We start from the raw sequence: 72,089 nt of genomic DNA, 5'->3' as shown, positions 1-72,089 counted from the left end.
TACTATATTACCTTTCTTGTCGGCTGTTAAAATTTTACTGTCATTGCTGTGTAACCGATCGACAATTTTCACGTCAATTCGTTTGACTTCATCGTTTCTCGGTGCTAGGATTGCCCATGTAATTATTTCTTCTGTTGATAACCGTTCAGGATAAAATTCTTCAATAACATTTGGATATAATAAGTCTTCTTTTATTGGGAACTTAAATTGAGGAAAATGTAAAAATTTATAACAGCTGAGAGCGCAGAGACTGTGTCTGACAAAAGCATTCACACAAATGAGAAGTGAGAGGACCGTGGCCTTGGGCCATTAACTGTAAATGGTTGAGAGGAAGGCGGGACCTGAAAAAATCTCTTGGCAATAGTCTTGTCTCAAGATTTTCTTTTATAATATATATATTTTCAATATATATATATATATATATATATAGTCTTTGTATAATGTTGAAAGACATGGGTGGAGACTGGGAACAATCTAATGAAAACAAGACACAACAATAGTATGAGGGACAGTTATAAACTTACATTTCAGAAAAGCGTAGCTTTACTATTACAGATAAGAATTCAAGTTGTTCATCTACTTCGAAACCTGTTCAGCCACTTATTAATAGTATAGAAGCTCTGCTAAGAACTGTAATTTATTCAGACAGTGCATCTGTAATAATAATAATAACAATAATAATAATATGTCACTTTTCTAACCTGTTCAAAGTGCTTAACATAGACAGTGGGGAACCACTTTAATCACCACCATAATTTCCATAATTATTAGCATTTCGAGAAGAAGATGAGTTTCTATTTCCATAACACTTATCCTAACCTAACAAGTTTCAACCTGCTTTAATCGAATTGAAGGCTGCAATGGACTGAAAATTATCATTAGAGTCACTCAGCCCAAAGCTGGAAACAGCTCTGAAAAGGGCACCAAACCATTGCAGGTCCCACTTATGTAAATAACCATACTCATACTTATAAAGAGAGTACCTATCAAACTGTCAAGCACATCCTTCAAATGTGGGAGGAAAACCAGCCCAGTCAAGACGAAACTGTGCAAACACCTGATAGACAATGGCTGGGTGTGGGATTCAAACACAGGATGCTGCACTGGACCAACCTGTAGAAGCACAAGTATCCTGTTTAAGTAAACATTTATTGCTTACTACCTGGTGTATATTTACAATATTTGGTAATGCACTGATATTTACACATTTATGTTAGGTGGAGATCTGGGGTGCAGTCTTCATATAAGTAATAAAGGGTCCTCAGTTTTAGTTAATGTAAGCTTTGTGAAGGATTTGAACTGGAGTGCAGTACCAAAAACCAAATAATCCTCAAATGATTTATGTATGCAAATTACTAAATGTCCTACTGAAATGATAAAAAAAAACGTTTAGATGTGCAAATATTGTGAAAACCAAAAAGGGATTAAATTGCAAATGAGGTATTCAGTAAGAGACAGCAAAACCATTCTACCAATTCTGCTGCAAATAAAAACACATTTTTCCTCATATGCTGAGAAAGTGGTTATTTATTTAGGTTTAATCTACACCTGCTTTATACTGTGTAAACCCACCATATTTACCTAGTTTCAATCAAAATTGGAATTTATGGCATCTCATTTACTCCTTTACTGTACTTTCATGAAAGGCATTAAACATGCAGGTACCTTCAGTCTTTGCTCTGCCTCTTCTGCCATGAAACCGGCTTTTTGTTCATTTGAAAATGAATGAAAGACTTCACTCTTACATATAATATCTCCTGACGGAAAAAAAATTGAGAAAATCTGTACACTGTTCGTACACACTGTGTCAACGTCTACTTTAAAAACAGTGCTTTGTTTCATCCAGGTCAAGCATTTAGCAAAACTCTTCTGTTAATTGCTGAACGTGTCCCATGTGGTATTGTTTATTATTATACGTTAGCCATTGTTTTTTTTTTCTAAGGCAAGGATTATGAAGACGATTATTTACTCTTACATGAACCCCTTAATAAAACATAATAAAATCAACGTTACATGTTACACTAGCAAGTCCGTTTCTAAATGTGGCAGTCAAATCCACATGTACAGTCAGGATTATCCCTTTAACAATGTTAAAATGACAGCAAACTAAAATGTCCCCGCTCGTGAATACTATTAGCTTCCTGCATTATGTATTAAAATATATATTTTGCCAATATTGCTGGCCTGATATTTAATTTACCAAAGTTAAATTAGTGACTGTGACACCGTGCTTAGACCCTGAGGTCCAGTCCCAGTCCGGTGGTTGCCTGCATGATTTGCCGCACGACGCCTCGTTCCTTCCTCCTCCTCCTCCTCTCTCTGTTACTCCACAAACCCGTCAGACGGAGCGATGACTCCGGATTGTCCTGCATGGTATGGGAACCTGTGAGTGACTGTGCTTTTCCAAGTAACACTCCTCCTGCTCAACTACACCACAAAACCTATTAACTATGAACACGTCACCTTTTCAGTCAAAGAGAAGAAAGTATATTTTACAACAAACAATTTTCGACTGATTAGCTAAATTCAGGGCAACTGTTGTATAAATAAAAATGTACAGTACATTTGCGAATACGGCTGTCACATCTATTTACTCTAGTGTCCATAATCCAAAACCCCGACAATGTTATAGCGTTTAACTCAAAATAAATGACAATTATAAAAAAACATACATACAGGTATACAGTACTACATCCACAGTTATACTGTAGAGTAGGTGAGAGTCAAAGAGCGAATATGTCACTTTACATACTCTTTACTAAAAATTAAGCTGTATGATGCTGTCTAAAAACAAAGTCAAATGCACAATTAAAAGGAATTAGTTAAGCTTTACTTTTACAAATACTAATGCCCAGTCCAGGGGTTCTTGCCTTATCTCTAAAATTACAACGAAACTGAATGGATTAAGCGGTATCGGAAACGCATGAACACATAAACTGTATATTCCGTTGATTCACTGTGAATTTCTTACAATACTTAATTCGGAGTTATTCAGGAAATGCGTTCTCATTATAAATTGGTGCGAATGTTTTATGTTTTTGACGCTGCGATTTTCCTCCTTTGACAGTAATATACTAACAGGATCTGAAGTAAGAATTTCGCTGCACTCTGTTAATAATGACCTTTAAACTAACAACTTAATTAGATAGATAGATAGATAGATAGATAGATAGATAGATAGATAGATAGATAGATAGATAGATAGATAGATAGATAGATAGATAGATAGATAGATAGATAGATAGATAGATAGTTGGGAACTTCTTCAAATGTTGACTCCAGTTGGTCTACTTTAAGCTGAGAACCACCTATTGTAATTAAAAGAAACGATACACTGTCATCAATCCAGAAATCGTTTTTATTCAAAATTAAGAACATTAAAATGTAGATATATTGATCATACAGTAAAATACTCCAAAACATTTGCAGGTATTTGAACTGGATTTTTATCGCCCGAATTTCAGCACTTCTTTAAAAACAACGAATGCCGGTAAATAAATGATCATGTTATATATATACTGTATGTGTTTTTCCTAATCTGCCCCAATACCGTGTATGAATGCCTCCAAATATAATCATCGTTATACGAAAGCCTATTTTGATGTATTTGCTATAATGTTGCGAACCCGCTTATTCGATTATAATGTCGGCACAGATTATCCTTAGGTGTTTGCTGACAATTCAGTAGATATGTCCTTGCTTGGCGATGTAAAAGACAATCTTAAATACCAGAGTATTAAGTTAATTTTGTAAATGTGTGTGGGGTAACTTCCATAATGTATTACAGAGCAGACTTGTAAATAGCTGGAAAAGATTTTTAAATAAGAGATAGTTTTTGCAAGTCTGCATTTATATATTTTCTTAATATTTAATATCAGCTATATGACAATTGTTATCTGTTAAATGCAGCATTATCTGAATTTGTTATTATTTTAAAGAATTGTTTATATGACAAATTCACAACGATTCTTCCCGATATTTAATGGGTCTATGAGCAGAAACTTCTTGGAACAGCAAATAACAGCAACGTGAAGATGAACCAATCAAATAAATTAGTTATGCAAAATATTTCGCATGGACCAGCGAAGATGAATTTTAAAATGTTCAAAAAAAAACGCGTAAACATTGCTCGCCTTAAATAACAGGAAATACAATGAAAACAATGTAACATTACAGGCATCTAAAAAAGCAGAGGTTCGAATGAATTCTGCAAATTGTAATTAGAATAACATCTACACATAGCGGCTGTGAACAGACATATGGATACACTTGAGAAGCGCAACTGCAGGAATTCAGTGTATAGTCTGTAAAAGCTTTATTTTTTTTTTCTTTAATCAGAATACCAACTTGAAACATTTCTCGTAATATATAGTAAGTTCCTTCACAAATACACATATAAAACATACACGATATAATTTTACGTTGCGCATACGACCACGGGGGTTACAGCAGACTTTTAAAAATAAGTAAAAGTAAAAATGCAAAAGTGAAGATAACAGAAAGTGAACGCAAGGTCTTTTTAGTGTAGCGTTCTAATAATCATTTTTTATTTTCTTAATTTTGTAATAAACACAAGATCTATAAGAATATTTTAGTTCACAAATCAATTATGAACAAAACTGATATTCTTCACGGCTCCTTTTTCACATGATCAGTTTCAAAGGCGGTGATAAAATGAGTGACGCGAAAGTAAAGTGGAGAGTTTGAAAGCAGGAAATGGACATTTAATGAACACTTGACAAGTTCTGCAAATAATTTCATTTTTTCTTTGACGATTAGATTTTTTTTTCTTTTTTATTACGAGGAAAAATGTAACATTAATAATAAAGAACAGCGTTGTCCTTCACTGAGACATTTTCTGAACCCGCTTTTTTATAACAGCCAGAGCCTTTCCGGGCACCATGCAGTCAGAAAGTACCGACCGTTACATTTTGGCTTGAAGGCTGGGTTCGTGAATGGGACAGTTTAGCTCACTGAGTGCCAATTTGGAGACGCCAGTTATCCCAACAACAAGGAATCCTAATTATCCAGTGGATACCATATCTTTGGCATGTTGTAGGAACTGGAATACTCATAAAACTAAGCGTTATTTTCTCTCGTTATGCTGGTTCTTCCAATATCCCAAATACTGGCAAGTCCGTTGTGTCCAGTGCGACAGCGATCCATGAATGGAATTAATTCTTGTCTTGCAGTCATCCTTTTACGACCCTATACAAGCGGAAAGGTATGGGCTCAGAAAACAAATGCATGAATGAATCAGATAAACACATTTAACGCCATATGGGAATCCACTTTTAAGTAAATTGCCTTTAAATACAATATCCGATTACTAAATGATAGTGTTTAAATTTACAATGTATGGAAGGTAAACAAAACAAGACTGTAGTCAACAGTGTAACTGGAGCGTTTGATTTTTCAAAACCAAACAAGTGGAGTCGGCAATTAGCGTTCAATTACCGCGAACTGTAGCACTGAGTCGCAAATTAATCACTTGCGAATTTTACATTGGGAATCGTAGAAATTTAATGAAAGGAATTATTCATAAGATGTACATCTCGGACTGTGCTTAATAATCCTTGTTTTTCTAAGGATGAAGTAACAGTTTAGCTTGAGGCGACTAATTATAAAGTTAAGCAGAAAGGTTAAATAAGCTCTCCCGCTAATTGCTCTGTGTCTTTCAAGGGTTAGGCACTCCCAACGTTTGGAAATACCCCATCAAAGTAGCTCTGGGAATTAAATGCGGACCTTACAAAAACAGTCAAGTCTTTAGTTACTTGTCGTATTTCAGAATGTATTACGTTCACAAGATGACCTGTCAGGGTGGCGAATAGGCAAGCAAGCGGGTAAGTGCACTGAAGGAATAGCAGCTACTGAACGAACAACAGAACGCTGCCAGACAGGGTTACCTGCAAGATTAACACCGCGGTGTAACATCGAAGTTCAGTGTATCTACCCAGATTTTTGTGATTCTCGGCAGGTCGTAACCTTTAAAAACTGGCAGCACTATCCATTTTATAAACCTTTATTTTAAACATCGCATTCACGTTCGCCTTTTGTTTTAACAGTCTATATCTGATAATAACCCTTACCTTACTGTTGCTCTTTCAACACAGTACTGTATAGCGCGCTATTATTACTGAAGAGTGCTCATTATGAAATAACTGACTGCATTACGTTTAAATTTAATCCATCATGCGTGCCCTCGCGGGGAAGGTTAAAGATGCTGAAAAATCAAAGTGTTTCACACTGCAATTCGAAAACATTCAAGGCGGGATATTAGAGTACAATGAGTAATGTAAAGTTCGTCCGTCATTTCCGAAAGTACACAATAAAGTGATTTTACGGTAAGATTCAAGTTCGGCAGCATATGCCCAAAGCCAGTCCACACTTACTCAAATTAGGCAATTTGCAGAAATGTACGTAAATCAAAAACAGAAATGAATGAAATGCTTTAAATTTCTTGGGTTACTGTTATTAATTATTAGATATTCTAATTTTGGCGGAAGCATACCTCAATATAAACAATAAAGATATGGCTTTCCATCAAAAAGTAAAAGGAATGAAATCACACTTCTCATGTGTTAAACTAATACACATTTACTATAATGTCAGATGAAAATAAATATGGTTGTCACGTATACAAAATAAGAGCACGCTGGTGGAAAAACAATGCAACATGTAACGTATTTATCAGTTTTGTTTTTCTTTTAATTCGGTTATGAGTTTAGTCTACGTTATTGTTCATGACGACTTAAATGTTGGTATGTTCTTAGTTATGTCAAACGGTTATCCTATCAAAAGTTCTTTTCAAAGTCAAAGGCGTTGTAAAGAAATCGGTAATCCATCTAATTAGTAATGTCTGGTGAGCTAAATCCGTAAGGTTTCAAAAAAATGTTTTTGTCTCCGTATTTAGTTAAGTTTACAGAACTTAAACGGAAGGGGGCTGGAGTTTGAGCGCTGCTGCCACCGAGCGTAGTGCTTGTGATTAATTACTCCACAGCGGAGGAGCTGTCAGCTCGCGTTGCTGCCATAAATTAGAGGCTCCAGGGGCTAATGCTTTCATTCAGGTGGGCTAGCAGCCGCCTCCCGAAGATCAGAGCCCCGGATAGCAGTTTTAAAAGGAAGACCGTTCAGGGGTCCAGGCTACACACGTGTGTCTTATTTGCGACTGTGTGCTGCTTTAATTTGGCTTTCAGCAAAGAGAAAGGCTCTCTAAAACTGAACTTGACTTCTACAGTAGCTTCAGCAGTGTTATTTTAAATGGGTTCACAAACGGAGGGGATGCATTTCCAAGGTAAGACTGAAAAACAGTGGTCGCCGAGTATAGGTTAGAAACAAATTTGTAGATTTTTGTCAGAGCCATGATACGTTTTAAAACGCATTATAGCTAGCTGAATAAAAGATTAAAATGTAATTTCATGTTTACATTATTAGCTCTTCAACGGCAAAGTTTCTGTACGTTTTACATTTAATGGCATCTTAGATATTAAGGCTTGCTCATTTTGGGGAAGAATGCATCCTTGATAAGAATTATGAAAACCTAAATTTTACATTAATACCAGGAACCTTACTGCATTCGATTTTGGGGTGGGGACTGCAGCATATTTTTCAAGTTTGAAATTTAGTCGATTTCATTAACTGCCTGAAAATCCGTTCGTTTGTTTCCTTCCAGAAAACAACCAATATTTTCACGCTTTTCTGTTTTTATTCAATTGCATAATTAAAAATATGGTTCTTATGATTTACAAAACCCTATAGATCAAGGAAATGCATACAAAGTTCAAGCGCATTTTTAAACTCTGTCTAAAATCTTTAAATATTTCTTCCTTTGCTAATTGTATCAACAGGTTCAGAGGTATTGCAGTTTTCGTTCAGTACTGAGCTTGGTTTGTTTCATTTATACTAAATAGTAAACGATTTCTTTGAGATAAACACTTAGGCATCCTTACTCTTCTGAATTTAAACGTTTCATTCGTAATCACATTTGATTACATTTATATAACACTTTTCTAAACTACTCAAAGCGCTTTCTACCACTTCAACCACTATCTTTAGGGAGTTTGTCTAACTCATTGTGTTGCCCACTTCGCTCTGTTTTCAGGTTAATGCTGCATGTGAGCAACAAAGATGGATAGCGGGGATGTGCCGGTGTCGGTTGTGGATGACAGCCCCGCATCAAGCCCCAGCCCGGAGCCAGACACGGATGCTGAAGCGGAACGCAGGCGTTCTGACCCTCTTGGCCGTTCAAGAGTGATCGGCAGAGGGAGGCCGGCAGCGGCTAATGCCGCCCGAGAGAGGAGTCGAGTACAGACCCTCCGTCACGCCTTTTTGGAACTGCAAAAGACCCTGCCCTCCGTGCCCCCGGACACCAAGCTTTCTAAACTGGATGTCTTAATCCTGGCGACTACTTATATCGCCCACTTAACCAGGACGCTTCAAGAAGAGGCGGTTGAGGAGGGAGACGGAACTCGACACGCTGAGGTTCTGCATTCTCTGAAGGGAGTTGGATACCTGCACCCTGTCAAGGTAAGCCTTCCCGGGAGGTGGTGGAGTTAAAAGTGGTGTCATCGGCTCTCAGGAAACCTGCACGTCTGAGATGACCAGTGCAACTATCATGCTGCTTAGCTGATGCTTTCACATGGTGACATAAACACGAGTTGAACTACATTTTCGTTCATTTTAAATTAATAAACGGCAAATATTGGAAGGGATGTTTTATTTATTTATTTATTTAACTGTGAAAGTTTAACACATCACAACTTAGGCCTAGGTACATCTTGAAAACGCAAGGCACACGTTCTACAGAATGAAAGGTAAATTTCTAAATATCAAAATCTGATCCAGGAGATTTCTATTCTTAATGTTCGTCTTCATAGAGTAAGATGCTGTTATGTCGTGGTTCTACATGTAAAATGACAGCTATTCTCCTTTGGTTTTTAAGTAGTCCACAGACTATTTTTACTTTAAAGACCGACACCATTAACTTCAGTTTAAGTTAAAAAGATAACATTTCCATCTTGAAAGAAAACGAACGGCGTTTAGCCTACAACTTGGTAAGAGTTTGCTAATTCAGTGTATATAAAGAGTTCTTTGACATTTCCGAACTTTCTAAATGCAGTCTGGTGCCTATCCAATACTGTAAAATATATGCAATAAATTTAATGCATTTCACATAAATTAATGGTTAAACGTTTTTAACAGGAATGTATGCGTATTTAAAGCAGGATATTAGCTCTCGATATCAAACATTTCAATGTGCAAGAATATTTTACGGATAATTGTTATATTGCCAAAGTCTCTCTCAATGATGCTTGATTAAAAACAGAATGAGCGTGAAATATTGTATGCCATGTGATCTCGTATTACCTATTGTAATTTGATGATCTAGACAGTATACAGTAATCCATGCATCTGATCATTTTTGGCATTATCATTTTATTAGTGTTAAGCGTGTGCTGTAACCGTTCTGACATAAACATTTTTAAACGTGAAATCTAGGACTGCATTTAGTGCACCTAACATTGAAAACTGAACACTAAGATGTCAGCTAAACCAGTTTACCTCAAGTTCTTTTTTTTTTTAATTGAATTAATAATTGGCTTAAGCATTTATTGTTATGATACCATCTGTTTAAAACTATTTGAAATTCAGCTATTTTAGATCAGTAAACGCTTTTATTGAGGAGCCGCAGAGCCTACACTCTTCGATACTGGTTCTAAAACGGCACTTTAGTGGGATGTGTGGTTCCAAACATTCCTGGACAAAGAACAATTCTCTAAAGTATAGGCTACCTAAGGGTAAGAACAGACCAAGAAAAGCAGAGCTTCGCCTATGGTATTGTAGGCAGCAGGAGTCCCTTTAAAATCGGGAAACATCTGTATTTCAGCAATCTGCTATCTATTTATGGAGCTTGCTACAGCACTAAATAGGTTCGGTCCGGATCATTCACTTGGGTGGCTCTTTAGTTCCTTTTCGCAAAAGCACGTTTGCACCTTTATTGTAAAGAGCGTACTGCTGCAAAAGACACAACGCCAGACCTGGCCGAAATGCCTGTGAGTCGCAGGGGATTCTCACACCTGACTCGTTTAGCGTTTTCTTTGAATTGTGGGGCGAAACAGGTACAGAAGAAAAAGCACAACAAACGTCAGACAAACCCTTTAAGCTACCAAACAAACTGGGATAAACTACAGCCGGATTCGAAGTACTGTGCGCTACCCACGGAGCACGGCATTGCTGCAAGGCGGAAAACTGCAGTACATTAAAATTTTAAAGGTCTTTGGTTTTTAGGGAATCATTTTTTCCAAGAGAAAAATAAGCAGATGAAGATATCGAGTGCAAGGTGCCCATGTAAATCAATATTTGGGAATTTTTAAATGGATTTTCAGAATTCTGTTACTCCAGTACAGTGTCGCAAAGCTGTTTTTCTAAGCGTATAATTCGTTCTAATGGCTGGGAGTAAACGCACAGCAGACAACAATATGTGCTCCGATTCCTATTCAAATGAGAGTTTTTTTGTTGTCGTTGTTGCACGTTTCCCTTTATTTTGTGTGGTTGTCTTCTGGGGACTTGAAACTCATTGGACAATACAAACATTGGTTCGAAAGAAGTATGGCCTGTGAAACTAGCTCCAGCCTCCCAGTAATAATAATGTAGGATAAAGGGGACTAAAATGGGGAAAACTACAATTTGGATCAACTTTATTTTTAAATGAAAAATGCTACCATATTTGCCTCTTAGACCAATGTTGTTAGACTAATACGAATGTAAAATACATTCAGACTTTTGCTATCAATTAAAATTAAGCAAAAGTGGAAATCCTTCACACAAACCTTTTTTAATATGAATTGTTTTCTTTCATATAAACACCCTATGTGTATATTAAATATTAGGGAAACTCCTAAAGACTCAAAGTTATCAACTGTTATTCCATTGTAATATACATTATATAAAAAGGTGATCGGGCTGATAGAAGTAACTGCAGATCAGCAGGTTTAACCTGCATCACCACTAAACTTTGTGGGAGCAATTTGGGAAAATATTAAGCATCACTGAAGAACAGGTGTTTGTTAAACAGTCCGTAAGAGTTCAAGGGGGAGATAGTGTTTCACTAATGTTGGAATTCTACAAAGAAGCAGCAAAGGTATGTAATTGGAGAGCTGCCTGTCCTATTTACAATATGGTATACATTTTTTTTTCTTTCTCTCCGAAAACGTTTGATAAGCGCCCGAGTAACCGCTTAAACTTAAAATTGAAATTTAGTGTGCTGTGTATCGATTTGACAAAATTGGATTAAATTCTGGAAGCAAAGGATAATAGTGCAAAAAGTTTTCTGAATTCGGTGATGTTAAAAGTGACATCCCTCAGGGACCAGTGCTGGGATTGCAACTTTTTTTTTTTTTTTTTAATATACAATAAACTAACTTCAGGCAAATATTAAATGAGCTGGTTAAGTTTGCTGATACTACACTAGGCAGAACAACATATAATGAAGAATCATCCAGGTCATTTTACAGAAAGGCTAGGACAGAAAGTGGGCATGGGTAGATTCATGGCAGATGTAATAACTTCCATTTATTTACATTAATTTCATGCAAGATCAAGTAAGTATTAGATTTGAAGTTATATTTGCAGATGCGTGAAGTGTTTAAAAGTCATGAAGGCAAGCAGCTATTTTAAAGCCCTTAAATAATATTGGGTACAACTGGAAATGAACATTATAGTTTTTTCTCACACAGAACTAAAGATGCATGCAATGCAATACCAAGTAGTGTGGTAGATTGGAGACCTTCAAAACTCTAATTGATGTCAATCTGGTGAAATCAGGTGAACAATATTAATGAGTTTGTTGGGCTAAATGTAACTGTTCCTGTCAATTTTATTTGCTGTTTTACACTTTAAAGTACATCTTAAAAATATCCTGCCTGTTTGCCATTTTTGTTTTTCAGAAATGGCCAATGAGATCCAGACTCTACATTGGTGCCACAGGTCAGTTTTTAAGCACTCCAGTCCAGACAGAAACTGCACACCAAGGAGAAACATCATCTGCTTCAAAGCCTTAATTTCTCTTCTTTCTGCCTTCTGTGCATAAATGCTGAGGTTTAACATACAGACAGAAGAGAAGTTAATATCTTGTGAAAAAGGGGGAAGTCTTGCTTTAGCCCTGAGAATTGGTGTAGGCCTCTTAAAATTCATACAAAATGGGACACTCTGTACTAATCTCCCTTTATTGAAAAGTACAATTCTGCTGAAAAAAACAACTTGTGATATTCAAAACATGAGTTTTCAATATGATGAATAATCTATCTTGGTTAAATACACTTATTTGGGAAGGGTTTTTGCTTTGGAAGTAAAACTTGGAAAATTGTCAGCCTGCAAATTAAGGTTGGATTTATTATTGCTTTAATAATCTCCTACTAGATGAATGTGACAAAACATTACTTTCCTGAAACTGTATATTTTAGTTGCTTTTTGATTTTTGTGCTTTACCAAGCCCACCACTGGACTACAGTATATGCACTTGTGAGCTTTTAGCAGTTCTACTTCTTTTTAAAGAAAAGCAGCAGCCTTGCTTGACTGGACAGCTATGCACTTTCACTTAAACAATTTGCACTAAATGCATGTCTGCATAGGTAAACATTTGTCATGTTAAGTGTACCGTCAGGCACTCAACAATGTTGGTATGCTGAATGAAAGCTTTTTTTCATTTGTAAATATTGGATATTTCAAGATATTGATGTGAAAATAGTCAGTTCTTCAGATTTATTATTGTTAATTTATTGTTTTAGAAAGGTGGCTGTATTTGTAATATACTGAAAAATGTAAAGTGTATCGTGTGGATGTTTTTTCCTTTAAATGTGGTTGCTTTAAGAATTTCCAAAACGTCTGCTATTTAACTGAAGATATTTAAATGTTATGGTAACAAATTACTATTTTGTATATTTGGATTTTTTTTCTTTGTTCGGTGTCTACCCTTTTATACTCGTCTTTTCAAAATAAAAAATTGTGAACGTGATTAAAACATTTGAACCAATATACAGTATTCCTACCTTAAATATCAGCCACAGTATTAGATACTGACTCTACATGATCACCATGCAAAATATCGCTATTCAAAAATGTGGGTGGAGAGAAATATCTTGCATATTGGAAGCAAGGGTAGGTGCAGCTATATGGCTGTATCGTTATATTTTTTTATATAGGTGACTTCTGCAGTTTGCTGTTAAAATATGAATTCCAACCATAAGAAATCCCCAAGTCCCAGCTTAATAAGATGTATTGGAATAAAATTGTATCATAAATGGCAGAGAACATGCTATTACAGAGAATACAAAGTTTTAACATTTTTAATAATCTGTAGTGCATTCCTAAAATAACCTGTGCTTAAAAGTTTCAATCAATACAATTTGATTTTGAAACATTTACTAAAGAGACTGAGACAAACTGGTGTGAGATAATGTTTTAAGCAAATAGTTAATTCTTTTGCAAATTTAATTTGACCGGTGTGGTGCTTAAAAAACTTGTAAAAATGTCATGAAGTCAAATATGCTGGAATATACTGTAGCTTAGTGTTTTGTTTTTTTATATATATATATATATATATATATATATATATATATATAATTGTAAGCTCTACCATCACCTCTGTAAGGACAACACTGAGATGCAGATCTCTGTTCAGTTGCAATTTTGAAAATCAATCCAAACATTTCCTGTGTGACTTTGATATGGTTTGCTTTCAAAAAGACAATCCATTTGTTTTAACCTGCTATCGTGTTTGGGATAGTACTCATTTGAGGATTAAAACATTGGCAAGGAGGCAGGCAAACCATTTTAAACAGTCAAATTTCATGAGAAAACTCCCCCAACACTGAAATGCTTTTATGTATTTTTTTTCAGCTACACACAATGAAGTACATAGTACCAGGAATAATAAATACAGTACAAGTCAGCTGAAATCTGTAGTGGTATTTTGAATTAATTTTGTTTGAGGGTGGGAGTGTGAGTGTTTTTATCCTGAAATAGACTAACAGGCTTGTGCCCTATGCTAGCTGGGATTGGCTCCAGTCCGACCACCTCCCCCAGTCTGGATTAAGCAGGTTTGAAAATGACATGACAATTACTATATCAGATAGAGAGCTGCAGGGAGCTACAGACTCATCTGGCTGCATCAAAAGAGAGTCAGGAACTAACTGAGTGCAATACCAGACACACTCGTGCACACCCACACTTAGTACTTGTTCATACCAAGACACTCCTGAAAGTTGACCATGGAGAAGCTGGGATGGAAAACAAGTCCCTAGAGTGGTGTGGCTGTGGCCCCTAGCCAATGCCAGTCTGTATAAGGTTTTGTTCCCTCAAACAATAAACACTTATATAGAATTTGTCTATTTTATCAGTTTGGGGGAGGGCTATATTACAGTAATGCTTTTTGAGATGTAATCGACATTATAATAATAAACTACAGGCTCTATGGCTATAAGTGGAACTCCTCAGAAAACAATATTATATGTATTTTATTGGGTGCAAAACTAAAATGTTGCAGTGAGTAATAGATCTTGAGTAGGAAGTAGCGAGTATCTTGTGGTGTGAAAATGAAGGTCGATAGAGGCTCTGAGAGGCTGGATTAAGGGGTGCAAAGACTGAGATTAGGCATGATGAAAATGGTTGTGTTTTGCTGGCAGAAAGTTGCCCAGAATGATGTTTAGGTGCATTTTTTTTCTCTTATTGAGGGAACATATTCATGTCTTCTCTTCTAAAAGAGAACCAAATACGAAAGGGTTACCTTAAAAATAACTGTGTGAAGGGGGAAAATCCCAACAGAAAGCTATGTATTTTAAACTCCATTTGAAATATCAACTGGTGTACAAACCTGAGAAGACGACTTTCTATAAAAACTTGTAGAGCACTCATCAAATTATGTGAAATGTGAATATTTTGTTCTTTTTATACTTTTTTTATTGTAATTACAGCAATAAAGTATACAATTAACCACAAACGTAAAAGCATGAGTCACTGCCATTTAAGATGCTAAATAAACTAAATGTACATTTAAGAAATTTCTTATTACCTTTCTTCCGTGTTTTATTCAATTTGATTAGTTTTTTTGTAAATTATTTATTAAAGGGAGTGAAAGAAAAAATATATAAATTTACTGTACAATTAGGTGTCGAATGCAAAAGTAACAATTTTCACTGAACCATTTTTTGTTTTGAAGTAATTAAAAGACAATTTGGAAACAACACTTAGCCAATAAGACACTAAGCATTTATATAGCAAAAGAAATCTAAAAAAATAAACATTTAATTGTTAAATGGTGCAGTTTTAATTTTTCTTGCAATGAAAATGTATGCAAAAATAGGTTAAGGCCGTTTTCACACTGAGATGTACATAACATTTTCCCGTTTTCTTTTTCCACATGCACACTGACATATCTCTTAGTTAACTCTGTTGAAAACGTGTTCGTCTTTTGTTACCAGTATAATTTAATACTATTTTGAAAACCATGAATATTCTACATTTCAGAAAAAAAATGCCTTCAGTTTTTCAAGATAAGATTTCAGTTTATTTAGAAATGCAGGGTATGTTTAAATGGCAAATTTTGACATATGTCATTTGTTTGTGGATTTTAGGTCTTTAGAGCAATGTGCTACGTCTTGATGTACGCCATGATTTTGCTAACACTGCTTCTATTAAGCACTACTAGATTTTTTTCTCAGTATTGTGCCATATATTATTAATATTTTGACAAACTACTGGGCTTCCATATGTACAGCATTACTCAAATAACCTTTAGCACCAATAGTACTTAACATATATGTCATTTGTTTTAATATGTACTTTATCATTTACTGGAGTACTTGATTAGCAAGAAGCTGACAAAACGTGAGTTAAAAACCACTTTGAAACTGGCCTAATGTATTTCTATTTCTCTGCTTCCAACTTTTGCCCTTTCTCATCTGTTAATTTTGTATTTTATCAAATACTCAAATGTATTTTACGTACAGTATATTGATTATTTTTATTGTAAGTCATATTGAGTAAAACGCTCTGCAAAATAAAGAATAATAGTAAAAAAAGTTAAATGTGCCTGAAAGTATTGATTTCCTTTTCAAAGCAATTTACTCCAGTCTGCGATCACAGGGAGCCAGAGCCTATCCTTTCAGAGGGCTCATTTACATTCTCCCACACTCACTCATCTCTCTAGTTAAGAGTCACTAACTACTATAACACTCACAATGTTTTGTATGTGGAGGAGCAGAGTACTGGGGAAAACTGACAAATATACTAGGATGAAATGCAAACTTCACAAAGCCAGTCATCAGGCTGAAATCTGAAGTCAAAACTCTGGAGCACTAGGTACTGCATCACCAGGTTTGCCCTATTCTGATATAATACAAATATTAAGTACATAAGCATGAACCTACTTTAGGACAAAATATTTCATAGTAAACACCAGCATTAAAATGATAGCTATGAAGATTTGTTTACATTTTTTTCAGTTAATACTGTAATTTATTATAGTAAAACTGGGCAGATTGGTGGACTCATTCAAGGGGGCATGGGAATCATAATCAATTAAACCATCTCCCTAGATGTTTTCTCAATGTGAAACTGTATCCAGTGACCATGAACTGAACAAAGTGGTTACAGATACTGGTTGAATGAGTGCTTACTGGTTGTATTAGAGAGCAAGTTACAATACTCTCTAATTTATTTTAGAGCTTTTGTCAGCAATATATGAGGTCCAATTTCTTATTTGTTCAATATCAAACACTCTCACTTAAAACAGTATCTGTAATCATATAAATTAGGGTCAAGTAATAAAAAGGTGCCTATTCTATTATTTTACATTTGATTTTTTAAAAAAATGTAGGAAACCTTACAATCCACTAAAAAAAAAAAACAATAGTCACTGCTTCAAATGTTCCCTGATAACTGAAAGATTTGACATCCCATATCTGAACTTACCACAAACCTATTGCTTCTGTTTCAGTGTGTGCATTGTGGGGCATATGACCCCAAGGGGAAAAAATGTTGTGTGAGATTGTCAATTACTTTTACTTTGTATTATATTATTCGTTAAATATAATATTATCACTTTGTTCGATACATTTCCACTGGTGTTTAAATGAGCTCATGTCAGTCACTGAAGCTCCAAATATGACAAGCTGAATTTAGAAGATTGATCGCACGCTTTAGTTTTTCTATTAGGGTCATTTTGTTAATAGGAAGCAATGAAGGATAGAAAAAATAATTTCAATTTAATCATTCAGCTACCTTACAATGACACTGTTGTGAATGATATAAAAGGTACACCTTTAAGTCTTTTTAAAGAGCTTTGAAAGGAGTTGTCCCATGTTAATATTAAATATGAAAACAGTTTGAAACAGTGCAATTGATTTTTATGCTAGAAGCATTCTAATCTATTACTAATTGTTGTGACTTCATGGGTCTACCAGAATTACAGGATACACTGGGGTCCTTCTAAATTGTGTATGGTACAATTTAATGATACTGCTATTGAAATTAATTTACATATTGACTTTAATTTCCTGGGTTTCATCTTTTGTTCTGCAGAGAAAGATCATCTAATCAATGTGATATTAATATAAAGAACTTCTGAGCCAGAAAGCAGACAAGGGACAGCTGCACGAGAGATATGAGGCACAAAGCAAAGCGTCATTTGGATCAAGCATTTTAGCCTGCATTAACCTCGACGGGTGATGACAGTTGTGTTGCCATTGATGAATAAGCTAGAGAGGGAGGAAACAGAGTGAGGTCATCCCAGCTGTGTTTTCCTAATCTAGAAAATGTTAAATAAATCTTTATAGTGATATGTTCCTTTATGTAATTCAAATAATAATTTTGGTTCCACTTTTAAAACATATATACTGTATATACAGTATAATTTTAATCTTAGATACGAGTAAAAACCAAATTGGAAAAAAAGGTTCTTAGTTGAGACAATTAAAGTCATTTGAATCACTTTGTACGTAAAATCAGAAATAGGAGTTTACACACGTATTAAAATATTGGTGATTTTTGCAGGGCTATGGCTATTCTTTTATTCATCAGTGAGGAAACACTCTGTTTACAATGACAAAACCACACATGCAGATGTAGTAAAAACCTGAACACCACTCATATTAAATTCTTATTAAAGGCTCATGTATAATTGTCAGCACTACTTCTGTAAATGAGTGACAACTAGTTGGTAACAATTTTGTGTAACAATGATAATAAAAAAATGCAAGATACAAGTCATAACTATATGTTTTAAATTGACAAAGTTCAATAAATAATTCTTCACAAGCTGAAAAGTAATCAGAGGGATAACTTAAGAGCTGTTCTTTAATTTAACAGCAGCCTCAAATAATAGTTCACTGTACCATTTACAGCACCTACAGTGAAGAACACTAAATCACTTCACAAGTACAGAATCACTGTAAACCAAACACATATATTTCAGCTGTACCATTTATCTATAGTGAAGAACACTACATCATTTCACAAGTACAGAATAACTGTACAACAAATGTATACATTTCCACTTGGGGCACAGGCAAGTTAAGCAATTTGCTCAGGGACCCCATGATGGACTGAATGTGGGAATTGAACTGGCAACACCTTATTCACTTGCCTAGGCAACAGGGATAGAGACCAAATATATGACAGAAAAGTAGAAGTACAAACTAAGGCTTTTTATTTTAAATGGTGCCTTTCTATAGTGAACACCATCCCAGGACTCTTCACAAATACAGATATACTGTACAGGTGTTTACACATGCAGAATCTTTCTTACAACTGCAGCACAGGCAGTTAAATAACTTACACCATGGATTTTGAAGCAGGAACTGAAACAGGCATATTTGTATTCTATGACCAAACTACATTACCTTTCAAAATTGGAATCATTATGTTACTAATTACAGTAGTATCTATAACTGTGTACAATTCACCACAAAACCATAATTTCAGACAAATCCATATGCCAACAAAATGCCACATTTCAGATAGAATTATAAACAGTCTATTGTATAATATGCTCTCCTGCCTCACAACCCCAGAAGACAAATTCTGACTCAGTTTCTGTTTACACGAAGTTGAACTTTTTCTTTGTATCTGCATGAGTTGCTTTTGGGTGATCATGTTTCCTTCCACAGTCTAAAGATACACAGGTTATGTTGCATAATGTACCTTGTGATGGACGGCTGGCAGCTCATCCCAGCCGACACACCCAGGACGCTAGATTGCATCTTCCCTACAGCCTAGAGGTGCCCCGGATTCCAGCAAGGCATCATGGAAGATGGAGTTTGGCTTCACAACCCTGCTGGGTACCATGGATGCCACCATGTGATGCTGCAGGGAGAAGCAGGGATTTTCGTTGCCCATATAGCCCGGAAGTAATCCCAAGTCACGGGGACGAAAGAACAGAAGTACTTCTGGGCTGAAGAAAAATGTAATTCTCCGTCTGACCTGGAAGTGCTGACAAGTCACGTGAACAGAAAAGGAGAAGCACTTCCAGGTCAAGGACTATATAAAGGACTGGTGGAGACCCAGCAAGGGAGCTGGAATTGGAAGGGAGTGTGACGGAGCTGCTGGGAGGAGAGAATTGTATTGTGATTATTGATTATTGTGGTGGTTGTGGTGCTTTGGTGCTCAACACAAAAAGAAGAAGAAATTAAAATTACTTGTTAGTGATTTTATCCCGTGTCTTGCGTACTGTCGGTTAGGGTAAAGGTGAGCGACAGCGCCACCAAGTGTCCACATTGTGACAACCTAAACAAATATTGTATGATCTGCTGTAATGAACTAAGATCCCAACATTATTCCTGATGTTGCTGGGGTGGGCTTAGATGCCCTGATAGGGTTTGGAAAATTAATGAGTGAATGAATGACAATTAAGGCAATGATTCTCTATGTGTCTGTGCTTATTGTTTTCAGGGTAATACTGATTTTCCATCTACATCTACAGACATGCACATTTGATTAATTTGTGATTTTAAATTATCTCCATTTGAGTAGGAGTGTTGTGTGTGAACCCTACAGGGTATAGGCTCCAGTTCTCTGTGACCATAAATTAGATTAAGCTGATTTGGTAATGTTGTGTAATGTTATGTAATATATGTCACTGTATGAATTACAAAAATTGGATTTTTGTGCTTCAATAAAGTAGGTCACTGGATTGCCATTGCCACTATATTCATTATAGCTGTTTTGTGTAAAGCACAAAGCAGGCAGAATGTGTGAACTGTACAGCAGTACACATCTTGGCATTATGCTATGACCCAGCTAGAATGTCGTACAGACAGATTTTTGGCCTCAGGCTAGGTTAAAAGGAACTATATTCCCTCAGTATATTTTCTGCAGTTAAACGTGAAGTACCCACATGGGCTGCTGGGAAATGTTTGGTTTAGGAGAGTCTCCATTGTAATAATGGCAAACCAGGATTTCTACCAGAATGGAGTGGTGCCTTAAGTATTGTCCAGGTTTGCCTTTTAAATGTTCTCCACCTCCTAAGTCTGATGGGCCTGGATTTGGGAGATGAGTAGAGACGGGCAGAGGCAAGTTGTTACGAGGAAGAGGAGGTGGTGGAGGCCAAGGCCACATTGGTTGGGAGGCAGGAAGTAATGTGCACTATTAATACTGAGATAGATATTAGGCTATACTTGTAATTAGGTGTTATGTTGTCTTCCATTTAATGCAGTGTGTACTCGTTATTTTACAAAATATCCTTTCTAACCCTTCTTTGGACTGTGCTGGTTCTTTTCTGACTATGAGGTCTGCTCAACATGCTCACAATTGTTAAGAAAGAAAACATCTTGTAGCTGTCCATCTGCTTACAAATATTTAAATCCTACCATTTCTTGACTTCAGCACAATCTTTTGGAATTAGCCTATAGTGACTACATACTATCCAATCTACAGTTAAATATAAAATGTCCACCTGGCGTTAAATGGGGTGTCAATAGCAGAAATCACACCTATTACATTCTTACCTGTAGAGAAAAGCCAAGCAAAATGACACCTTTTATTGGCTAACTAGAAAGATTACAATATGCAAGCTTTCGAGGCAACTCAGGCCCCTTCTTCAGGCAAGATGTAATCATGTAATTCTTACCTGTGAAATCCATGTAAAATACGCAAGAACTTCCAAAATGTTTAGAAAATCAGAATTGTCAGTCTATCCTTTATAGCTTTTGTTTTACTTCTCCGGCTTAACACATATTGAAGCGATGCAACAAACGAACTGAAATCCTACAGGGGCCAATAACAGGAATAAAGTGAAAAAACACTTGGAAACACATTAATAACGTGTGCTGGCTTGCATATTTTACTTCTTACGTATATACATGCAAAACGAAAAGAGTAATTAAACAAGCAGTTAAATGAAAGACAAAGGTATATTTTTACTCAGAGCGCTACTTCAAAAAAAATAGCTGCCACTGCAGTTACACGTTCGTTTAGTGCCCTAACAATGATCATCGTACGATTCTAATTATCATTAAACGGTTGAGTAACGCTCCCGCCAAAACCTTGAAACTCTGATTGGATAGAGCTGGTGTCAATCTTCTGAAGGACTCGTCCCACTGCGTGAGCTTGCGTAATGACGTAAAGGTTAGATATTGGTTTCCGCTCTTTTTTTCTTTCTTTCTTTAACAGCTAATTGAAGCAGCGAGGTGGCCACGTGCAGAAGACTTAGGGTTTTTGTTTTTAATTTTTTAAACAGAACAAGAATTAGACTAACATTTATATTTTTATATTGAACAACAGCCATGCTTTGTGCAAATCTACATAACGTTTCCGAATCAACCTCTGTTTTTGTTTTCATCGTTGCATTTGAAAAGGCGTCCCCAGGCCATCTGCTGCTTTTCGCGGTAAGTTTTGTTGGGCCTCCACACAGTGAGGCGTCAGAGTTTGTTATATTTGCATGATTTAAATCGAGCAGTAATGTAACTTTTTTTTTCTTTATTTTAACTCTAGGCCTATTTCTTAATCACTTTTTACAGTTTTTCACTTTGTACTTTTTTCACTATTTCGGTGTGTACTTGGTTGTCTCCTTGTCTATTACACGTGAATCGCATGTCTTGTAGTGCCAGCAAACATCGTTCTGTGCAAGTTGTAGTGGTGTAACTAATACTTGCTCGCCATAGTAAAAGTATTGCCATACTAAAAGCCCTTTGATGGCCTGGTTTGCATCTTTCTATTTGGTTTGCCTTAACACAGTAGTTCAAATAACTGGTGGTATGTCAAGACAGGTGCCCTTTTAATGCATTATGCGATGGTGTATTATAAATAACTAGTGAAGAACGGGATTATCTACAGGTAATATCCATCCGTACTGGTTGGGTTATATGTAGCCTACCCTTAAGATCATCAACATGTGCTCAGATGGTAGGGAACATTACAGATTTCTATTTGGGTGGCCTCTGAGACGTGGTGTGATTTGGATCAATAACTTGTGCTGGGTTTCGATTTTGCTTTCACATTTTAAGACTTAAACACTGGCAAGAAAGACACATTTTAATATATTGGGCACAATCACGGAGGCTCTTACTGTTAACAGATTTCGTTGTTTGGTTAGGTGTATTTTACCGTATGTAATCGTCCAAAAATTCGGCCTCGCGTTTTTGCTGAATCTCGACGTTTTAGACCTCCCTGCGTCCGAAAATAGTTTTTGGAATTTATGCATGTGTGTATGTAAACCGATAACTTAAGTACGCCTTCACTTAGATCAACCTAATTTTGCATACAGGTATTTAGATTTCTATCAACTTTTGAGCTATTTCCGCTAACCGGAAGTGGTACTTTTTTTATTCAGGCAGTTGCAGAGTCCGACTCTTTCAACTTTTGATAATTGTTCAATATTTTTGTTGTTGATGGTTCTTTGACGTACGTAAGATAAAAACATAATCATTGTCTTGCGGTTTACTCCTCAAATATCCGTCCCCATATCCGTGTATAAGAGAGAGTCTAGGAGACACCACTTCCGATTTTGTTTTTGAGGGGTTTAGGTGGGTAGAATTTTTTTTTTTTTTTCTGCTACAGTATATCTTTTTAAACTCTGAGTAAGTAACTAAAACATTTAAAAAGCGAAATAAATCTTCACCCTTCTGACACTTGCGTTTTTTGAACTACTTTACGGAGTTTGATGTTTGAGTTGATACAAAAACATTATGGGAAACAGGTTTGCTTAAGACGAAGAGTCCCAATTGTCTGGGAAGAAAGGCCTGAATGCACCACAAGTCCCCAGCTCTCAACTTGAGACAACACTAATTTATAGGAAGGCAATTTTTCGTTCCGTTAGTGGAGAAAGAGCATACTTGAGTGTTTTACCACTGTGATTATAGGTACCAAGATTTGTGGCAAGTCACAAGTTTAATTTTAACTTTTTTCGTGTAAAGGATGCATAGATAGTTTAAAAAAGTTTACTACTGCATTTTAATAAAGCACAAAACTGATTATCATCTTTCCTCAGAAATAAACTATTATATATTCAAACTTGGTTTGAAACAAAACTTTAACTTTGTCAAAATGACATACCTAAAATACGTAAATGTAGGTGCAACGGATTAGATTACTTTCTTCCAAAAATATCAAAGTGGCAGCCTTTTTATTCTTTCCAAAATAGCAGTATATTGCAGCATTGCAATAGCGAAGTCTTCACACCCTGCTCAGGATTAAGTGAGTTTAGAAAATGGTATACTGTATCAAATTGACTCCATTTACTTTTAAAGGAATGCTGAACCCAAAGATATTTTTTATTTTGTTTATCTCGAATAGTTTGTAGTGATGGCTGAGAAATGTTTAAGCTTGTTTTGATGGAGAAGAGATCACAAATGCTGTACTCCAGCAGATATAAAAATTTCCATTAGAAAAATGTTACTAGTGTTGCATAATCTGCATGTGAGTTGTAGGCGCGCAGTAAGTGAAATAAATTTTTTTTTTTTGGCTAAAATTTTAGAGTAACACTTGAGCCTCTTGTCCTGGCTGGAAAAAGTGTCTCCTGCGCTTGTGGTTACTACACCATGCATTTGCAGTATCCACACAGCTGATAGTTTTCTCTGTTTTGGCATGTGGCTGCACTGCTACTTGCTTGTGAAGGATCTAAAGCCCATTTTATGTGGCCAGCGTAGCTTGTATGACCAGCTGGTGGGTCTTGTTACAGCTATCACAGCACAAGCTCTTAATTTAGACCAAGATCAGTGTTCAAGGCCAGTGGTTTTTGAGTTTGTGTGACACAGCCCTTAGCATTATTTTTATACAGGTAAATACTTAAGGAAAATCAGCAGTGCATGCAGAGTAAGCTTGTTAGTATGGCATTGAGCTTTTTGGATTGAAGACAGAATTCATATTTGAATGAGTTGGGGAGATGGATATTAAGCAAAAATACAAGCAAAAGAAGGCTCCTGTGTCTTTAGTCTGAAGTATCTGAAAACTTTTTGTTTCTGACCAGCTACTGTAGAACGCTTTGCATACATAAACAGCATGCAAGAGTTCTTGAAATGCAAATTCCTACTGAAGCAGTGATGAAATCACATTTTGCCGTTTACCCGTCAGATATGACCGTGGTGAATATGTGAGTATCTGAGTTTCAGCAGGCATGTTCACTAGTACTTGCTACTCAAACACCATACCTGGTAATTGGTGTGTGTGGTTTTTAATGAGATCAGGAGTGCTTTTAGTCAACCAGGAAGAGCTCCTTCTATTGTATTTCATATTAGGGGTAGATGAGCTATTGTTTGTTAAGCATTTGTATAAGCCAATCAATTTTATACTATGACAATGTTTTGATGTAGCATCTTATGTAGACCCCATGGGAGTGTCATTATAACAATATGTACAAAAAATATTTTAAAAGCGATGAGAATTTTGGATGAAGACATGGTAATGCCCTTTGGTCCTTGGATATACTATCGTAGATTGAGTTGTTCAAAGCACCTAAGTTTGCTTATATGGGAGTGAGTTGGTTTGGGGGATTAAAAAGGTAAAATGTTATCAGTAAAATGCACAAGTTAAAGTAGTTCAAAAACCAGTTTTTCATCTTCATATTGAATTGCAGAGCCTTGGATATTCTTTGCAGTGTTATCCTGCCATATATATACTCCAAACTGACTGCGAAAACTCGCTCGGCAGTGTTGGTCTAATTGTTTAACAGGAAAGTGCTCCATGACAGAAAAACGCATCCAGCTGCAAGACTCATAGTGCTGTCACAAAGTAAATTGCAAGACATTGTACTGATTCATGTGAGATGGGTTCAAGAAACTTATGAAAACTTTAAAGACAAACTGTAGCTTCTAAAGGGTGAATTGTATAGTATTTGCTAGTACAGTCAAAGTAGCCAAAAAATGTTTGAATGTTAAATTTGAAATAAGTAAATTTTCTAATGTAATTATTCTTGGTGTTGCATGTACTTTTTTGGGGGTTTGGGTTATTATAATACACACAACCATTTTGGTGATCAAAATTGGACAATGTCCTACATTTCAGAATCACTGCTTATACTTACTTGAAGTTATCCTAACTGGTATAGGACAGTTTAAGCATATTTCATAATTTAAATATTCTGAAGCACAATATAAAACACTTAAATGAGAAATTTTGAAGGACTCTGATCAAAATTAGATGGCACTCTCGGATACCTCCCAGATATTGGTGTTAATCTGCAACCTGGTGCTAATTTCCTTAATTATCTGACAAGCCCTATTTATCTGGCAGCACTCCTATTTATTTTGCAAGATGGCGAGCTGTGCTAAGGTGACTGAAACCCTTCAACACCATGTTGTCCGGGTGAAGACCAAAGAGCTAACCTTTTAAACCATTGCAAGAGAAGTTGGTCATTCCAATTTTTGGAGTATTGCTGCTTTACAGTGACACTTGCATTCAAATCCCTCAAATTCTTGTCCTGTCGTCTTGTGCTTTTGCCTTCTGTTGACAACGTGGAAGTAGGGAGTTGCTTTAGCACTGCAGCTGGAATTGCTCGCCAGTTTAGCACTGAACAGGGTAAGGATCTGTTTTGATGTACAGTGTCTCGCTCGTTAAAATCATTCGGACTGAAACCCACTCTGCAGTGACCAAACCTGTCGGCAGAAAGAATCAAGGCTAGATTGACCTATGCTTGGGAGCATGCGGTGTGGGCAGAGGACTGGTACAGAGTTCAGTTTAGTGATGACAAGTTTTAATTCATTTGGGTTTGATGGGAATCTTTTATATTACGCATCACACTGGGGAATGCTAGAACTCCGTGCGTGGTGGTGGTTTAAAAAAGAGAAATTGGAGTAGGAAGTGTTATGGTTTGGGGGATGTTTTCAACAGCGGGAGTTGAGCCTCTTACACAGCTACATGGCAGGGTGACTGCCACTGTTTATCAGAACCTCCTTCAGCAACATGTGGTTTACTTCCCTGAGGGCATCTCCCAATCGCCATGCAATTTTCATGTAAGACCATGTCAGCTGTTGCACTGCAAAATAGGTAAAGTAGTTCCTCAGAGCTAACAACCATTGAAATAATGAAATGGCTAGCCTAGAGTCCAGACCTAAATCTCATTGAGAATCTCTAACATTCTTGGCAACAGTTATGGCTAAGAAACCCACTAGAGTTCCTGAGCTATGGAAGAGTGGACCTAGATCAAACCAGAGCAGTGTGAGAAGCTGGTGATGTCCTGTGGGCACAGATGTGCTGAAGTCATTTGAAACAAGGGTCTCTACACTTATAATAATTATTGAAAGCTATGATCTTCCAAAAATTGTAATCTTTTGTTACATTGGTTACTGTTCTGTAGTTTTGATCAGTCTTCCACAAAATAGGGTGTTGTTGAAGTGCCTTGATTTTGTAAAACATGATAGTAGAACCCTATATATACCCATAGTTACTATTCTTTCAAATTTTGAGCAATGTAGATTAAGACTGTTTCAGAAAAATCAAGTGTTGATAAATTCTCTAATTTTGATCACCACTGTGCATGTGTGTATTTATGTGTCGGTAACATCAGGAACAAAAGCCAGCCATGTGAGTGGTACTGCGGCAACTGTTATGTACATAAAAGCTGTCCAAATCTTCCACTGATGCACCCTATAGGAAAGCATCTGCACAGCTGTGTGAGTGAGGCCTCGTTAGTATAGTGAGCCTGAAAACAGCCATGAAAAGGTTTGCTACACTTAAAACAGTTCAAGCTGTAATATGTGAAATATTAACTCATGCACTGGGAATTAATACTGCAACCTTAAAGTGACATTTAAAAACACATCCCTTCATAATGTCGGTGTCCCTGTGCCTACAAATTTTATATGATCAAAAAGAGAGCCACCTCACTTTTCACCACATGAGGCACAGTGAGTATTGATGTCTTAATAAATGCAATATCTAATACATTTAATTACTGAAGTCCAATTTTTATTCATGGTGACCTAAATTCTGTAAAATAAGTGTGTAGACCAACTTGGTAAGTGCAGTGTGTGGTGTGGAATGTGTGTTAAGTACTGTAGATGGTAGCCAGTTGTCAAGGAATAATGGACAGAGTTAAACTTTCCCCTCTTCTCCTTTACAGACACAGTAAAACATAGATGTCTTGAATAAGTTTAATTATACCTCATTGTTTAGGCATCAAGCCAGCAGCTACATGAGACAGGCTTAATTGTTTGACATAGTGATAAGCCACTGGCACATTACATCACTTTTCCAGTGATTCTCAGTCGCAGTCTTCATTTACATAATCTTAGTGAGTAGGACGTAGTCCTTGCCTTCTCCATTAAGTACTAGTCTTGTAGTTAGATTCACCCAGTGACTTGGTCCTAGCAAACTGCAACTGAACCTGCAGTCCATTAAAGTGGTGGTAATAAACTGGAGTAAACTTCAATGGGAACTGGAAGTTGACAGAAAATATGAGGAGCAATAAAATGCATCAGAAATGAGTTAAAGCAGAGTTGTCAGACTTAAGGTCCACCTGGGCATTTTGTTTGAGCATTATAGCTATCCCAAATCCAAGTATAAGCTGCCAGAGGTAGCTTCTGTAATTTTCTTTTTGCTGGTCCATTATTTTACGTGAAAGCAAGATTATAAAATGGATTGCAGAGTAGAATCCTATTCAGTGTGTACACAGCAAGCTGAGGATGCAAGTAGTGTATCCCCTGGACTTTAAGTGATAACAGACTGAAATCCAGTTAAAATGGTGGGTAAAACAAACTTTAAACATTAGCCAAAGTATTAGTTTCAATAATCTGACACTTGGCATAATTTACATATGATAATTATTCAAGGTATAGGCCGTAATTTTCAGTTTCAGCAACCAAAAGCTGATTCCTTTTTTTTTTTTTAGGTTAAAATGTATTATCTTGTCAGTCTTTTGCCTATATTACTCCACCTCTGCTTCACGGGTCTTTTTTTTTTTTGCAGAAGTGTCCTTAATTATGTGTAATGCCATTTTGGTATTTGGTTTCTTTTAAGGTTTGCTTTTCTTTCTTTCAGATATGAAATGTTACTATGAATTAATGGACAACTTCAGCTTGGAAGAATTCCTTTGCTGCATAGGTTAGTAAATTGAGCTTTTTTTATTAGTATACTATATTGCATTACTTTTCTCTCCTCCTGTAGTTTTTATTTTTGCTTTTAATAATTCTTTACATTTAGATCGTGCTTTTCTTAGTACTCAAAGTCCTCTTTCCGGAGAACACCTGGGAAGTGAACCCACAACCTCCTTACTGCATTTCAGCTGTGCTACCACTGTGCCTCCTACCCTTTGCCACCTCATGCCCTATAATCACTTGGTTTTGTGTGGTAAAGGCTCTTCTGCAGCTGTTTTTAAAAAAAAAAAAAAAAAAAAAAAAAAAGTGCCTTGATAAATTTGGAAAACTCCTCATTTATTGGTTGATTGTCCTACAAACATCAGGGATCTCACTAGAAAAAACTTGATTCCTTTCCTGAAAGGGTTCATTAAGGTTAGGCTCCCTTTTCTGATATTTAAACATAACTAGCAGTCTTCATTTAGATGATCTAGATCCCAGATATTCATTGGATATTTAATACAGATGTTTTCTTTTGAAAGATTCTGTCAGTGTGCAAACTCCATAATTGAATATTTATATGAGCTTATAAATAAATTTGTAAATTACACAGCACATTTCAGGTAAAGGTGCAACGTGAATAAAATGACTAGTAGATCATGCGTCTTCTATGCAGTGGACTTAAGAATCTGGGCAAAGTATTTGTTATTGGGGGGGGGGGGGGGGGACAAATGGATGAAAAGTCAGGTTAGGTTAAACCAAACCAAGTAGGCTAAAGGCTAACATTTAACCATGAGTGAATACAGATGGCCTATTCTGGGTTGATAAATGTGATTGACCAAACTTCCAAATCTTGGGTGTGCAAGTGAACATGCTTGTTCAAATGACACCTTATCCAGGTGGAATCCCATTCTAACGAAACTCACGGGACCATAAAAGTATTTAGTTATAATGAATATGGGGAAAATGTCTAGTATTGTGACTGGGGCCATCAGCAATTCACCGTGTGTAACGGCAGCAGCACAAGGACAGCTATGTAGCTGCTCTGCTGTGCCTAGTAAACCGCAAAGCAATTGATTGTCCTGTGCAGGGTCAGGGTTACTGCATGCCATGCTTGTCGCACAATGTTTTTAACATTTAACAGCAGGCTTTGTTCTGCTCTTCACTCTCCTGATGTCTTCTCCAGACAGTGTCTTCCGCAGCTGTGATTCCAAGCCACTAATCTTCTATTTTGAACAATGGAGCTAAAGCAGGACGATCACCTCTGTCGCGGCTCCTAACAGCTTTTTCTGAATGAAGTCTTGAGACTTTACCTGCCTTCACTTTACAGTAATAACATACCTGTATTTTCCTTGAAAACCTGGACGACGACTCCCTGTCTCGTGTTACTTTGTGACCCAAGCTTAACAGTAACTGTATAATTATATAATTAAAATATTAAATAGTGTTCCTTAAACTGCAAAATATTTTATTTGAAAATGACATGTTAGATGTAATTTTTAATAGATACAGGGATGAAAATGGAGAGATTCCAAAATGCTTTCACCATGTCATTTTTCATTCTGGAGTTCAGTTTTTGCGAGACATGGATGCTATCCATTGACCTGAGATGAAGACTGGACTCCTCGGGTACTGTTGGTTTGACTTTGTCTCGAATGAGCGGTTGCTCATGGAGTCCCAAATGAGGCACGTTACCTGCCTTGTGAGGGGGCGTCAGTTATGGCACTACGGCCATGTGGCGCGTTTCCCCGAGGGTGATCCAGCCCATAAGATCCTCATTGTTGGGGACCTGAGTGGCTGGACCAGGCCAAGGGGTCACCCATGTAACACCTGGCTGTGGCAGAGGGTCATTACTGGAGGGTGGTACTTGAACGTGTGTCTGCCTGGGGGGTTGCAAACCAGGATCCCGAGTTGTGTAGTGGGTGCAGCAACACATTGTACCAGTGCATGCTTCCCAACTTGACTTTCAGCGTAAACTGATGCCATTTCTTCCCATTGTTTGGTTCATCTCAAAGAAAGCTGAGCAGCATTATGAAACTTGAACACTACAGTATCCACACACAACTACCCACACTCTGTGGAGTACTGACTCTGACTTCGGCTATGTGTATGATGTCATGACTACATGCTAGACATGACTACCCGAGACAGTTTGTTGCAAAATTTCCAATCTCTTGTTAAATGAGATTCTTTAAAATGTTCTATGAACATTTATCTGGGCCCATAAAGTATTCTGAAAATTTTATTTTTATATTTATTGTAATGGGATTTGACCTTTTTAAGTGACTTGGCACATCCTCACCCCCATGTTTAACTTGATAACATTAGACAATAAGCTGACACAACCAATTGAATTTTAACACATTACAGCAAGTTTACCATTTTTGTGTTGGATAATTTTTTGAAAGTGGAAAGTTGGAGCACTAAGAAATATGTATACAAGTCAAAAATCTGGACGCACCAATCTTTTTATAATCTCATTGTGCCACTGGTCATTCCTACCCCAGATATTTGCTTATTTTAAGGGGTTAAGTGTAAACAAACAAGTAAATTTTTAAAATGAAGGGAAAACTGAAGGTAATTTTTTTACTTGTGTGTAGATGCTATCATATAAACGCATGGTGCCTGCAGCAAGGTCACGGACAAAGCACAAAGTGTTCCTCCCTCCAGTGGAGATCACGCCAAGTATCAACCACAAGAAACCTTTGACTTGAAGCTCCATGACTGTGATAGTTAATGAATTGGTGGTGAGTATGTACTGTACTGAGAAAAAGTTGCATTATAGCAATCTGTTCCTTGACATTTGAATTATTATTTTTTTTTTTTTTTTCTTTTCCCAAGGCAACAATTTCTGTAAATTTTAATTTATTGGGGGAAGTGCAAGGCACTATGGTGCAGTTAGACTTTGAACTTTAAGTCTCACTACTGACACTGACTGCATGCAAGTCACTTCACCTGCCTGTTCTCCAAATGGAAAAGCAAAAGAAATGTAATTAGTTGTAGCCGAAATAATGAGTGGTGTGTTTTTTTTTTCCCCTTCAAACCCCTCATTGGATTTGAAAATGCTTGTTGGATGATGAAACTAATGGAGAATTCCTGGTGTTGAACAGGCTTTTTAAAAAAATAAATTAAAAAAGGTTTTCCTTATATCATGGTGGCTTTATAACTGCAAGTGTTTTAAATGAGTGAAAAAGCCTGAATGCTACAACGGTTTAGCATTCATTGTAGCAAAAGATAGTTGTATCTGTGCTTTGGGAGACAACTAGAATGGGATTGAGATCTGGAGAAGTGCCTAAATATGTTCTTCATGCAACTTTGTCCCAAACCTGCATCTGTTATGAAAAATTTCAGGGGGTGGATGGTATTTAAGAAATAGAAGCATATCCAGCTTGCTAGTAAGTTTTCTGTTCAAAATTACAAGAATGCTGACGGTAAAAGTGGTGTGCCAAGAGGGGAAAAAAAAAAAGCATTGCAGAATGTTTGGAGTAACTCAGTGCAATTTATATGTGAGTGTCAGTCTTTATCTTGTAATAACTCCACAATGTCGAGCCCTGTTTGAATACTGACCTTCATTGTCACAGCTCTGCTGAGAATGTTCTGTTATCCTAAAATGCACAATGTATTTAGTAGCATTGTCATTTTACTCCTCAGTTTATTTCCTTGTTGGTGTCGTCCTTGTAGGGAGTGTCGTCCTTGTAGGGAGTCTACCTTGAACATTTCTTAACCTTTCAAATTCTTCCTGTATTGGTTATTGTAGTATAGTAATATGGTACTAATCTATTCTTATGCTTTATTCCTATGGGGCAAAAGCTTTAACTTGTTTTGTATCGATCATTTTACAAATAAGAGTGCTGTGGATGCAGCTAAAGTGTGAATTAAAGAAGTTTGTTTCTTGAATGTCCCCATAAATCATTGGAACAGCTGGTTGTCTCTGAGATGATAAATTGCTGCCTTATGTAGGCCATTGTTGTCCAAGCTCTGTCCAGTGTCTTTGACCAGACAGGCACTCTTCCCACTCCTCTGACAGAGTTTGTGGCCTGGGAGAATAGCACTACCATGGTTTATTGTAGAAATGCAGTACCCCCTGTCTCTGAGGGGTTACGGTCTTGGCAGAGGTCCTGACATTAAGTTGAGCTTTCTGTAGAAACATGGTGACTTGTGGCAGGATTTCTGCAACCAAGCTGTTTTGAGTGACCTTTGATCTTTGGCTCATCCTTCATCATGCTTGTCAAGCTTTCATTTTTTTTTTTTTATTGCTGAATAATTATAGCCATGTGTGAGACAAGATCAATATCTTTTCTGTAAGTGTCTCTTCCTTGGCTGTTAATAGCCTTATCCAAGTAGCTTGTCATCTGGATGGGTTTTTTTTTTCTTCCCCCTTCTACCAATTAGACTGAAATCTTTAAATAACCCGTACAGTGGCCAGTTGAATTGTTTTACATGTACAACACCAAGCCCCAAGTCGTCTTGAAGTGAATGCCGTATTGCTTTGAACTGGGACTCCTTGTGTAACAAGTTGCTAGACATCTCACTTTTTGGGGTCTTATGACACCTTGACCTGTTTCATTTAGATTTTTCAAAACCATGTGTTCCTGTTTTGTGACTATAGTTTTTGCTACAACATTGTCATTTACGTCAGCTTTACAGTTAGCATAGTGAACTTGATACTGAGAAGTAGCGAGTATTAGATGGTCTTTAATTTTTTTTCAATCTTATTTTGAAAATGACTAATGCAACTTTAGAGAGTACAATTATAGGCATGTCTGTGCTTTTTTTGTGGTGTATTATCTGTTTTTTGTCTTGCCAGCAGTTTCTCAGTCTTTCTAAGATTGAACTGGATCCCACTTACAGCTTTTCACATAGTGGCAGAGCAGCAGTGCTGTTTGTATTTACATATGGCTCACCTCTGCTGGTAACACCTTGGTCTTATGGGAGTTAATACCAGTCACTTTATGCATTTAAGTTCATGAACTACTTGTGTCTCAAGACCCACGGAATAAAATCACTGGATATGTACTGGTGACGCACATCTAAACCAGGTTTTGGGTTTGAAAATGTACGTCTACTGCATAAAGTCATGATGGGGCAGTTAGGAGGTATGTTAGGTTGTGGGATTTTATGGCCTTTTTGCACATGGTCTTGTTTTTAAAACCAAGTATATAGACAGTACTTTCATTATGGCAAACGTAAGATACTATGTCAAACGACCATTTGTTAATTTCACTTGTAAATTTTGAAGGATGCATTGAAATTTTTTAAATTAGTATGTTAATGACTACATATAAAAATGACTTCCCTCTGCCAGTTTACAACTAGATTGTCCACTTCATGGGATGCCGACCATACTATGACATTGTAATTTGGCATGTCATAATGGCCAGCAGGCCTCGATTCTGGTGGGTGTGTTTTTTAAAGCTCACCTGTATGTGTGAAATGGGAGTAAAGTTGCATGTCATTTTGTTGTTAAATACTATACTACTAGACCACAGTGCCTTCTTTAAACAAAATATTTCTTTTTTTCTATGTCTAAACTGTTTGAAATCCTACTAAGTAGTGTTACATTTTGTGTGGTTGTGGACATTAAATCGTCCAGCATTACTGCTCTTCACACTCTGTTTTGCCAAGGATAGCTGCCATTAGTCCTGTTCCAATAGGAGACCATGTCTCCCTGGTGATGTGCTTAACTGTGCTATTCCTTTACTTTTAATAGGGGATGTCTTGGAATGTGCAGTGGTACTCTGATTTTTCTGTGCCTCATTGTGGAGTTCAAGGACTCCGTCCTGTCTGAAAGGTATGTTACCAGGTGTAATTTGGTATTGTGCCGTTTACAGAGGAAAAAATGAAAATAATTATGCAGTGAATTTTTTCTTTTGAAACAAACCCATTATGGACTTTAAGTCTTCAGCATAAGAAAAGTCATTCTGATGTGAAATGTGGATTTGTCTTTGATCAGAATATAGATGGATAGATAAGAGATGTCTGTATCTCCTAATCCATTGAGCTTAAATGTCCATTTTGTGGAGTGGTCTCCACAACAGTATATATCGGGTGGTATGTCACGGTAAACACAGAACATGCTTTCTACCGACAGCTTTTGACAAAGAAACAATCTGCCTCTTTGTGGTGTTTGTGTCCCCCCCCCCCCCCCCCCCCCCCCCCCCTTCCCCTAGTTGACTGCACATCTTCCACTTGAAGACTATCGCTATAATAAAGGTTTCTGCCTCTTTAATGTAACTTCAATCGTGTGATTGACTCTGTCAGACTATGCCATGAGTGGGAGATGCAGAAGAGAGTTTAAATTTGTGTTCTTGAACAAATGCAATTTAATGTAGCTGCAGATTAATCACCCATAATGTGTTATATTTCAGCGATTTAATTGCACAAAGTTTAACAACTCTAAATGTGTGGGGTGTTTTTTTTTTTTTTTTTTTTTTTTTAAATCTGGCTGCTAATCTCAGTGTGCTTCACATGTTGCTAATGAAGCATCAAGTCTGTTAGTATCAGGTCACTAGTGCTTGGTGGTTTCCTACAGTATAGTTCTTGATGAACACACAGATAGGGTTGCCATTTCTGTCCCTTGTTATACAGGATCATCCTGTATTGGAACATAAAATGCTATGTATTGTGTTGAATCAGTAAGGAACATGATTCATCCTGTATTTTCATAAATATTATTGCATATACTGTATATACTAGCTCCTCAAAGTGCAGAGAATGACAGGAGTATCTGACCTATAACAGCGTGGTCCTTATACCTTGATTGGATTTTTCCCCAAAAGCAGACATGGTATGAGGATGAATTGTTACCAAGTATAGCCTCTGTTCAGTAAACTGGAATGGAATGATGTGATCTTGATAGGCAAGTGATTAACTATTGTATTATGCTCAAGACCAATGAGTGTAATGGAGATTGTTTATAATGCCTGATCATGTTCAGTAAAATCATTTGGTCTTGCGACTGTCAGATTTAAGGCTTAATATTGTTACATATGTTAACATAAGTCAAAGAATTGGGCAGATGTATCCAGTTGATGCTTTAGTTTATTTAGTAAGCATATGGTTTCTTTGTTCTGTCTGAAGTGCCAAATTGATCATAGCTTACTCCCTAAACATTCATAAATCATGGGGGGGGGGGGGGGGGTGTTTGCTGTAGTTTAGTTTTTCAGATCATTTTTACATGAAAAATGCCACTGAGCATCTAATGTAGTACTCGTCTTGTGCACATGTCAAACTCATGTTTCTTGATACAAATTTCTACTGAAACAGTGATGAACTCACATTTTGCCGTTTACCCATCAGATATGCCCATGGTGAATATGTGAATATCTGAGTTTCAGAAGGGATCTTCACCTGCACGAACAATACCTGGGAATTAGATGTGGTGTGGGTTTTGTGTTTAAATTCTATTCGGAATGCTTTTAGTTAGTACAATTTTAATGTTTTATATTTTGTATGTCACAGGCAAATAACTTGATGTCCTATGCTCCATTACATTGCAAGCAATTTTTAAAATGTGTTTCTTTTATTAAGATGTTGACATCCGGCTGAAAAAGTACATTTGAAATCCTGAATGGCCATCTTAAGCTTAAAGCAGTTGTTCTGCTGTATAGGTGAGTATGTGTTTGGTGTTGTAAGTATAATTTTATACACCATTCAGCTGTCCTATTGAACTTCAGTATACATGAACTTAAATTCCTTTTTAGGCAATGATGAAATCACTTTGCCGTTTACCCATCTGATATAACCATGGTGAAATGTGAAATCTGAGCTTTTAAAAGGGAATTTTTTTTTTTTTTTTTCAAAGCAAGGCATATTTATCCATAGTGGCGTTCCAAATCTCCCCCAATTCCCCCCCAATGTACTATTCTGCTGTTGCCAACAGTTAGCCACCATTATTACCAGCATAACTTAATCCATTTCTGGTACTAGAGTTCTGTCTTAACCCCAAAACTCCACTTGTGCTCCACCTTTTTCAGTGGTCACTGTTCCACATTTACTTGGCTTGTTTGTAATAGTTGAAATTAGAAATTAAATTTCTTCTGGTTTCGATTTGCTTCATTAGCTGAAATTGTAGTAAATGAATCATACTGCCACATATAATTATGAAGTAATGCTCTTTAGTTGGAGTGTTTCAGCAAACCACTTCTGGCTTAGTTCACACGCAGGCTTTATGTACCCAACTCTTATCTCACATACTTGGTTTGCCTTCAGTGGGGTTGCTCTTGTGCTAATTTGTTAGGGGACTAAGATGTGACATCATTTAAAGTTCTGCCAGGGCAGACCTAAGTAGGAGCTGTTCTTGGTTAGTAGTTGTTGTGGTGTTTTGTTTGTTTTTTTTCTCCCAACCCCCAAAACTGTCGTAGACCACCGACATCTGGTGTCTTTAGTGAATCTCCTGGGCAGGTGATTGTATATTTCAGCAAAACCCACAGCAGTGCCAAACAGTAGAGCTTATGTAGTACCACCTTCCAGCACAGGGGTAGGCAACGTCGGTCCTGGAGTGCCACAGTATGTGCAGGTTTTTGTTCCAACCCAGTTCCTTAACGAGAACTCAATTATTGCTGATGAAGCACATATTGCTTAAGTGACATTTTAATGCTTCATTTTAGTGGTCTCGCTTGTTAAGGTTCTCCAACCTTAATTGCTTATTTCAATCTTAAACTGCTGCATTCAGTGTTTTAATTGCTCCTTATTAGCAATAAGATGTAAAAGACAAAGCAGCCAGCAGTTCTCCAGCTAGCTTTTTTCCAATTACATCTGTGTGTGTTCATCATGCAAGGTTTGATTTAATAAAACACTTAATAGAAAAATGTGACAGACTGAAAATGATCTGTTTTAGGCTTCAAATCATTTGGATGATATCCTTGGAAAGGAAAAAAATCTACGATATAAAAGCCTTACATTGCACAGACTAACAAGCCATAAAATTAAATAAGGTCTGAGATTGGCAATGATTGGTTTCTAATTAAGCAATTGGGTTGAATGAAAACCTGTAGCCACTGCGGCTCACCAGGACCGACATTGCCTACCCCTGTTTTACATCTTATTGCTAATAAGGAGCAATTAAAACACTGAATGCAGCAGTTTAAGATTGAAATAAGCAATTAAGGTTGGAGAACCTTAACAAGCGAGACCACTAAAATGAAGCATTAAAATGTCACTTAAGCAATATGTGCTTCATCAGCAATAATTGAGTTCTCGTTAAGGAACTGGGTTGGAACAAAAACCTGCACATACCGTGGCACTCCAGGACCGACATTGCCTACCCCTGTTCCAGCACACTTTTTTTTTTTTTTTCCCCTCAAGTTGTGCCAGGGTATTTTGAGTGTGCAAGCAATAACACGAATATGACAAACTGTTAACATCAATGCCTTTCTAAAGATAACCACTACTTCCATCTTTCTTGGCACATCTCAGATTTAAAGTTTGCTGATCCTGAACTAGGAAGGACAAAAATAGAATTGGCTCAGATTTATCCATTTTTCATGGAGTGATCTTGGGCTTAGAAAGGATAGCAATGTTTGAATAGTGGTGCTCTGCTTTCAGGCATGCAGAGACTGACATAGTTTGTAGTATAGCACTTCATGTGGAGTCCTGTCAGCAGTTAAAAGGGAGCAGATACCAACAGCAAAAACTTGTATTGGAGGTAGAGGGGTAAATACTATGATCCTAGCTGTTAAACACTTTTTTTTTTTTTTTATAGATAAACTTGAGGCTTGAACCCCCTTCTGTCTGGAACTTCAAGAAGTGTTGGACTTCAATTTCTAAAGTCTTCCACCGTGTGGTTTTTCAATTGTGTATCTATTTGTTTTTGGTGCTGTGACCTGCTAATTTTGTTTTGATAGGCCTACTTTAAAAACCTTAAGTTGATATGGATTACAGTGGTTTTTCATGGGGAGACTTTCTGGTAGGAGAAAATATGTACTCCAGTACTGTGAGACACTGCTTTTAAGTGGCTATAATATGGATTGACACTGCTTTTTAGTTAGCAGTGATAAATTCCACTAGTGCTGGGAGGTATACCGTTTCATGCCGAAAACCATTTATTTTTGTTATGATATGAATTTTTCTTATACCGCGATACTGGTTTAAATAGCCTAAACAGTGCTCGGAACATGGCGCACCGGGAAACTGTTTAAGGGGGGACCTTTCACTGCTACACAGCTAAACACTTATGCAATGGAGTACATGTGTTAGTGGAGGTATTGTGCTGTGAAAATGGACAGAGAACATTCCGAAACTGAAGCAGCCGATAAAGTTGAATATGATGACACAGAAGAACTTTTGCCGAAAAAAGGAACTCTGTGTTGTCTGGAGATATTTTCGCTTTAAAAGGTCAGACGTGGGCCAAACAACTATTTACTGCAAATGCTGTTGAGCTAAAGTTGTCACCAGAGGCGGCATCACGAGCAATTTGCTGCACCACCTTAGCCGCAAACAGGCTTTGGAGTACCATGAATGTATGGAACTAAGATTGGCACCCTCCACGTCCTCGGGTAAAACTGAAACAGCTAGAGGATGACACTCGAGTCAGACATCACTTGTAGACGTGTTTGTTAGAGATACTAGATATGACAAAAAAAGCAAGCAGTGGATCGAGATAACCAACGCCATTACAATCCATATAGCTAACGTGTCAGTGGACAGAGATTAACAAAGTGTAGTTGGTTTACAAAAAATATTTACTATTCCTTTTCTAAGCCATGTTCAGTGCAATACAACTTTTGACAAGCACCTCTGGATATTTTACTATGTCTAAATGCCTCTTTGGATGGTTGAAAATATGTTGTCAAAATTTATAGTTGTTTGCAAAATTTGTTCAATAAAAAAGGTTCTATATTTTGACTGCAACTGACATGCAATGTGATTCCTTCTCCATTAGTGCCACCCCCTTGAAAACTATCACTTTATGGGGCCATGCAAACCTGTATTAATACTTGTGTGCACATTAAAATTTGTTTTTGTACAAACCTCATGACAGTGGAATAGGTTATTCTTAGCCAGTCTACTGCAGTAAATGAAGTGGAAAATGTGGTTAACATCTACTCATGCATGGGGTGGTGGTTCGCCCAGCACTAAATTCCACTATACATTGTGAAGTAATCCTTTAATTTTAAACATTATAAAGGTCCACCTGCATGCTTTGAAGATGCATGCATATACTATTATAGAACTAAGCTGCCACTGCCTTTTGTTTTGTTTGACTTGGCAAAATAGTCCCTCAGAACCAAGGTAAATTCCTCAAACTTGAGGCAAGGTTAATTTATTTCTGGCATTGGCCTACATGAAGAAAATATGGCCATTACCCTCTGATAAAAGTAGTGCTTTTAAAGTTCTCATTTTACTATGGTTTCCATGGGAATAAGCCCTAGCATGATTTTTCAGGATGCTTGTAATATAAGCTCTAGTTACGATCCAGTGCAGGCGCCTCTGGATGAGTGATTAAAAGCCTACTGCTACCGTATGTACACAGATTAACTGGAAATAATACCAGTATTTTGACCACCTCCCCCCGGACAAGAGGAGTGCAAAAAGAGAGCTATTCTGAGGAGTACAAGAAAGGAAAGAATTGTGGGGAATACCAAGGCAAAAATCTTACTGTTTTCTGCAAAGACAAGTTGGATATCTGAATGCAGTATGAGCAGGCTCCATGGACAAGAGGTGCTCATTTAAGGAAAGCTCCATTGCTAGACATGAGAGATTGGGGCCAGTTGTTCTAAAGGAAATGGAGTTGCAAGAAATTCATAATGGGATTCAGGGTTTGGAGTTATGTTCCAGAAGATGATGACATGACTGTTTGAATAAATGCAGATTTATGTTCAAGAATATTAGGGGGTTGTGCCCCGGCTTGCTTCGTGTGTCTGCAGCTCGCGTTGTGAAGGGGGGGTTGAACGCACGCTAGGCGGTCGGATCAGCTGCTGTCTTACTGCTGCCGGGCTGTGTCTTCTGCTTGTGCAGCGTGTCGATCATTTAAAAGCCTGTGCAGCAGCTGTCCTTTTTCTCACTGCCTTGTCTTGTGGGTCGTTAAAGTGTCTCAGGGAAAATCGCGTATCTTCTCCTTCAAAGATTTTTTTTTTTTTTTTTTTTTTAATAGAGGGAAATGTAAATTTTTTGTTCAAGAATAAATGTACATTGTTGTTCATGGAAAAACTAGACCTCCCCTGAAAATAAGCTCTAGTGCATCTTTTTGGAGGATAAATTAATATAAGACCCTGGCTTATTTTTGGGGAAACATGGTAGCAACTTAAGTTTGAAGATACTAATTGAAGAGCTCAGTTCCAAAATCGGCTAAGTACGAAAGATAAATTTTGGAGATAAATAGGAAAATCTGGGTCCGTAAGCAGATTTTGAAACTAAATCCCTAAAACTATAGTGCTACACTGTTGCAATTAGCAGGGTTTGAAGCTCAAACATTTTCAGCGCATGACCAACTGCATGAAAAGTCACAATCCCGTGTTCACTAAATTTTACCAAAAGGTGTAATTAGCAGATTTTAGAACTCCCATCTTTAATTTGAATTCTTTGTTCAAAATGGCCAGCAAGAAAAGTAATTTTTCTTCGGATTTGGATAATTTCCAGTGTATCCCCTGAATACGGTGTTACATCCATACAGTCAACACAGAGTAGCACTGTTGTGCTTTTTTTGGACTGCTGTTGTATGCTTCATTTTCCAAAGGGTGCTACCTTGGATCAAGGGTTTTAGCATGGCTTTACACACAGGTTTGGTTTTATTAAATGGTTGTGCTTGTTGTCTGGGGGAACTTTTTAGTATAAACATTTCTGAAGAAAGTGAGGTTCAGGGTGATTGTACAAGTAAAGAAAATGTCTTGTTGAAACTAAGCATGAAGTATTACTGGACCATTTGGCTGCTTGTGTTGTCTAAACAGGATTACCATGAGACCACAGAAGGCATAGCCTCTCTAAACTACAGTACAAATTTAAAAACTTGTTAGGCTGATCTGCGTGTCGATTTTTAAATATACCTGTCTCATGCAAATGACCTTCCAGGTAATTCTGCCTCTTAGCTTGCACTGTCTATTCAATGACATTTGAGGAATTAGATTTTCTAAAACCTTCCAAGAAATGTGGAGATTACAGAATTTCAGATAAGAACAGCTACTTTAATCTTTTTGATTTCTTTAAGAAAAGTGAAATTCAGACATTTAAGCTAGAATTCTGTTAGTGTTAAGATACAACAAACACTAGTTGCTTTTAAGCACATAAACCAAGAGTTTAATTGAAAATTGGACCTCAAACCTTGGGTTTAAATACTCCTACTTGTCAACTATATCTTCTGCTTTTACCTTGGGTTAGTTTTATCTATGCATTGTTCTCCCCATCCTTATCCAGTGTAGGATTGTAGGGAGCTGGTGCAAACATCTGGTAAAAGCTGTAAATCAGTAGGATACTAGTTCAGCATGGGTCACACTTTTGAATCATTTTTAGAGTTTCTGGTGCAATATCCATGTCTTTGGAATGGGTGAAGAAAACTGTAGTACTCAAGAAGAAAGCTTATGCAATTAAGGAATAGAATGGGCAAGTTGGAATTCATACTTAAGAACATGCAGCAGTTTATTTCAAATATTGTTCAGGTGTGCTTTTGTAACAATTATAGAACAGTAAGTAAAACTAAGATGAGTATGCTGTAAAAAATATAGCTACTGGATTTTTTTTTTTTTTTTTTGGATGAGCAAACTGAACTGTGCAGTAACAACATTCTGCTGTGTTTTAAAAGGTACCTTTTACACTCTTGGTGTTATTCTTCAGAAAAGTAATTTGCAGCTCCAGGTGCAAAGGTTTGTACATAATTCAAGATCTGATGATGGAGTTCAGACAAGTAGAGATCTCTTTGGTAAAGGGTGTCTTGGTCATATACTTCAAAAGGAAATAAAGCATTATGTGGTACAAGAAGAGCAGATGTACCTAAAATGAACAAAAATGTGAATTTTTTTTTTTTCTGTCATGCAAGATATGATCAAACAAAGGTTACATGATCTGTAACATTTTTCTAGTTGAAGGCAAACCACAGTATTCTAACATACTACTGCCATGAAGGTAATTTCAGTACTGAAAAATATATGGGATTTGTTTCAGAATTGGGGGCAGCATACTTTTCCAAGGCATTTTAGAGATATGTTTCTTAAATTTTAAAAGAGAGAGGAGGCAGCACTGAATGCAAAGTGCACACTTACACTGACCTACAATAAGTTATTCCTCCTATAGGGCATGATTAAACTAATTCAAGTAAAACAGTATCCTGGTCTGTTCATAAAAACACTGCAAGATTATGTATATTAAACCAATGTTTCATTACCACATTCATAAGTATCTTAATTGAAGTGTGGAGAAGCTACTTTGCCTCCATTTAGACTTGGAATGTATCAAGACTGGGATGGTATCTGATGGCAGTTATTCACATTGTTTTAGGCCCTTTGCAATCTTGGTCCATTTAGACTTGCTTACTTCCTCTTCGCGCTTAATGCCTTCAGAGTTGTGTCAAGGGCAGGAAGAGGACCATACACTCTGCGTCTTGTTTACTGTTTGTTTATCATGGAGTGCAAGCTCTGCATTGGCCCTCGCTTGTGTTTCACTTTAATCATCGCCATTATCCTGCAACTCTACATGCCTAAAAAGGAGCTAAGCAGGTAATTGGATTTTGATCCCTATTTATAGGCCATCAATATTTATGGTCCTAAGAATCTGTTGTAAACTGGAATTCTGTGTTTCCTCTTCACTCTTGTCAGCTTCCTTTACATAAATATACATCTACCATAATAATGTGTAGTTGTTGATACTAGATGTTTACATAAGAATAATTCATTTTCTGACTTTTGTAACACCTTTTCACTCCAGGATTTTTATTTTAGTCTGTTTTATTTTCATCCTTAACCTATGTAAAAATAAGAAGGAAACTTGTCTTCAAGTAAACCAATGCCTGAATCAGGATCACACACACACACCAATTAACCTAATGTTGCATTTTTAAAGTACAAATAAGTCAACCGGTGCTGAAACAAAATGGCAACAATATTGAGTTAACTTACCATATTTCAGAGACAAAGAACTTTCAAACAGGAGCACAGCAATCACAGCATCTTCTTCAAGAACTTTCTTCCTAAGGCAAAGCTTAGCATGGGCTTCAGCTATAGAAGTTCTGATATAAGATAAGTTTATTTAGATTATTTTGTATAACTGCTAGGAAGCTAGACTAAAGGCCACTTCTCTTACTTCAAATGCAAAACTGAAATTGACTTTTGGAGAAAAAATGCATGGACAGATTACATGCAGATGTTTTCTTTTTTCTTAAATACTCCATTTTAATGAAATCATCTAATGCAATTATATCTACTTTTTCTTAGTTTCACTTTGACTGGCATGGGATTGAGAGATGATGTTCAAATCCTCTGAGTCAGACGACATTCTAACAAGGAGTGCACACAGATACAGTGGTGTGAAAAACTATTTGCCCCCTTATTCTTATTATTCTTTTGCATGTTTGTCACACAAAATGTTTCTGATCATCAAACACATTTAACCATTACAACCATTATAACACAAGTAAACACAAAATGCAGTTTTTAAATGATGGTTTTTATTATTTAGGGAAAAAAAAAATCCAAACCTACATGGCCCTGTGTGAAAAAGTAATTGCCCCCTTGTTAAAAAATAACCTAACTGTGGTGTATCACACCTGAGTTCAATTTCCGTAGCCACCCCCAGGCCTGATTACTGCCACACCTGTTTCAATCAAGAAATCACTTAAATAGGAGCTGCCTGACACAGAGAAGTAGACCAAAAGCACCTCAAAAGCTAGACATCATGCCAAGATCCAAAGAAATTCAGGAACAAATGAGAACAGAAGTAATTGAGATCTATCAGTCTGGTAAAGGTTATAAAGCCATTTCTAAAGCTTTGGGACTCCAGCGAACCACAGTGAGAGCCATTATCCACAAATGGCAAAAACATGGAACAGTGGTGAACCTCCCCAGGAGTGGCTGGCCGACCAAAATTACCCCAAGAGCGCAGAGACGACTCATCCGAGAGGTCACAAAAGACCCCAGGACAACGTCTAAAGAACTGCAGGCCTCACTTGCCTCAATTAAGGTCAGTGTTCACGACTCCACCATAAGAAAGAGACTGGGCAAAAACGGCCTGCATGGCAGATTTCCAAGACGCAAACCACTGTTAAGCAAAAAGAACATTAAGGCTCGTCTCAATTTTGCTAAGAAACATCTCAATGATTGCCAAGACTTTTGGGAAAATACCTTGTGGACTGATGAGACAAAAGTTGAACTTTTTGGAAGGCAAATGTCCCGTTACATCTGGCGTAAAAGGAACACAGCATTTCAGAAAAAGAACATCATACCAACAGTAAAATGTGGTGGTGGTAGTGTGATGGTCTGGGGTTGTTTTGCTGCTTCAGGACCTGGAAGGCTTGCTGTGATAGATGGAACCATGAATTCTACTGTCTACCAAAAAATCCTGAAGGAGAATGTCCTGCCATCTGTTCGTCAACTCAAGCTGAAGCGATCTTGGGTGCTGCAACAGGACAATGACCCAAAACACACCAGCAAATCCACCTCTGAATGGCTGAAGAAAAACAAAATGAAGACTTTGGAGTGGCCTAGTCACCAATTGAGATGCTATGGCATGACCTTAAAAAGGTGGTTCATGCTAGAAAACCCTCAAATAAAGCTGAATTACAACAATTTTGCAAAGATGAGTGGGCCAAAATTCCTCCAGAGCGCTGTAATAGACTCATTGCAAGTTATCGCAAACGCTTGATTGCAGTTATTGCTGCTAAGGGTGGCCCAACCAGTTATTAGGTTCAGGGGGCAATTACTTTTTCACACAGGGCCATGTAGGTTTGGATTTTTTTTTCTCCCTAAATAATAAAAACCACCATTTACAAACTGCATTTTGTGTTTACTTGTGTTATATTTGACTAATGGTTAAATGTGTTTGATGATCAGAAACATTTTGTGTGACAAACATGCAAAAGAATAAGAAATCAGGAAGGGGGCAAATAGTTTTTCACACCACTGTATGTCAGTGCAAACTGTCTAACAGCAAGCATCAAAGTAAAAAATTCTGGTTTTTGTCATTTATAACTAATCTTATAAAAAATCATTAAGGCAAAGATCTAACCTGACGAGACACTGTGGGCCCGTAGTTAGTGGCTTAAAAAAAAGTGATAATAGTGAATATAATTGATGTAAGGTTTATGTCCGAATTTCTTTAACTTTGATCTTGCTCTTTGCTTTGTTTTTGGCAAGTGCAATTACGAAATAAAAAAAAACCATTTTTCTTTGATTTGTATGGATTAATCTGAATCTAAAGCACCTGAGAGATTGGTAAAGTTGTGGAAGACTTCTAAAAAGTAATTTCCTTTGGCAAAGTTACCACAGGGCAGAGATAATGACTAAGGAGCTTGGCGAGGAACAGAAGACTACTGGTACCATACTTTACATGGCAGTGTGGAAAAGGAATGAAAACGCATAGTGAGAGAAGCTATATACTGTATGTGATCAATGAAGTCAACTTGAAGCATACTGATCTAAGAATTATAAGATACAAGATTAGAGAGAAGAAAAAGGATTGATCAGTCACACAACAGACTTCACAGAACTATTCAAATGAAAAAGGAAAAGGAACAAAGCAACAAAGAGGTAAATGTTTAACCTCACAAGCAGAATTTGGATGTAATATTGTTCAGTTTTCCAGTGTGATCAAGTCATTGAAGCGCAATGTCTTCATTATGCTTGGTCCACATCTTAATTCTGCCAGTACCGTTGACCATGTTGTAACCTATTGCCATCCAGCACGAATGCCACTGATATATTGTATGTTCATAGTCCAATCAAGAGATGACAATGTCATAACACACTCTTTCTGCTTTAGAGATAAAGAGGAAGGACCAAACACTACAAATGGTCTATTGGTGGTACAAAGGCATTAAGTTTATCTGGAGATTCCACATTGGTAGTTCAGCTGCAGGAACTTATTAGACATCCATACATTGATGTCACATAAGTGGGCACAGAGTTTCATTATATTTGATCTATGATAGACACCAGGGTTTCATCTGCATACAATTTCAACACAAACTAATTCTGGCAAACCAAGAATCACAGTGGCATCATATAGACACTAAAAAGAAGCAGAGCAAGGACTAAACCTTGAGGCACAAATCATTAGACATGTTACAGAAATCTTAATTTTCTACCAATCACAGCAGAGCACATCCTGGTACAGTGTGTTCCAGTAACTTCACCATAATTATTTAAGTGCTGTATTAATAGTGTCATGATCAACAGTATCAGAGACTTAAATGATTTCAAGAAACAGCCCAAAGATACCTGGCATCAGCATTAGACAGCTTACCGTATATACTTGAGTATAAGCCAACCCAAATATAAGCCGAGGTACCTAAATTTTACCTACAAAAACTGGTAAAACTTACTGACTCGAGTATAAGCCTAGGGTGGGAAATGCAGCAGCTACTGGTAAGTTTCAGTAATCAAAATAAATACCAATAAAATTACTGTACATTAATTGAGGCATCAGTAGGTTAAATGTTTTTGAGTATTTTCAAAGAAAAACAGTAAACTAGCTCTGTAAGTGGAGAAGAGGGTCAACAAAAACAATATGGTACATCTCTCTCTTGCACACACGTGTGTGTGTGTGTCTGTCTCTTGCTCTCGTGTGTGTGTGTGTCTCTCTCTCTCTCGCACGCTGCACAGGGAGAGACTGAACACGTGCAGAAATCATCGGCGCGCACAAACCGAAAGGGAAACTGGCTTGTTCGCATACTGGGGGGCAGCGGGACCATTTTGGGTGCTGAAAAACTCGGCTTATATTTGAATGTATACGGTATTTACATTGCACACAGCAACTGTACAAGTGCCAGGATAACTAAAATTTAGAATAAAACTATCAAAATACTGTACATTTGATATAAATCTGTCAAAATAAGGGTTAAGGATTGGTCTCCTTACAACAAGGAGAGTTTTCTTTTCAACTTGCAGCAAAGAACTACTAGTAGCAGAAGGAAGGAAAAAAATGTGTGTGCAATGAATTAAGTAAAATAAGTGGATCAAGAAAATTGGTGGGCAAAAGACCGCAAGAGCCCTTTTATACTGCAGTGTAGCCCAACAAGAAATGTATTGTATATTGTGTTCAAGTTATCATTTTTCTTTTTATTTTACTGTATCTCTTCTCTTTCTTGTGACATATATTTTGGTTATTTAATTTAAACATGGAAAAACTGAATTTTCCTCTATAATATTTGAGACTATCTGTATGTGAAGCTACAATTAAAAGTAAATGAATTTTCAAAATATATATTTTACTAAACATACATTATTTATATGTTAACCAAAAATATTGCTAAACATCACACATATGCTATCATTCAAGGTTCTTACAAAAGCCTAACAGAAGCTGTAGATAATTTTGAGCCAGAGGTTGGGTCAGTCCGAACTCTTCGACTTGCTAGATAGTAACCATGGATTAATCTTTCTGCTTCACAACTTTGTTCAACTTGTAGACTCCTGCTATTGGCTAACAGCTGTAACATAAATAGCCAAAGAGGTTATTGCTTCACTTTTTCCACTAGATGGCATTGTTTTCTGTTACAACATTTATATTTGTGCTTGAAAGATTGTAAACCCTTTAGAATTTTCTATATTTCTGCATAAATATGACCTAAAACATCATCAGATTTTCACTCAAGTCCTAAAAGTAGATAAAGAGAAACCAGTTAAACAAATGAGACAAAAATATTATACTTGGTCATTTATTTATTGAGGAAAATGATCAAATATTACATATTTGTGAGTGGCAAAAGCATATGAACCTCTAGGATTAGCAGTTAGTTTGAAGGTGAAATTCGAGTCAGGTGTTTTCAATCAATGGGATGGCAATCAGGTGTGAGTGGGCACCCTGTGTTATTTAAAGAACAGGGATCTATCAAAGTCTGTTCTTCACAACACATGTTTGTGGAAGTGTATCATGGCACAAACAAAGGAGATTTCTGAGGACCTCAGAAAAAGAGTTGTTGATGCTCATCAGGCTGGAAAAGGTTACAAAACCATTTCTAAAGAATTTGGACTCCACCAATCCACAGTCAGACAGATTGTGTACAAATGGAGGAAATTCAAGACCATTGTTACCCTCCCCAGGAGAGGTCGACCAACAAAGATCACTCCAAGAGCAAGGCGTGTAATAGTCGGCGAGGTCACAAAGGACCTCAGGGTAACTTCTCAGCAACTGAAGGCCTTTCTCACATTGGCTAATGTTCATGTTCATGAGTCCACCATCAGGAGAACACTGAACAACAATGGTGTGCATGGCAGGGTTGCAAGGAGAAAGCCACTGCTCTCCAAAAAAAACATTGCTGCTCGTCCGCAGTTTGCTAAAGATCACGTGGACAAATCAGAAGGCTATTGGAAGAATGTTTTGTGGACGGAGGAGATCAAAATAGAACTTTTTGGTTTAAATGAAAAGCATTATGTTTGGAGAAAGGAAAACACTGCATTCCAGCATAAGAACCCTATCCCATCTGTGAAACATGGTGGTGGTAGTATCATGGTTTGGGCCTGTTTTGCTGCATCTGGGCCAGGACGGCTTGCCTTCATTGATGGAACAATGAATTCTGAATTATATCAGAGAATTCTAAAGTAAAATGTCAGGACATCTATCCATGAACTGAATCTCAAGAGAAGGTGGCTCATGTAGCAAGACAACGACCCTAAGCACACAAGTCGTTCTACCAAAGAATGGTTAAAGAAGAATAAAGTTAATGTTTTGGAATGGCCAAGTCAAAGTCCTGACCTTAAAATGTTGTGGAAATATTGTGGAAGGACCTGAAGCAAGCAGTTAATGTTAGGAAACCCACCAACATCCCAGAGTTGAAGCTGTTCTGTACGGAGGAATGGGCTAAAATTCCTCCAAGCTGGTGTGCAGGACTGATCAAGTTACCTGAAACGTTTAGTTGCAGTTATTGCTGCAAAGGGGGGTCGCACCAGATACTGAAAGCAAAGGTTCACATACCTTTGCCACTCACAAATATGTAATATTCGATCATTTTCCTTAATAAATAAATGACCAAGTATAATATTTTTGTCTCATTTGTTTAACTGGTTTCTCTTTATCTACTTTTAGGACTTGAATGAAAATCTGATGATGTTTTAGGTCATATTTATGAAGAAATATAGAAAATTCTAAAGGGTTCACAAACTTTCAAGACAACTGTAAGGTTTTGAGTTTTCTTGGAGAAGATGACTACAATATGACATTTCTCATACACCAGATTTTATGTTAAAATATACAGCAATTAATATGCCCCACTTCCTTGAACTAGATTAAGAACACTTGAGAAGGTAATCTAGTGAATATGACTTATGTTTCAAATTATAAAATTTTTGGCAATGACTTGTTAAAAGTAAACTCCTACAACATTACTTGATATTTTGATTAAATATTTGTTATAGTGGGACTATATAGCACAGTTTTCATTTTAATCTTTGAGATACATTTCCTGGCCAGTACTACATATTTAAGGGAAGGAAAATTACCTTATTGTAGATATATAAGTAAACATGCATGTTGTTTTAACAGTTTTAGTAACCAATGAGTAATTAATAATATCAACACTCTATTTTCTTACTGCTTTGTATTCGTGCATGGGAATCTGAATTGACTCTGGATACAAACGTTCTTCTGGGTCCATTGCTGCTTTCAAAGCATGTTGGACAACACACTGAACTCGAAAGTCACTGGCAGACTCCTGGCAGTGGATTAAGAGACCAAAGGATTCGATAACGTTGCATGGTATTGAGACAAAATCCTAAACAATTGAAAAAAGTGAACACGTTAGCTGTTTCAATGTAATCTGTGCATTGTCTGTACATGTCTTTTGTTAAAGCTCTATTGTGTTAACAGTTGAAAATGTAAATCTAAAATATGTAGTAAAGGAAATTTGATGTTTCTTTATTCTGACTACTGAAGTACAAGTATTTCATAATATTTTTTTTCAACAGTGAGCACTAAAACGAAATGTTTTACAAAGAAATTAACCTAATGGAAAACTGGAGGGTTTGCTAGAGGATAATGGGGCATCTTGTCTCAAATTCCAATTAGTCTTTCAGCTAGCAGTCGACTACAAGTAATATACCAGTGGTTTAAATATGGATAATGTTACCAAAGCAACAGATTTATAAAAACACACACATATTTGAATCAGCTTTTTCAGCTGCCTCCAGAACAAGGTAAGCATTTGGAGAACAAGCTAACTGCACTCAGACAATAATCAGGCTGCGATTCAAACTCTGGACCTCCTTCTAAGAAAATAGTTAACTTACCTCTCTCCCTTGGGTAAGACTGTTTGATTTTAATGGTTTCTTGCTGGAATATGTAACATCAGCTAATGCCCAAAAATTACATGTTAGTGGAAAAACTAACTGTTGGTCTACATCTCCATATTTCCTCCCAGAAATGTATACAGCAGTGGTCCTTGTTTCCAAAGCTGTAATGGTTTAAAAAAATGTCTCAAGCAATTTATGTAAATGATTACATGACATCATTTTTAATTATGTTTGCATCATTACCAGAACACAGCAGTTCAAGCTTATCTTTCTTGTATAAAGTAAGATCTCCAAGAAAACAAATCCCATCACTAGCTAGCAAGGCAGACCCGGCTTCTATGCTGGCTGTCCCAATTCCATGTTCATCCTTTGAGACTCTGGCAAAAATCTCCCCAGAGATCAAATGCTTAATTCCATAGGGTACAAAATCAAGACAATATTCTAGAAGCCTGAAAATAATTGTGAAGACAGTGTTAGTTTAAATTGAATAAAATTCATTAATCAAGGCATCTTACATTGTTCTGTTCAAATTCAAATTAAAATGTATTACTAGGGATTATTGCAACCACATAATTACTTTTTTTCCAAGTCCACATTTGGATGAGATGCATTCTTTATGGGGACAGATCTTTTATCCTTGTTTACACAGGCTTCATCATCCTTTTTTTTTTTACATTCCAGAGACATGTTACCAAAATGATTGGTAATTTTAAATGGTGTAAATATGCATGTCTGTGTTGTGTAATATATGCTGTATAGGCTTTGCTTTTACTGTCTTTAGGTAAGGTTTTAATTCCACAAATTTGTAACCCATATATGAAGAGATTGTATGTGAAACAGATGTATTATTTCAACATTATCTTTGAAAACTGTAATCCAGCTACTCATTTGATTCTCTTAATCCATTTTTATACTTATAAGATTATGCAGTCTTTTCTAGCAGCACTGGCTATAAGGCAGGAACTAACCCTTGATGGACCACTAGTTTATCATAGGCCACACTCATATACCCCTACACTCACTCATGCCAGACCAGTTATTTTGTCTATGGTTGCAGCTCTAAAAATAAGTATTTCATTGCCACTATGTTAAAACTTCTGATTGGCTAAGATTACATTCTAGACAATTGTACACAGAAACATATATGTTTCTGAGTGAGATAGTCAGAAAGAAGTATTGCACTCAAATATTGATATTCTTATTACTCAAGCATTAAATTATCATTACTTATTATTTGGCCAACACCATTATCTAAGACAACTTGCTTTAGAGCACAGGTAGGTGAGGTGACTTACTCATGATCACAAAGTTTCAGTAATCTGAACCTACAGCCTCAGGGTTTTAAGACCAAAGCCTTAACCACTACACCACACTGACCTGATGATGATTTGGAAAACTGTATAAAATCAAAGTTCTCAAAGCTCATTTTCTGAACCCAGTCATTCCAATATTGTGCCATGAGGAGCTGGAGCCTATCTCAGTTACATTAAGCACAAAGCAGTAACAGACCCTATGTGGGTGAGCTCAAGACAATCATAGAGCACACTTACACACCAATATTTGTTGTTATGGAATTTTTTTGCAGTTGCCAGTGAGGCTAACCTTCACTACTTAGAGATGCATGGAGAACACCTGAATAACCATACAAAAAGGCGACACTGACATAGGAAGAATGTACAAACACCTGACAAACGGTGCATTGTTCAGGATTTGAAGCCAGGAAAACTGTTTCTGTTATGAGGGCAGGCAGTTATGTAACAGTGCAAGATAGGATATGAATCATACAATTAAAGCTGTAGTCAATGCAGAAAAAATAAATACCTTCCCACTGTAATGGTGTCACAGGTTAAAGCAAGTACATCAAGGAATTTTAAGCATTCTTCCTTATTACTAATCAATACTGCACTGAGCAACAGGCAGAACTTCAGTGTAATGTACATGCCTGGAGGAACTATACATGATCCAAAACTATAAGCAAGAACTGCAGAAAACCTCCACGGAGAAGAGGCACAAACTGAATGTAGACACTTGAGATTATTACTGATTGAACTGAGACCTAAATTAAAAAAGAAAAAGAAACAGATATATAAAAAGTGTTTAAGTAGGGCACAATTACAATACTAATAAGCCCAAACATATGATCTTTAGTGCATGCATATCTTACATTTAGGAATCAGAGGCTGAACACTATTAGCTTCAATTCTTAATTTAACTTTTGGCAATTTATGTACATGAGCAGGCATTCCAATGATACTGTACATTTTTCCAAATTTCATTTGGTTGCAAAGTTCATCTGAAAAAAAAACAGTGATTAATGGTAATATCTCACCAGAGTACAAAGTTAGTAAATTATAGCAAAATCTAGGCTAATACTGTACAAGTTTGATAATGATAAAAACTCAAGGAAGAGTTGTATTACTTTTCTCTAAGTTCCATATATTGAATAATCTGTCTTCAATGAAAATAATTACTACTGATGTTTGCTGTTTTCTTTTTAAAGTGTCTTGGAGTTGGAAAACATCTTCAAATTTATAAAACATACTATACTTCTGATACCCCTCACTCCTGCAAAATGAACAAATAAAACTGGTACTGGGAGAAAGAATGGCAACATGGCATTCTTTAAACGCTACCTTGTTGTCCAGAAGTAAGCTTTTTTGTATTTTCCTAAATAAGGTGGGTGAGTTGTTTCTAACAAAAACACTTTACAAGCTAGTTATTCTCATCTTTCAAAACCAAACAGGTCCTAATCTATCCATCCATTTTCTAATCTGCTTATCTAGTTCAGGGTTATTTGAGGGGGTAGAGGGCTTCTAATAAGAATGCACTAACTGAACAGACAATATAGTATTGCTTTACACAAAATTACAGATCATATGATATGCAACTAAAAATAAAAAGCAAGTTTTTGTTCATAATAAAAGAATTCATAATCACTAAATGCCATTCAACAAAGTACTTTTCTTGATTATTACCTAAATTGTTTTACTCATTCTCTGTTTTGAACATATGGCTGTGTTCACATCCAAACTGACAAAGCAGAATTCCTCTACAGCAAGTTCATGCATGTCCTTTTGTAGTAAATCACAAAATAGCTGAAGCAGGTTATTTAATGAAACAACCAATTGTGTATCCGCATAAATAAATAATACAGAATAGACAAATAATTTAATTGGTTAAACAATAGACACCGTGTGGTGAAAAAGTATTTGCCCATCCTTCCCGATTTACTCTATTACTGTAAATTTAGATACTGAATGTTTTCAGTTGTTCAACAGAAATGTATTATTACATAAAGGATACCTGAGCAAACAACACTTTTTTACTTATTTCATGTATTGAATGAACAATGTTAACCAACAACAACTGCCCCCACATGAAAAGAAATTGTTACCTTATACTTAAAAACTGGGTTGCACTACATTTAGCTGCAATGATGGCAATTAAAACATTTTTGTAGTTATTTTATGTAACTGTAGGTCAGTTTTAACCATCAGTTGTAAAACTGCTTTAATTCAGTAACACTGGGAAACTTTTGAGTATGACCTACTCGGTTCAGGACCTGTAATTGCATCTCTGTTGGATTTTGGTCTCTACTTTTGTCTAGGCCCTTTGCTTCTTTTCCTCCATTCTGATGTAGATTTTAGTTTGTGTTTTGGATGACTGTCTTGCTGTTGGACTCAACTATGTGTTAGCTTCATACCAAGTAAGAAAGATTGGACATTCTCCTTAAGAACTGTATGGTTAACAAGCATAATACAGTACATATTTTCTTCATTTATAACAAGCCATCCAGTTCCTGATACAGCAAAGCATCCCCACATCATTACACTTCCAATACCAAGCATGACTATCAGCATGATGTTCTTGCTGCGTTTGTTTTATTCTGGAAATAAGGGAAACGTTCATCCATAGAACATTCTCCCAAAACATTTGGAGATCAACTAGATGCTTCCTGGCTAATAAAAGATGAGCAGCTATGTTATATTTGGTTAGCAGAGGTTTCTGATTTTAATATTCTCCGTACCATACCATTTTCTAAGCCTGCTTAATTCTGAGCAGGGTCGCAGGGGGCTTGAGCCTATCCCAGCAAGCATAAGGGACAAGACAAAAATAATCCCCCGAAGAGGGCACCAGTCCATCACAGAATGAACACACAAACACAAGGTCCAATTTAGTGTCTCCAATCCACATAACCTTCATATCTTTAGACTGTGGAAGGAAACCAACACAGATACAGGGAAACATACACACTTCACACAGGGAGGATCCAGGATGTAAACCCTGGCCTCTTTATTGTGAGACAGCAGTGCTACCACTGCACCACCCTAATATTGAAGCCTATATTTGCCCAGTGCTCATAAACTTTGATATTTGCCAAGTCCTTGGATTTATTTTCCTGAATTTCTCTTCCACTATTTGGAAGATTCACCACTGTTCTATATATTTTTGCTGCTGGAGAGTATGGCTGGCCTCTGTACTTTATTGAAGTCCCAGAGATATACAAATGGTTTTCCAGACTGACAGATGTCAATGCATTTTTTTAACTTTACAGAATTTGTCTCTGAATTTGTCATTATGTGCTTTCCACGTCTTTGTGCTGGTAACTTTTTTTGATGATAAGGGTCAAAATAAATTAAGTTTATATTGAGTAGGGCAGTCTGTAGTGAAACTTACTGAGTTCAATCAGCTGACTTTAATTATCCCTTTATACAAGTAGATTTAACTAGAAGAACAATTATTTCTTACACATTGCCAGTTGGCATTTGGTAACTTTGTAAAATTAGAGAAATGAAAAAAAAAGAGTTACATTTGTTCAATCAGATGCTCTTTATCTAATATTAGATTTTGGCTGAAGACTTACCAAAAATACACAGAAACTAGGAAATAAAAATAGGGCCAAATTCTTTATTTTACATTAGTGTAGATATATTACTATTCTTCAAGCACTGTCACTGCAACTTCAAGTTCAAATTCAAGACAAGACGTGACAGCTAATATTTTTTTTCAGAATGATAACTGGTGCTTTACTCACAATATTAGAGGGTCCAAACTTACCTCTTAAAAATACTGTAGTGGACTGAAACCTGAATGGTCTGGCAGACTGACATCGTAGTACATTTACAGCTTTAACATGGATAATTTCAACAAGCTGCTTGTCTAAAAAAAGAAATGTGTGATCACATTTTAAATCTTTTAAGAAGACAAAAAATTAATAGAACAGAAAGCATGCTTTGTAAAAGTTACTTCATACTTTCAAAGTCAGAGATTTTATTTGAAAGTAATGTAAAGGCAGATGCACTGATCATCTAAAAATAAGAAACTATAATATAGAAAAAATGCAAAAAAAGTGAAAACATTACATTGCATTTGTTAAAAATAAGTTTTATTATTATTAAAGGAGTATTTTTATCTTAGGCGGCACGATGGTGCTGTGGCAGCGCTGCTGCCTTGCAGTTAGGAGACCTGGGTTCGCTTCCCTGGTCCTCCCTGCGTGGAGTTTGCATGTTCTCCCTGTGTCTGTGTGGGTTTCCTCTGGGTGCTCCGGTTTCCTCCCACAGTCCAAAGACATGCAGGTTAGGTACATTGGTGATCCTAAATTGTCCCTGGTGTGTATGCCCTGCCTGGGGATTGTTTCCTGCCTTGTGCCCTGTGTTTGCTGGGATTGGCTCCAGCAGACCCCTGTGACCCTGTAGTTTGGATATAGCGGGTTGGATAATGGATGGATTTTTATCTTTTCTCTAAAAAAATGTTATTGTCTCAACTTGCTTGAAATTTTTCTTTTTCTTAATGTGTGCCATTAATATTTTTTAAAACAAAATGCCCACAAGAAGCTTATTTCTCATAAGTTAATTATTGAATTGTATTTCCTCACACTGCATTATGGCCTTATCATTATCCCTAAACCAAGTTTTATTATTGAACTTATCACTGAAAGAAAAAATTTTTTTTTGGTTAATCTTATACAAAGGAAATTTTGATTTGTTAGTTTAAATTGCTTAATACTGCTGTCTAAATAATAAAATTTACATAGTAACAAGATTTCTGCTATTTTTAAGGTTGCGGCTGCTATATTGAATTGCATGACCAGTGAAAGACTATAAAGAACTGTTGAGTGTTTTTTTACAAGTAACAACTCATTTTGCATATTGTTCTGTTTCCTCTCTGATTTTTTACTGTGTAGAGACAAATCTTCAAACTTCCCTAACAGAATCACATTAAGAAACTGTGTGTTATGCAATTGACAAGTAAGCCCGCGATTCGCTAGCGAATCGGAAATCCAAGAATGGCAATCAGTTTCTGTTCCGTCCGATATCTGGATGGATGACATATCATGGAGGGTGGGTGCGTCTGGGGAAATGTCATTTAATTACATAAGCATATCTGTAGTAGAGCGGTCTCGTTTTGTGGAGACGTGAATCCGTCGCCTTTGCTGACACCGACTGCTGGCAGAGTGGAGCACAGCAGGTTCAGTTTACAGGTTGTGGTGTTCGTGTGCCAGCCACTGAGTCTGGGAAGCCGCTGGGTTAGAGTCTGTGACCGTTATGTAATCTATATTACTGGCACAGTTGATTACAGCAAGTGTAGCTCACAGGTTGTGTTGTTTGGGCGCCACATACTGACTCTGGGAAGCCGCTGCGTTTGATTACAGGCTCGTTGCAGCGCGGCAGTGCGCGTGACATCCGGTTTACAACCTTCTCGTTTCTGTGTTTTCTGTGGCTGTGTCTGTAGCGGGCTCGTTGCAGTGTGGCAGTGCGCGTGCGCCTCGATGCGCCCTGCATCCATATCCGGTTTACAACCTTCGGTTAGTAATATGGATTGTAACAATGGTAGTTTTATTGTACATCATTTATTTTTTAGGAATCTCTGGAGGCTTAAAAGCAATTCCTCAATAAGCAATTAGAATTCCAGGAATTGGCTTATATAGATAGATAGATAGATAGATAGATAGATAGATAGATAGATAGATAGATAGATAGATAGATAGATAGATAGATAGATATCACTGTACCTGTTCCCTGTTGTCAAGCTAACACCTTAGTTATGAAAAATGTTGCTGTGCTTTGTTCTATGGGAGCTCAGGATATTCCAACTGTACATCCACAAGCTTGTTTTAACAGAAAATCAGTTTCTGAGCACTGCACAAGACAGTGAATTTACAGAACTACAACACCATGAGGCATGCAAAACTCACAATGTTCTCTGCATCTTCTTCTTTAAAGTTTGTGTGTGTTTGTGTTTTAGTACAGCCAAACTTTCTCCTGGATACACTTCTTCATTAATGAAATGCACTGCTTTAACAAGTACAGTAGCACCAGAGTAGAACTGCTGAGATATTCTGCTACTTTGGTTTATGTTTCAGGCACCTAGTCTGTTTTGTATATATGTATATATTTAGTTTGATATTTACATTTATCGTGAAATGTTACACTATAGCCTCACATGGAGCTTTTTTTTTCCTGCAACACTGCACAAATCGGGAAGCAGTGCCAGATGGATGCTAGATTGCTTACAATGCAATAATGCACACACCCACATTCACTAACAATTGTACAGTTTTGCATAACCAAACAGCTTTATTTATGCTCACAGCCAAGAAACTTGCATAATCTGAAAAATTTACAAAGCTATAGGTTGAATTGGGAAAAAAAATACATAGAGGATGGTCGGGCATGAATGAAAATGAGCCCCTTGAGGCCCACCATACTACTCCCATCTCATAATAAAATTGAAATAACCATTGATAGTACTGAAATGTTATAAATCATAATTGTACTTTTATTTCACAGCTTATAATATAATGAGGTGTGTTACATTTACTTTAAAAACGTTTTTCAAGGTGCATAGCCCCTTTTTTGGCAAAGATGCTTGTAACTTTCTAGCTTTATATTAGTTTATCAAATTAATTTGTTGCTGAAGTAACATTTACAGTACATGATGTTCACAACAATGATAATGTTAGAATAATCATCCCAAGCCTGGTTTATTGTTTATACTTAATGTTGCCAAGGTAAGTTCCTATTTCCCCTAAACCCTATACTGCAATAAGATGTGGATGCATAGATGGTTGGAATATAGTATTTAATGTTTTCAAAATGTGCTATTAGGAAAAATGTTTTCTTCTGCAAATGTTGTATTTCATGCACCTGTTGATTTAAATATATAATTGAAGTTTAAGTCTTATGGAATTTACACAGCAAAAGACATTTCTAAATTATTATTACAAAATAATATTTATGACTTAGGTTTTCTTGTCTAAAAGTAAATCATAGAAAAAAAAATGTGATAATTACTTCCCAAGACTCTAAACATCACATCCTCCTTCAGGGCTGAGCAACATAAACTACAGGTAAAATCATTTCTCACTGTTGCAGATTCTGTTGCTCCAGGAATGTGTACACGGATGCAATGAAATCCTAAAAGACAAATATTTATAATGATGGAAACATACTGTACATCACATATCTTTTACCTTAACAGTTATTTCAGTTTAATCAAGTTTTATCAAAGCCTTGTTACATATGCTTATCTAAATTTAAGAATCTTGCCACAGTTACTCTTTATGTAACATATACACTCAACTGGCACTTTATTAGATACACTTATCTAGTAGAGGTTACAACCCCCTTGTGTCAACAGCCATTATTTCAACAAGGTGCGTTTCTTTCTGACCACACATTCATACTGTGAACTTTCCGTTCCACCTCATTCCAAAATATGCTTTATTGGACTGAGATATGGGAACTGTGCAGGCTACTGTAATATTTGCTGGACCATCTTGAGACGATGTATTCTTTTGACATGATGCATTAATGTGATCAAAGTATCTATTTGGAACTGGGTAAACTGTGGTCATAAACGGATGTACATGGACAGAAACAATGCTTACATGTGCTGGGTCCTTTAAATGATGATCAATTTGTCCAATTTCTACTAAAAATATTTTTCACACACCATTACGCAGTCATTACCAGTCTACACCATTGATACAAAGCAGGATGTTTATGCTCACTATTCCATTTGTATTCCTCTTTTGTCTCATCTTCCTTTTCTTAGATGCTGTAAGTGGTCTGCCACTGTAGCACATCTAAGTCAAGGTTCAGTGCATTTGGGGTAGCCTTCCACACATGACTACTATAGAAAGCCCTTTTTTTTCTTTTTCTTTTTTTTTGAGTATTTCTTACCTTTACATTAACTTGAAGAGATCAAACCATTCCCCACTGACCACTCTGATTAATAAGGTTTCTGTATAAACAGAACTGTGTCTCATTGGATGTTTTTTGTTAATTTCATCATTCTCTATAAATTTTACATGCTGATGTGTGTGAAAATCTCAATAAAGCAGTTATGTCTGATATGTTGAAACAAACCACATATGGCGCTAAGAATCACACCATAGTCAAAGTTTCTTAGATCACAATGGTCTTACCTATTCAAATGTTTGGTTGAATGGAAGGTAAAGCTCTTTACCATGTCTGCAGGCTCTGTATATTGAGTTGCCATCACATGATTAGCGGTTTGGAAGAGCAGGCTATATTAAGTCAAAACCTTATTAAAGAAATATTGTGAATATTTGCCAAAGTGCAGATACACTTATAACTCTAAATAATAGCAATCTAAGATGTCAAAAATACTACTTTAAATTACACATCCTTCACTGTCCAATATCTGGATTTTTCAGAATAATATAAAATTCTCTTATGGCATATCTGACATATAATGTCCAATTTTATACTCAAGTTTATGGTAGAGAATGATACTTTGTTTTGAACATGGCAACCTTACATCTACTTTTGCAATCTAATATTCCATTGTGTATTATTACAATTTATTGCAATAACTAATTACATCATTGTGATTTTCTGGGTACTTTTAAAAAAATTACTTTTGAGGAAGGAAGAATTCAGAGGTTTAGAAGTAAGGTCCACATCTGACTACTAATACTTGCTGATCATAGCACAGGAGAATGTTGAATTGTTGATTATTTCTCTTACAATTAAGAATGTCTCTGTGCTCTGAACACAAGACAATAACAGGCATAAACTTAATATTCACATTGTTCTCAACTTACCATGACCACAATTACTAAATAACTTCATGCAACTTTATCGCAGTGTCCAGCAGTTATTGTTCTGTAAGCAATGCTTCCAAACACATTGGAAATTAGAGGCAGGCTCATAAATATAGTAAAAACAAAGTGGCAATATGTTGTATTCATACTACTCTATGACTTGTGTACAGTCTTAATTTGAAAGTGAACAAAAAATTAAAACTAAGTTAAGGCCAGGATTTCACTAAGATCTGACAGGCCGAGGTTAAGTGCCACATATAAAACATCCCCACAATGGTAGGGAGAAAAGAACTCTGCACACTAGTACAGAAGGATGAAGGGTGCTAGGAAGCAACATACACTGTCTACAGTAATGGCGATTGAAGAATAAAATCTTAGGGAACAGTTTAGAAACATATTAGTCATGAAGGACAGGAAAAGTCCACATGATCCAAGATTTGAACAAAGGATAGGCAGCAGGAATGCAGTCTTGGAGACACGGCAGTTTAAAAGGTTCTGTGAAGTCAGTGGTGCAAAGGAACCGGGAACCTGAAGTAGGAGTTCTACCCTGGTGTTCTTGTATCCAGTAAGTGCCATGCTGTGATCCTGGATAGGAACATAGAATAAGGCTTAAAGGTATTCCATGCCAGAAAGAACTGAGGCTTAGAATTAGAAGCTGAGTTTGGGTAAAATCTCACTAGTGGGAGGAACAAAGACAAGAATCATGTAACTGATTAGAGCTGAGAAGAGAATCTGTTGGTGTGGTTTCTTTTGCTGTGGTCTTAAACCACAAACTATCACAGTTCACAAATTTGTACTGTGGTAACTGGGAACCCATGACATCTGCTTCATAAGAAGTTCCTTAAAGCATGAGCTAATTGAAGAACTCCCATGCTCATGTGAGCAGGAACCACTTCGAATCACTGCAAGTGGAGTACTTCCTGATGATGTCAGCGGAGAACTCTGTCTCACTAAACCTCTACCTTTCCTGTGCAACACTGCCACACATGGTTCTTAAGAAGTCGGAAGGGCTTTCTTTTTCCAAATAGAATATACTGTAATATGACGAACACTGCTACTGAGATATTGCCATGATCCAAGTAAACCTATAGTGAAGAAAGCTAAGTTCAAAAAAATGTATTAACGGACAACAATATGCAAGTGGAACAGCACATGTCAGTGAAACACATAGGAAGGTACTACTAAATACATTAATTGCATTAGCAGTAAGAAGATAGATAGATAGATAGATAGATAGATAGATAGATAGATAGATAGATAGATAGATAGATAGATAGATAGATAGATAGATAGATACTTTATTAATCCCAAGGGGAAATTCACATACTCATAAGAAGCTGATGAAATAAATTGTTTGACTAACTTAAAATATAATTCAGTTTCTTGTATATGAAAATGCATCAATTGCAGTATCATTATTCTTCTAATTAGACAAAACTGTCATAGCCTTGAATTACAACATTTTTCTTTGATTGTTACCTGATGAGAACTGACAAGTTTCTTCTGTACAAAGAAACCTTGCCCCTCGTGTATACTTTGTCACTGGAGTTAAGGTTATCACCAGCCCTTCTATCACAAAATTTCTTCTTAGTCCATATTGTCGTGGGTAGTCACACAAGTCCAAGTGATAATTTGGCAAAGGGGGCAAATGCATCAATTTTAAAATTATATTTACCTGAAATAATAAATACATTTTGAATGCAGAGGGCATTATGTGAAATTTCTAAAATCAACCAGAGGCATTTGCCTCATATACAGTATGATAATTATTGTATCATGCCTAGAGTCAATTCTGCATTATTTTATACTGTAATATGGACTGGTAGAGCAAGTTGTTACTACTGTTAAATGTCATCTAATTGCAAACTGTAATAATACAGTATTTTCAGCTCAAATCCTAAATTCTTGGCCACATTACCCAAAAGTAAAGTTCTGTATTTCATAGTATTACCCAAAAATAAGGTTTTGTATACCATAGTAGTGGCTTGTATATGAAAATGGCTATTAATAATGGAAGAAATGAAGTGTTTATCATATGACTTGGTATTGAATTTCAAACACTCACAAGTGTGGCTTTGAGTGCACTGCTACCAGGAAACATAATAAAGGAACAGGGAATGTGGTCATCAATAAATATTTTTTCTTCAGTGAAAGCAGTACTTTTTGACAACAAAAATAAACAGTTCTAATCATGCATCTCTGCGTAGCTTTAAAAATTTGTTAGAACAGAAAGTCTGTTGATCTAGGAGAAACCTCACAAAATTCAGTGCAACTCCCTGGTAGCTCAGCATAGCTCCACTGTGGTCAGTAGTGTCTTTCTTGTATTAACTGTAAAATCCAAGTTGTGCCTAAATAAATATTTACTCCAGTACCTTCCCTTGCCTTTTGCATGACATTAAAGAGGCTTGTTACTATGGCCTTGCCACAAACTAACTTTTTCGCCTGCAGCAACCAAAAATAAAATTCCTTTTACATATTTCTATAGCCGAACATATTTGAACAAACACTAGCTGATAACTTCAATGAATGTCACTGACTTTGTTCATACCTGAGCTTCAGTGTGTACTTTTTCAATAAGTGAAAGTGTCTTGATTGAAATGAAACATACCTGCAAACAGAATTTCAGGGTGTCTTTAAAGTTCTGTAATACTGATGACTTATTATTCAGAAATGTTGGAAGTTATAATAAGTATTCTTTTTTACTCACCGAACGAAAGTAATAGGCTGCTTTCAGTGGTTCATGTAACAAATAATTCCCAAGTCTTGCATCAGTTTCTATCAAATCAGAGGGATTTACCAGAATGGTAAAAGTATAAACTGCTAGGCCTTGCTTTAAATCTGTGAAAAAATCAGTTCATTTTAATTTATTCTCTTATACCATGCATTCCATTAGAGAAGCCTGAATAAAATGTAAATTTTCACAAATATAACATTGCATAACATGTATGAATATTCTTAATTTAATTCAGAGTTGTGGGGGCTGGAGACGGTAGAGTGCAAGGAAGGAACTTGTGCATCGCAAGGCATACTTACATATTTATAGTCACTAATATGGATATTGGAGAAATCCAGAATATCCCGAAAACAAAAAACACATACAAAGAATGAAGGCATAAACTCTACACAAACAGAAAATGAGCTAAAATTTGAACCTTTTTACAGAATGCTATTTTACATATAAGATAAATTATGTTAAATGTATTATTGTATTAAAAGTTGTTTTGCTTTATTCAAACAAATTTTAAAATACTGGTCAGTGAAAAGAAATTGTATTAATAGTGCTTATACAGTGGTGTGAAAAACTATTTGCCCCCTTCCTGATTTCTTATTCTTTTGCATGTTTGTCACACAAAAATTTTTCTGATCATCAAACACATTTAACCATTAGTCAAATATAACACAAGTAAACACAAAATGCAGTTTGTAAATGGTGGTTTTTATTATTTAGGGAGAAAAAAAAATCCAAACCTACATGGCCCTGTGTGAAAAAGTAATTGCCCCCTGAACCTAATAACTGGTTGGGCCACCCTTAGCAGCAATAACTGCAATCAAGCGTTTGCGATAACTTGCAATGAGTCTATTACAGCGCTCTGGAGGAATTTTGGCCCACTCATCTTTGCAAAATTGTTGTAATTCAGCTTTATTTGAGGGTTTTCTAGCATGAACCGCCTTTTTAAGGTCATGCCATAGCATCTCAATTGGATTCAGGTCAGGACTTTGACTAGGCCACTCCAAAGTCTTCATTTTGTTTTTCTTCAGCCATTCAGAGGTGGATTTGCTGGTGTGTTTTGGGTCATTGTCCTGTTGCAGCACCCAAGATCGCTTCAGCTTGAGTTGACGAACAGATGGCCGGACATTCTCCTTCAGGATTTTTTGGTAGACAGTAGAATTCATGGTTCCATCTATCACAGCAAGCCTTCCAGGTCCTGAAGCAGCAAAACAACCCCAGACCATCACACTACTACCACCATATTTTACTGTTGGTATGATGTTCTTTTTCTGAAATGCTGTGTTCCTTTTATGCCAGATGTAACGGGACATTTGCCTTCCAAAAAGTTCAACTTTTGTCTCATCAGTCCACAAGGTATTTTCCCAAAAGTCTTGGCAATCATTGAGATGTTTCTTAGCAAAATTGAGATGAGCCCTAATGTTCTTTTTGCTTAACAGTGGTTTGCGTCTTGGAAATCTGCCATGCAGGCCGTTTTTGCCCAGTCTCTTTCTTATGGTGGAGTCGTGAACACTGACCTTAATTGAGGCAAGTGAGGCCTGCAGTTCTTTAGACGTTCTCCTGGGGTCTTTTGTGACCTCTCGGATGAGTCGTCTCTGCGCTCTTGGGGTAATTTTGGTCGGCCGGCCACTCCTGGGAAGGTTCACCACTGTTCCATGTTTTTGCCATTTGTGGATAATGGCTCTCACTGTGGTTCGCTGGAGTCCCAAAGCTTTAGAAATGGCTTTATAACCTTTACCAGACTGATAGATCTCAATTACTTCTGTTCTCATTTGTTCCTGAATTTCTTTGGATCTTGGCATGATGTCTAGCTTTTGAGGTGCTTTTGGTCTACTTCTCTGTGTCAGGCAGCTCCTGTTTAAGTGATTTCTTGATTGAAACAGGTGTGGCAGTAATCAGGCCTGGGGGTGGCTACGGAAATTGAACTCAGGTGTGATACACCACAGTTAGGTTATTTTTTAACAAGGGGGCAATTACTTTTTCACACAGGGCCATGTAGGTTTGGATTTTTTTTCTCCCTAAATAATAAAAACCATCATTTACAAACTGCATTTTGTGTTTACTTGTGTTATATTTGACTAATGGTTAAATGTGTTTGATGATCAGAAACATTTTGTGTGACAAACATGCAAAACAATAAGAAATCAGGAAGGGGGCAAATAGTTTTTCACACCACTGTATGTACATAGTAAAACAGAATATGGTAAACTTTAATTTTGTTGAGGCTTGATGGAACTTTAAGCATAAATTAGATCCTGTTTTGAGAATAAAGGTAAATACAGTTCATCTAATATATGGTGACAGATGACAGATTTTGTTTCAGAAAGGTAAATAAACATTTAGTTTTAATTTAACTCCCAAAAGAAGGATTTGTCTTCTTTTATGCAGGTTTATGACATAATGTGCTATTTCTTATTATTGCAGTGCCCTTTCATTTTGTGATCAAAATTGGAAAGGCAAGTTGAGATACTTAGATGTTTTTTCTCGCTCTCCTCTCATCTCTTTTGTATTACGTTCTAAACAGGGTAGAAAGTGTTTATTGTGAGGATTTCTTTCATATTTCTCTCTGCTTAGTCCTATTTTTGTCAGTTCACTGCAACTATTAATTCATCTGCACAATTTCACCATTTTTCTTTGAAAATGAATCGTCCACTAATCAAAAAAAACAAAAGAGTCATAACTTTTCCTTTCAATATATTTTGTGAATGAATTAAAAGAGTATAGCACAATAAATGTTAAAATGTATTTTTCTTATGTGTTGTTTAAAGAAATGTGGTTTTGAATGTGCATTTTTCCATAATCTAGGAATATAGGTAAATTATAATTCATTATATCCCTTCTATGGTTGACTCAAAATGCATATTTCAGTCATATAAGAACTGATTACAAAAAAGAAGCATAACAGTAATTTTCATAATGTATATCTTGTGAAACTTCATGATATACAATATATAAAGGTAATGTTAAGACTCAAAAATAGCAATAATAATAATAATAGGGTAAATTTAAAACAAACAAGGATTTTACTAAATTATTAGAAGTAAACTACAGTAGTTGCAGAAAGGAATTTCTTACAACTACAGTTTAAGTTTCTGTTTCTGAATGAAAGTACTTAAAAATACAGGAATTGCTGGACTTATACACTGTGTGCCAATATCATATAAAGTATAAATCAAAGCTTTGTCTATCACTAACTGTTCTTTTATACAAATGCCATGTATATTCATTTTTATAAAGTAATATAATACATGAAAAAACAATATATTGGTGATCATCACAGTGTGTACACACAATTAAAACATCATGCAAAATACCCCTCCTTTAACCGCCACCTTATCGTGGTGGAGGGGTTTGCGTGTCCCAATGATCCTAGGAGCTCTGTTGTCCGGGGCTTTATGCCCCTGGTAGGGCCACCCAAGGCAAACTGGTCCTAGGTGAGGGATGAGACAAAGAGCAGTTAAACAAACCTCCTAGGAAGAAAAACTATTTTGGACGGCGTTTTCCCTTGCCCGGACGTGGGTCACCGGGGCCCCACTCTGGAGCCAGGCCTGGAGGTGGGGCTCGATGGCGAGCGCCTGGTGGCCGGGCCTGCACCCATGGGGCTCGGCCGGGCACAGCCCGAAGAGGCAACGTGGGTCCCCCTTCCCATGGGCTCACCACCTATGGGAGGGGCCAAGGAGGTCGGGTGCAGTGTGAGTTGGGTGGTGGCCGAAGGCGGGGACCAAGGCGGTCCAATCCTCGGCTACAGAAGCTGGTTCTTGGGACGTGGAATGTCACCTCTCTGAAGGGGAAGGAGCCTAAGCTAGTGCGCGAAGTTGAGAGGTTCCGGCTAGATATAGTTGGACTCACCTCTACGCACAGCTTGGACTCTGGAACCAATCTCCTTGAGAGGGGCTGGACTCTGTACCACTCTGGAGTTGCCCCCGGTGAGAGGCGCCGAGCTGGTGTGGGTATACTTATTGCCCCCCGACTTGGAGCCTGTACATTGGGGTTTACCCCGGTGGACGAGAGGGTAGCCTCCCTTCGCCTTCGGGTGGGGGGACGGGTCCTAACTGTTGTTTGTGCGTATGCACCGAACAGCAGTTCGGAGTACCCACCCTTTTTGGAGTCCCTGGAGGGGGTGCTAGAGGGCATACCTTCTGGGGACTCCCTCGTTCTGCTGGGAGACTTCAATGCTCACGTGGGCAATGACAGTGAGACCTGGAAGGGCGTGATTGGGAGGAATGGCCCCCCCGATCTGAACCCGAGCGGTGTTTTGTTATTGGACTTCTGTGCTCGTAACGGATTGTCCATAACGAACACCATGTTCAAGCATAAGGGTGTTCATATGTGCACTTGGCACCAGGACACCCTAGGCCTCAGTTCGATGATCGACTTTGTGGTCGTGTCGTCGGACTTGTGGCCACATGTCTTGGACACTCGGGTGAAGAGAGGGGCGGAGCTGTCAACTGATCACCACCTGGTGGTGAGTTGGCTTCGATGGTGGGGGAGGATGCCGGCCAGGCGTGGTAGGCCCAAACGTGTTGTGAGGGTCTGCTGGGAACGTCTGGCAGAGCCCCCTGTCAGAAGTAGCTTCAACTCCCACCTCCGGCAGAACTTCGACCACATCCCGAGGGAGGTGGGGGACATTGAGTCCGAATGGGCCATGTTCCGTGCCTCTATTGTTGAGGCAGCTGAACGGAGCTGTGGCCGTAAGGTGGTCGGTGCCTGTCGTGGCGGCAATCCCCGAACCCGTTGGTGGACACCGGCGGTGAAGGATGCCGTCAAGCTGAAGGAGTCCTACAGGACCCTTTTGTCCTGTGGGACCCTGGAGGCAGCTGATAGGTACCGGCAGGCCAAGCGGAATGCGGCTTTGGTGGTTGCTGAGGCAAAAACTCGGACGTGGGAGGAGTTTGGGGAGGCCATGGAGAACGACTTTCAGACGGCTTCGAGGAGATTCCGGTCCACCATCCGGCGTCTCAGGAAGGGGAAGCAGTGCAGTGTCAACACTGTATATGGTGGGGATGGTGCGCTGCTGACCTCGACTCGGGACGTTGTGGGTCGGTGGGGGGGAGTACTTCGAAGACCTCCTCAATCCCATTAACATGCCTTCCAATGAGGAAGCAGAGCCTGGGGACTCAGAGGTGGGCTCCCCCATCTCTGGGACTGAGGTCACCAAGGTGGTCAAAAAACTCCTTGGTGGCAGGGCCCCGGGGGTGGATGAGATACGCCCGGAGTTCCTCAAGACTCTGGATGTTGTAGGACTGTCTTGGCTGACACGCCTCTGCAACATCGCATGGACATCAGGGACAGTGCCTCTGGATTGGCAGACCGGGGTGGTGGTCCCCCTCTTTAAGAAGGGGGATCGGAGGGTGTGTTCCAACTACAGAGCGATCACACTCCTCAGCCTCCCTGGAAAAGTCTATTCAGGGGTCCTGGAGAGGAGGGTCCATCGGATAGTCGAGCCTCGGATTCAGGAGGAACAGTGTGGTTTTCGTCCTGGTCGCGGAACAGTGGACCAGCTCTGTACCCTTAGCAGGGTCCTGGAGGGTGCATGGGAGTTTGCCCAACCAGTCTACATGTGTTTTGTGGACTTGGAAAAGGCATTCGACCGTGTCCCTCGGGGAATCCTGTGGGGGGTACTCCGAGAGTATGGGGTACCGGCCCCCCTGATAAGGGCTGTTCGGTCCCTGTACGATCGGTGCCAGAGTTTGGTCCGCATTGCCGGCAGTAAGTCGAACCCGTTTCCAGTGAGAGTTGGACTATGCCAGGGCTGCCCTTTGTCACCGATTCTGTTCATAACTTTTATGGACAGAATTTCTAGGCGCAGCCAGGGCGTTGAGGGGGTCCGGTTTGGTGGGCTCAGGATTGGGTCACTGCTTTTTGCAGATGATGTTGTCCTGTTTGCTTCATCAGGCTGTGATCTTCAGCTCTCTCTGGATCGGTTCGCAGCCGAGTGTGAAGCGGCTGGGATGAGAATCAGCACCTCCAAATCCGAGACCATGGTCCTCAGCTGGAAAAGGGTGCAGTGCCCTCTCAGGGTTGGTAGCGAGATCCTGCCCCAAGTGGGGGAGTTCAAGTATCTCGGGGTCTTGTTCACGAGTGAGGGAAGAATGGAGCGTGAGATCGACAGGCGGATCGGTGCGACATCCGCAGTAATGCGGGCTCTGCATCGGTCTGTTGTGGTGAAAAAGGAGCTGAGCCGCAAGGCGAAGCTCTCAATTTACCAGTCGATCTATGCTCCTACCCTCACCTATGGTCATGAGCTATGGGTAGTGACCGAAAGAACGAGATCGCGAATACAAGCGGCTGAAATGAGTTTCCTCCACAGGGTGTCTGGGCTTTCCATTAAAGATAGGGTGAGAAGCTCAGTCTTCCGGGAGGGGCTCAGAGTAGAGCCGCTGCTCCTCCGCATCGAGAGGAGTCAGATGAGGTGGCTCGGGAATCTGATCAGGATGCCTCCTGGACGCCCCCCTGGTGAGGTGTTCCAGGCACGTCTAACCGGGAGGAGGCCCCGGGGAAGACCCAGGACACGCTGGAGGGACTATGTCTCTCGACTGACCTGGGAACGCCTTGGGATTCTCCCGGAAGAGCTAGAAGAAGTGGCCGGGGAGAGGGAAGTCTGGGCATCTCTGCTCAAGCTGCTGCCCCCGCGACCCGACCTCGGATAAGCGGGAGACAATGGAATGATGCAAAATACCTGAATTGTAAGTCTCATACAGTATATCAGAATTATAGCTAGCTGCATAATAACAGACAAGAAATGTGTCTTTGGAAGCTGCCAAGATGACATGGAATTGCTTGAAATTATCTTAAAAGCAAAGGTAAATATTGAGATAATTATTGTGTTTTTAGCATACTGTAGCAGAGAAGTTAAGTCAACATCTTTACATAACAGATTTAGAGCCTTGGGTTAAGAAAACATCTTATACTACAGAAGGCATGATTCCTATTGCTTGCAAACAGTTTTGTAAATGGCTGTGATGCAGTTGGGTAGGACTTATTATTATAAAGGGTACATGTACACAACCTATTTTTAAGGAATATTGGCATACATCTTCTATAATATTAATTATATAATTATCATACTGTTAATTCTCAACACTGCTATTTTTAGGATTGCTTTAGAGGTGATACAAATCTAGAATGATCTACCAGCCAATATAAGAGATGTCATGTCAGCCTTCAACACTTAAACCAAAGCTGAACACCCATTCATTTAGTACTGCATTACCTGTTAGGTCAGTTGGTGAGGCTTTACTTGGGGAATGCTCATATTTGGAGACTTTCATTCAATTCATTATTTATTTATTTTTAATAAATATTTTAAATGTTCATCTCTAAACAAGGCACAGTGCTAAAGTACTCCTTTTTCTGTGTAGTTGAACACTGTACATGTACCCTTTACCTTTGAAACATATATAGATAAATACTGTTAATCCAGTTACAGCATGTTTTTTCCGGGCAAGGCTGCCATAATTAAGTATTTATCAGATGATAAGGTGGTTAGAATACAAGTAGGAAGGCTTATATAGGCATCTTTTGTTATGAAATACTAAACCTATGCGCAATGCGCTCTCAGTAAGATCTCTTACGAATCCAAAAATGTTTCAATCCAAGCCACACGCAAACAAATGTACTGTATTTCCTGATTAACGTCACGTCGAGTCGTTGGTTTTATCTTTAATACTTTATTAAAAAAATAAAAAACGGTCTCAACATACCTGTGTTATATTCTTTGCAGTCGGCTATAAATTTAGGGAGTCCTCCGCTTCTGTCTAGATAGGTGAGCGCAGCCTCTTTCATTTCCAAAGCAAACGCGTCCATCATGAAGCAGTAGGCAGGCGCGTAACGCAGCAGAATTGCCGCCCTTTTTTCAAAAGCAAGACGAACGGCCCGTGCGCACGCGCGCCCTGCTCGCTACGTCACGCGAATCAGGGTGCATCCATATACGGATAACGGACTGGCGAGCTGTCAGCCAATGGGCTGAATGGCCTGTTCTCGCCGTGGCTAATCGGCTATGCGTCCGCCCCTTTCACCTTCTACGGACCTGACTCTGCTCTGCTGGCTGCCATCTTCCTCCCCGAAGATCGGCTCACTTTTTTTTTATTCATAAAGAATGGATCTTCTCGCCTATACCTAACTATCCTGCACCCTGAATACCATGTACTGTACTTGCGGATGAATTGTGAACACATTCGCTTACAACAACAACAACGTTTATTTATATAGCACATTTTCATACAAATAATGTAGCTCAAAGTGCTTTACATGATGAAGAAAAAAAAGACAAAGTAAGAATTAAAATAAGACAACACTAATTAACACAGAATAAGAGTAAGGTCCGATGGCCAGGATGGACAAAAAAAACAAAAAAACTCCAGACGGCTGGAGAAAAAAAAATCTGCAGGGGTTCCAGACCATGAGACTGCCCAGCCCCCCAT

General features: G+C 37.6%; 2 protein-coding genes and 1 long non-coding RNA gene across 4 annotated transcripts; 2 read left to right on the top strand and 1 right to left on the bottom strand.

Moving 5' to 3' along the window:
* The first annotated feature begins 5,687 nt into the window (after positions 1–5,687).
* Positions 5,688–13,540, top strand: LOC114653904 (transcription factor 24-like). 2 transcript variants are annotated; one of them, XM_028804455.2, is made up of 3 exons: positions 5,688–5,843; positions 8,102–8,526; positions 11,946–13,540. In XM_028804455.2, the coding sequence occupies exons 2-3, from the start codon at positions 8,128–8,130 to the stop codon at positions 12,057–12,059; spliced, it is 513 nt and encodes a 170-aa protein (XP_028660288.1). In that variant the 5' UTR covers positions 5,688–5,843; positions 8,102–8,127; the 3' UTR covers positions 12,060–13,540. The 2 variants fall into 2 exon arrangements, with proteins under 2 accessions (XP_028660288.1, XP_028660287.1); XM_028804454.2 differs by lacking the exon at positions 5,688–5,843 and adding an exon at positions 6,999–7,294.
* An 8,127-nt stretch (positions 13,541–21,667) lies between these two features.
* LOC114653338 (uncharacterized) lies at positions 21,668–39,435 on the top strand. The gene is made up of 5 exons (XR_003716505.2): positions 21,668–21,878; positions 28,465–28,527; positions 31,100–31,246; positions 36,030–36,109; positions 38,203–39,435. It is a non-coding gene; the product is annotated as an uncharacterized LOC114653338 (long non-coding RNA).
* A 2,560-nt stretch (positions 39,436–41,995) lies between these two features.
* On the bottom strand, positions 41,996–71,475 carry mcmdc2 (minichromosome maintenance domain containing 2). Its single transcript, XM_051928745.1, has 14 exons — positions 71,370–71,475; positions 63,646–63,776; positions 63,487–63,546; positions 62,418–62,613; positions 59,161–59,283; positions 55,925–56,026; positions 53,031–53,159; positions 52,688–52,922; positions 51,110–51,315; positions 50,864–51,027; positions 50,170–50,349; positions 47,927–48,069; positions 43,544–43,653; positions 41,996–42,422 (listed from the first exon to the last, which is right to left on the bottom strand). The coding sequence occupies exons 1-14, from the start codon at positions 71,473–71,475 to the stop codon at positions 42,256–42,258; spliced, it is 2,052 nt and encodes a 683-aa protein (XP_051784705.1). The 3' UTR covers positions 41,996–42,255.
* Between the last annotated feature and the right edge of the window lie 614 nt (positions 71,476–72,089).

Source organism: Erpetoichthys calabaricus, chromosome 6 (assembly GCF_900747795.2).
Source record: "Erpetoichthys calabaricus chromosome 6, fErpCal1.3, whole genome shotgun sequence".
Taxonomy (NCBI): Eukaryota; Metazoa; Chordata; class Cladistia; order Polypteriformes; family Polypteridae; genus Erpetoichthys; species Erpetoichthys calabaricus.
Note: the sequence above shows the minus strand (reverse complement) of the source record. Positions and strands in the feature narration are given on the sequence as shown.

Bases quoted from the DNA above. Each gene is read 5' to 3' on its own strand.
- LOC114653904 (XM_028804455.2), top strand. From the start codon at position 8,128: ATGGATAGCGGGGATGTGCCGGTGTCGGTTGTGGATGACAGCCCCGCA. The intron at 8,527-11,945 runs GTAAGCCTTCCC...TTTGTTTTTCAG, and splicing joins GATACCTGCACCCTGTCAAG to AAATGGCCAATGAGATCCAG.
- mcmdc2 (XM_051928745.1), bottom strand. From the start codon at position 71,475: ATGATGGACGCGTTTGCTTTGGAAATGAAAGAGGCTGCGCTCACCTAT. The intron at 51,316-52,687 runs GTATTTATTTTT...AATTATTTTCAG, and splicing joins GACACCATTACAGTGGGAAG to GCTTCTAGAATATTGTCTTG. The intron at 50,350-50,863 runs GTAAGTTAACTA...TCAATTGTTTAG, and splicing joins GTCTTACCCAAGGGAGAGAG to GATTTTGTCTCAATACCATG.